Consider the following 72,089-nt stretch of genomic DNA (forward strand, 5'->3'; position numbering starts at 1 on the left):
CATGCAGCAACGATCATCTGACACATGCAGCGACGATCATCTGACAAATGCAGCGACTATTTGACACATGGAGCGACGATCATCTGACACATGCAGCGACAACCATCTGACACATGTAGCGACGATCATCTGACATATGCATCAACGGCCATCTGACACATGTTGCAACGATCATTTGACACATGCCACAACGACCATCTGACACATGTAGCGACGATCATCTGACATATGCATCAACGACCATCTGACACATGCTGCAACGATCATTTGACAGATGCCGCAACGACCATCTGACACATGTGGCGACGATCATCTGACATATGCATCAACGACCATCTGACACATGCTGCAATGATCATTTGATACATGCCGCAACGACCATCTGACACATGTAGCGACGATCATCTGACATATGCATCAGCGACCATCTGACACATGCTGCAACAATCATTTCACACATGCCGCAACGACCATCTGACAGATGTAGCGACGATCATCTGACATATGCATCAACGACCAACTGACACATGCTGCAACGATCATTTGACACATGCATCAACGACCATTCGACAAATGCCGCAACATACATGCACCGACGATCATCTGACACATGCAGCGACTACTTGACACATGCAGCGACTATTTTTTTACCTGCAGCGACGATCATCTGACACATTCAGCGACGGTCCTCTGACATTTGCAGCGAGAAACATCTGATGCATGCAGCCATGATCATCTGACGCATGCAGCGACGGTCATCTGATACATGTAGCGACGATCATCTGACGCATGCAGCGACGGTCATCTGATACATGCAGCAACGATCATCTGACACATGCAGCGACGATCATCTGACAAATGCAGCGACTATTTGACACATGGAGCGACGATCATCTGACACATGCAGCGACAACCATCTGACACATGTAGCGACGATCATCTGACATATGCATCAACGGCCATCTGACACATGTTGCAACGATCATTTGACACATGCCACAACGACCATCTGACACATGTAGCGACGATCATCTGACATATGCATCAACGACCATCTGACACATGCTGCAACGATCATTTGACAGATGCCGCAACGACCATCTGACAAATGTGGCGACGATCATCTGACATATGCATCAACGACCATCTGACACATGCTGCAACAATCATTTCACACATGCCGCAACGACCATCTGACACATGTAGCGACGATCATCTGACATATGCATCAGCGACCATCTGACACATGCTGCAACAATCATTTCACACATGCCGCAACGACCATCTGACAGATGTAGCGACGATCATCTGACATATGCATCAACGACCAACTGACACATGCTGCAACGATCATTTGACACATGCATCAACGACCATTCGACAAATGCCGCAACATACATGCACCGACGATCATCTGACACATGCAGCGACTACTTGACACATGCAGCGACGATCATCTGACACATTCAGCGACGGTCCTCTGACATTTGCAGCGAGAAACATCTGATGCATGCAGCCATGATCATCTGACGCATGCAGCGACGGTCATCTGATACATGTAGCGACGATCATCTGACACCTGCAGCGACGATCATCTGATACATGCAGAGACGACAACCTGACACATGCATCGACGACCATTCGACAAATGCCACAACGACCATCTGACACATGCAGCGACGATCATCTGACACCTGCAGCGACGATCATCTGATACATGCAGAGACGACATTCTGACACATGCAGCCACGATCATCTGACACATGCAGCAACGATCATCTGGCACATGCAGCAACGAATATTTGACACATGAAGCGACGATCAACTGACACCTGCAGCGACGATCATCTGACACATGCAGCGACGTACATCTGACACCTGCAGCGACGATCAACTGACGCCTGCAGCGACGATCATCTGACACATGCAGCGACGTACATCTGACATTTGCAGCGACGATCTTCTGATACATGCAGCGACGATCATCTGACAAATGCCGCTACGTTCATTTGACACATGCATCGACGATCAGCTGGCACATGTGGCGACAACCATCTGACACCTGCAGCGACGATCATCTGACATATGCCGCGACGTTCATCTGACACATGCATCAACGACCATATGACATATGCAGCGACGATCATCTGATACATGCAGCGACGATCATCTGACACCTACAGCGACGATCATCTGACACATGAAGCGACGATCATCTGACACATGGAGCGACGATCATCTCACATATATGCATCAACGACCATCTGACACATGCCGCTACGATCATTTGACACATGCAACAACGACCATTCGACAAATGCCGCAACGACCATCTGAAACATGCAGCGACGATCATCTGATACATGCAGAGACGACAACCTGACACATGCAGCGACGATCATCTGACACATGCAGCAACGATCATCTGATACATGCAGCGACGAATATTTGACACATGCAGCGACGATCAACTGACACCTGCAGCGACGATCAGCTGACACATGTAGCGACAACCATCTGACACCTGCAGCAACGATCATCTGACATATGCCGCGACGATCATCTGACACATGCAGCGACGTACATCTGACACCTGCAGCGACGATCATCTGACACATGCATCAACGACCATCTGACATATGCCGCGACGATCATCTGACACATGCATCAACGACCATTCGACAAATGCCGCAACGACCATCTGACACATGCAGCGACGATCATCTGACACCTACAGCGACGATCATCTGATACATGCAGAGACGACAACCTGACACATGCAGCCACGATCATCTGACACATGCAGCAACGATCATCTGATACATGCAGCAACGAATATTTGACACATGAAGCGACGATCAGCTGACACATGTAGATACAACCATCTGACACCTGCAGCGACGATCAACTGACACCTGCAGCGACGATCATCTGACACATGCAGCGACGTACATCTGACATTTGCAGCGACGATCATCTGACACATGCCGCGACGATCATCTGACACATGCCGCCACGTTCATCTGACCCATGCATCGACGATCAGCTGGCACATGTGGCGACAACCATCTGACACCTGCAGCGACGATCATCTGACATATGCCGCGACGATCATCTGACACATGCATCAACGACCATATGACATATGCAGCGACGATCATCTGTCATATGCAGCGACGACCACCTGACACATGCAGCAACGACTATCTGAAATAATCTGATATATAAATCGACGACTATCTCATAAGTACAGCGACGACCACCTTACATATGCAGCGACCAAACGGCACGCACCGACGACCACCTTACCTCTGCAGCTACCATATGGCACACATGCTTAAGTCGAAAAGCAAATTAAGTTTTAATATCGTGTCAAAATATCTAGACATGAAAATAATCATTAACGATAACAACACATGCGTAACTGCATGTTGCATAATCTACAGTATTATCCAGTGACACGAATTCTTCTGCTGACAATACGTGATGGTGACAACAGATGCATATAACGCCTCGATGGTCTTAGTTTCATTTTTTATGAACTCATCATGCTATACAGATGCACATCAATCAACGAATTGTTGACAGCTTACGTGTCAGTCTGCATTTTGTACACTTGTGAGAGGACCCCTTTGAATATACGGTGGTAGTAAGCTATCCTGAACCTTCGATTTGTTTATAAACTTAGGCGCGGTCCAAGCCGGGGTCAATGATCGGATTAGGCCGTATGTCAAACAATCTGCCAGGCCACACTCGAGTGATGTTGACCACAACCACACAAGACAGCATCTTGTCCCATGTCACCAACACAGGCACAGTTCTTTCAGGGATACTGGGTCTGTGTCAACGTAGCAAGTGCCACGGGAAGCACGCGGTATCAGGTGAGCAGTAAAAAGAGTAACATTGGTATATTTGGGTCTGAGGCTTCTAAAGGTAAAACTTGAAATTGGCTTGCGGTCAAAATGAACTCGAATGCTTTAGCGATTACAAATTACCTTGGAATTAACCTTTATATGAGCCGGCGTTTACTAAGTAAAATCAAAGGTGTGTCACAACATGGCCCAAAGTCGAAATTTTCTTATTCAGAAAAGCAAGAAATATCTTCCCATAGACTGTTTGTTTTCAGCCTTCAACGTATTGGTAACACCGACTCTCCCATATGACTGCGATATATGGCGATATCAAAATGTCGAAATCATTGAGAAATTCGCCTAAAATCTTTCAAAATGTCAACAAAACGTTAAAACATTTTCCCACACTTCATGAACATGGCGAATTTGGAAGAATGCCACTTCGTTTAAAGTTTTATAAGATGTTGATAAACTTCTGGCATAAAACGGCAACAAGTAATGAGAGTGAGTGAGTATGGTTTTACGCCGCTTTTAGCAATATTCCAGCAATATCACGGCGGGGGACACCACAAATGGGCTTCACACATTGTACCCATGTCGGGAATCGAACCCGGGTCTTCGGCGTGACGAGCGAACGCTTTAACCACTAGGCTACCCGACCGCCCCACAAGTAATGAGAAGCTCGGACACTTCGTGTGTAATTATGTTTAATCATGACGCAATAAGTGACGGACATAATAGAAAGTGGTTAGTATGTATAGCTATTATACTAAACCGTGGTGGTTTATATCGATGGAAGGATCATCCTTATTCAGTTACGACTAAGTGGTTCACAAACCGTGTTAAAGGTACCAGGACCAGTTTCCTCAAGAATGGCGATGCTTTACCATATCTAGTCCGGAAGGCAGTCTATATCAGTATATCAAACCTGAGCTCTCCTTTAGAAAACACCTCTTACTTAACCAAAACATATCCATCCCTCTATTGAATTTAGAACTTGTAATCATAGATTCCCTGTAGAAACAGAGAAGAACGGACGTGTCAACAATGTACCTCTCTGTAGCAGCTGACGATATATATAATCATTTATATAGATGTGAATTCTTGGCACACTGCACATTCCCTATTATTAGTAGTTCCCCAATGTCCATAAATTGGCAGGACTCTTTTCGAACATCACTAAACGCTTGCGAAATTTATGTTAATTTACCTTTATACTTATGAATGAGTTCTAACACATTTCATCCTGATATTAATTAAAAACATGCAATGTATGTATGTCATAGATTGTCCTATGTATATTTGTCTAATGTGAATTATATATTGTACTCTTGTAGCACCGTGGGTGGTTTTGAGTAAATAAATGAATCTGAATCGAAATCCGTAGCAGTTTACGGATGATAAAACGTTTCAGGTGAACGTTAAATGCATTAAGTTAAACTATGCTGCGAGAAGCAAATTCAAGCATCATATACTGGTAACATTGTCTGACCTGGGATCCAACAAGGTTTGCGAAAAAAACATTGGAATATATAAACATACAGCTGTATGATTATAACTCCAAATCCATGTTCCTTACCTGGAGTGTATAATTCAGTACAGATTCTTTCGGAGGTCATACTCACAGATCATGCTTAGTGTGTTAATTTTTTCTAAGGTTGAAACCCAATTAGTCGAAATGTGATATGGCCAGTGTGTGACATTTAAGGCATGTCTATACCCAGTGTTCAAAGTCAATTTCATTTGTACATGTACAGCCGGACAAAATACCGATTGGGCTCAACTCTTCTCGCGACCACTTCGTGTCATCACTGCATTTTAGTGATCCATTCATATATTTCAGCACTGTTTTGCCTCTTACGTTTACGCCTTGTTGAATCAGTTTCGACAGAACACGAGACTGTTTATTCTCTGGCCTTGACGTTTTCTATTCTGATATAGTGTGAATAGTACAATGGTTTTCTTATGATTATTAAAATGATTTTGTCAGGATACTTTCTAATAATGCTTTATTGTGTTCTGTATGCAGTTTCTAAACAATTATAGTATTTCATGAATGAGAGGGGCAGTGGGACACCCTAGTGGTTAAAGTTTTCGCTCGTCACACCGACGACCCGGGTTCGATTCCCAAAATTTGTGAAGCCCATTTCTGGTGTCCCTGCCGTGATATTGCTGGAATATTGAATATTGATACATAGTCGAGTGATAAAGCAATAGTTGTAATCTGTGATGCCAAATACCAGTACTGCCATACATGACATTAGAGTGTTTTTTCCTTCACCTAAACGGGTGAAAAATCCAGTGTATCGATATCGTTATAAGACATTGTACCTTTGGAAAACAGATACCTTGCATCAAGACATTTGACAGATTGGACACTTACTAGTTGGACACAATCATGAACTGAACCATGATGCATTATCAACAAGCATTTCTCTATTCCAGGTAGCCAAGAGCATAATGTGCACAAACAATTAAGGACTGTCCATTCTGGTGGGGTGGGTGGGGTGGGTGGGGTTTGGCGGGTGGCTGTGGGGTGGTGGATATTATTTATACATATATTTTCTTAAATAATAAGTATAAGCCTGAAAAGTTATTCAACGGTCTGAAGCTTAGTTATTTTTTTTTCAAAATTATTTTTTGGAAGAATTCTTTTTTTTCGATCCGATCCCAGGCCTCCTAGAATATAAAATGGTCGGTCCCCTACGACATATATATGGTCTTTGGGTGGTCCTTGTGACATCTGGCAGCAGCACGTGGTTCTCAAATCACACAAAGTTATTAACTGCCCACTCATATGGACGTTAACTTATGACAAGATATCGCAAGAAAGTTTAATACAAAATTAGGAGTGTTGGGCACATATCTAACGAAAGTAAGCATTGAGTTTAATCACTGCTGGGATCAAAGTAATTGAACAACGCCAGCGCTAATCAACCCTCTGATATGAGATAATTTCTCTCCTCGTAAATACTTGGATAGATCTAGATCACTTACCACACTCAGCGCCATTATTCCTTGGACGGAGCAGTGTGTCCTTTCGCACCAGACTGATACGAACTTTATTATCTCTCTCTGCAGTAGAATAATAAGAGCGTTTTATTATTTGACAAAATTACAACATATGCTATGCAACTCATACAATGTTTGGCATATTGTGACTACATGGTCAAACTTGCCAGCTGTTTTGGAACCCCAACTGAAGCTGGCATTTGAAAAATAACAACGTTTAAAATTATCTTCAGTAAACTAGGGCGCATCTGTCGCTATCAGTGGTTAGGTCTGAGCAGGGGTCGAGGGAATAGGCCGCGAACTGGTGTAACGGATCCGTGAGTGTTGCATTGTTCATGATTGTCCTTTCAATCTGTTATAATGGTTGCAAACATATGTGGAGAGCATTTGATTACATATCAATTCAAGTGCGAAGTATCATCGCTATGTCACGTGTTATCATACGAATGTATCATTGTGTTTGTAAGTGTATCATAGTCCTGTTTAGGACTTTACCGCATAGTGGACGCTGAAACAGACTACCAGCTAAAACTAGTTGGTGGGAGAAATGGTTATTCGATGGTGATGTTTGATACGGGTACCTTAGTTGTGTTTTGGACTTACCTTTGCAGTGTTTAGGTGCTTAGCTAGCCTGATCATGTCCACGCAATCCATCACAGAGCCCGATCCCTACATTCACTTAGTTACGGGACACCGATTTTACCGCGGGTCCAATCGTGGTGTTTAGATTAGAAATACCCCAGTATATTACGAATGCAATATCTTTTTGAATTCGAGCCGGAAACGGAGATTTACGGCGGAGACCATGCGCTCTTGTACCACATTGTTGTTCCTGTGATTGTTTTTGGCGAAGCCAGCTTGTCTCCTGAGGGTGAATATGACATGCATGGTAGGTATAGATCAGAGAAGATCAACTATCAAACCTTAACATCGCAATATCAGATCAACGTGACTTGGTATAGCCGTCTTCAAAGTCAAATATGACGTTGAATAGATTACGCTTTTGTTGTTTTTATAGACGTACTATTTTATGTACATGAAGAGTTAAAAATATTTACAATTCTCGCATCCAAAATCTCAACTACAAACTCAAATTCAATCATCAACATTGTTAGTACAACAAACATAAATTAGTTTCTTTAGCACTTTCTTTCTACGTGTTCTAACACAGTTTTGAGAAAATCATGAACAGTTTCTGAAAAGCTGTTATACAACTGATAACTGTATATGCCATAATGACAACAGATTTTTTCATGTGAAAAGAGAAAGAACGGATAATAGTTTTTTGTTTCTGATAAATTCAAAAGCGATACATGATGAATGCGCTATTCGTGTCGCCATGACAAACACAACGTTCCTTTCCTATTTTAGGACATGTGTGCGCGCGCGCGCGTGTGTGTGTGTGTGTGTGTGTGTGTGTGTGTGTGGACCATCCTATCCATTAAGTCGCCACCATCAGCATATGTAGCGAGGTGCTACCGTAATTACCCGTAATCCTCCGCGGGTTCTAAACATAACCCTAGGGTTCCTATCGAAAGCAGTACTACGCACATGTGTAGCTGACAAACAAAATGGATTGGTAAACACCAATTTAAACTTTCAGTTTTCAATGCTGAAGGTCGTTTCGTATCAGAATACGATCGCCACTTTTGAATGAGTGGCTATTAACACCTACCCTCGTGTAGCAATTGCGAACAAAAGCATGATATAATATAGCAAGGAAGTAAACACCGGATGCAACCATGACTGAAAGTAAATCAATACAATTTGCGCTTGTTTCATTTCGTTGACTCTTATGTGAATTCGGTTACATTCTGTGAATGATATAAATAGCAGTTCTGCTGAAGCCTGTAAATAAATATATCCTCGCGAACTCTTTTTTTTGAACAGCTAAGACTGATAGTTCGTGGTCAGATGAGCGAATAAAAACTTAAATTCGTATTCATACCGGTAGGTGATGCCTTTAACAACAGAATTCATCCATGTTCCGATTGAAAAATAGCCCCGATAAAAGGCGAGACAGCTGCACGCAAGTGACGTTATCTGTTTCGAACACCAGATTGGGTTGGTACTTTTGCAAGGTTTTACTCTTCCTCGTCATGGCATGGACACCAATGATCCGAATGATGACGGACAGTTCTGATAGGTGCTTTGTTCTTCCCATGAACCTAATATTGACAGGCTGTTATATTGTTAGGTTCAGAACTGGTTTTATATCATCCACAAGTACTGCACCTCCTGTGGGTTCTCGCTCCTGGCATTGCAGTGAGCCTACTTGTCAACGCTCAAACGCGTTATTCTTCATAATTAAAGCATGGGTTCATGATTATTAATCCATGTCGCAGTGAGTCCAGTTAGCATCACCTATACAAAGTGATGGTTTGCAAGGATGATGAGCAATTTGCGTCGATAAAACCCACGTTTCACCGTCCATGCACGGATAAATGTATTGGCCCATGTCACAACTGACTGACAAGGGGTGGACTTCAAGCAATGATCCAGTTACCAGATGTCTTTTGCAAAATTATATAACCATAGTACATGTGATTATCATTACATGTGGCTTCTCGTCATCTCACTGTTGAGTAGAACGAAAAACAAGAGTATGTTATGTAACACGAGCAATCTTTTGAAAAACAACGGAAAACAACGGAAAACAACGGAAAACAACGGGGAACGTGTGGTGTGAGGTACTTTTCAAGATTGGGGAACAAACGCGATAAACAAACTAAACTGCCACCCAAAGGAAAGTATACCCCATTATTGGTGGTGGATTAAAAAGAAAAGAAAAAATGAAATGGTGGCTCGATGGTTATGCATTTATTACAGGTTTCATAGTTTGCAGTGTTTCGGTGTCAGCCTAGTAATGTTTCGATAATGTTTGTAATTTTGTGGTCAAATCCAATTTTCAAGTGTATAATTTCTTTTGCTCCGCAGTTCATAACAACAGTAACCGAGACTGTTATATACAGGAATCTGAACTTCGACATGTTATCAAGTTTATGCAATGTGTTAAGTGTATCAATCACCAGATCACTATTAACTGAAAACATGTATGTACATGTTTCAACCGCAGTTGAACTAATTTGTTTCCTTAAATATAACAGGTGCACTTAATGTTCGAAGTTCGAAATATATAATTGATCACAGAAACAAAGCCCGTGGTGTATTCATACGCAATGAAAATTTATTTCACAATTCAAACAGTAAAAACATTCATGTGCTGCCTCCATTCGTTTAACGTAGGAGCGTGACAAGCGTGGTACTACGACCCTCACTTTTTCATTTGACTGCTTCACAGTTACCATTTTGTGATCGCCAAATGTGTATGAGGTAGGTGAAAAAACACAACGCGACCACGGTTTTAAAGGTAGCTTAAACAACAGCTAACAGTATTATCTTTAAAACCATGGCTCCTTTGCCTTTGACCGTGAAATAACTGAATTTTTGGAACGTTAAACACCTCTCGGCAATGATAAAACGTCACGTTTCCCCCTGTCATTTACAACACGAATGTGGTCTTTTGCCGAGGCGATTTTGAAGAAATTAAGTGGAATTATCCATGACATATTTACTGATATCAATACAAATATGTAATCAATTAATTAACGAGGAGGTTTCTGATTTATAATACTATGTCATTTTGTACACTGAACGTACGTGTAGCTTTTCTTAAAAAGATTTCTTACGTTCAAGGCTGTGTTCGCTCATAAGTGTAATAGGCCCTGCAACAACGGCCCCTATCCTCCATGAATTGAATACGTGCCCGGGATATCTTTTTAAACTGTTCTCAAAACAATGCTGTTTTTCAAATTTCAGATGTTAAGGTTATTTAATGTTGTCCGTGGTTTAAAGATATGGACATCTCATATTGTTCAGTTATTCAGTTGAACATTTCCAGGATGCATTTTTCCAAAATGCGTCTGCAATCCAGGATACTATTGGAAGATAACAACGGCACATGATCTAACATATAAAATAATATTCGTTTTCGTAGTAACGGTAAGTTGCATGTTCAAATATGGTCAATATATTTAATTGATTGATTGGTTGATAGCGCTTTTTCATTTCGTTTTTTATATATCTGAGGATTGTGTTACAATTGTATGTGTTCTGTATCTAAACTCATTTGAACAGGCTGTGACGCCAACTGTAATGTGCAGCGTAGGCGTTTTTTTATTAAAACAGTTTCATCTGAGATCAGGTGGGTGGGTGGGTGAGTTGGGTTTAACACCGCTTTTAACAGTATTCCAGTTATATCACGGCGTGTCAGCTTAATGTGTGAGGAAAGCCCGAAGTGATGCAGGTCCAAGACGTTTACCACTTTGGTGAAACCCACGAGCACGGGTATGGTGCTGACAAACCTAGAAACATAATCGGGGCGAACCGGGATCCGAACCCACAATCATAGGTTTCTGGCGTGTCCAAGGGATGCAACTCTGCACAGCGAATCGCGGCGCTTTAGACGACTGGGCCACCCGTGCCCTCCTGAGATCAGGATTGAGGTCAGTGTGTGTGTGAGTGAGGTTTATACAGCAATGAATTGGTACCCGGTAGGATAAGATGGAAATGTGACTGTTTATCTTGTAGAGCCCCATACGCAGCTTGGTTTGTATACTCCTAAGGGAGCTGAGAATGAAATTCGAGTGAACACTGATCCACTGACAGGGATAATGATATTGTGTGGCGCCGCTGAGCAGATGTCCAAGTTGGTAGTTTGGCACTCACCCTCGTAAAGGAAAGGCTTCTATTTATTCATTTATGCATTATTTATTTTTATTGCAGTTTCCAAGATGAAATATGATGCAATTGTGAAGCTGCTAGGTGACTTTGGCCCCTACCAGAAGAGACTTTACTTCCTGCTATGTATTCCTATGATATCAGTCGGGATTCAGACCATGTTGACTATCTTCACACTTGGTGTACCAGACCACAGGTACATAACAATATGGTAGCGAGGGTTGACAGAAAGCCTTGAAAGGGCATTAATTTGGAGCTAACTTAAAAGTAATTTGAGTGAGTGAGTCAGTGGGGTTTAACGCCGCTTTTAACAGTATTCCAGTTATATCGCGGCGTGACAGCTTAATGTGGGAGGAATGTGATGCAGGTCTCAGACGTTTACCACTTCGGTGAAACCCACGAGCACGGGTATGGTGCTGACAAACCTAGAAACATAATCGGGGCGAGCCGGGATTCGAACCCACAATCATAGGTTTCTGGCGTGCCCATCGGACGCAACTCTGCACAGCGAATCGCTGCGCCTTAGACGACTGGGCCATCCGTGCCCCCAAAAGTAATTTGAAACTCCCCACCACACTAACCCTCGATTCTCTCCAGGTGTGCTCTCCCTGACTGGGACAACGACACATACACCATTCAGGGGGAGAAACATGCACGTGCAGTCAACGCAGCCATTCCTCTGCCTACTGAAGGGACACAACTCTACTCTACCTGTCTTATCAAAAGCACCATCAATACAACAGATGGACATGCATTTGACACAAATTCTACTCAAAGATGTGAAAAATGGGTCTACGACACTGATGTGTTCAGTTCAACTATTGTGACAAAGGTATTTCCACATTTAGAAGACATGACATACAAAATATAATAATTGTACTACATATACATACCTACATAATTAATAAGGTTGAGATATTGATTGGAAAATTCATTTAGAATAAAAAAAAAATATAGAGTGTATCGCATGTATTCCCATAAATTCCAGCTCTCTAAAACAAAAATGTAACAATGTCCTTGTGTTGGCAAGCTGTTCCTCCAACATTGTGTTTCAGTTTGGTTGGGTATGCGACTTGAAGTTAACAAAATCCCACGCTCAGATGATGTACATGCTAGGATCGCTGGTGGGCAGCGTTTTGTTGGTGTCACCGTCAGATTTGTAAGTACCTGTAAATTGGTATAAGCTGTTTTCGGAATCAAAGTTAAGATTAAGATAACCTGGTCATTTGTTTTTCATTTTGCAATCTAATGATCACAGCGTTTTCTACTGGATAAAATATTACATCTAGTGTGGTAATTGATGGAATCCTTAGACTGAAATATAATATATATGCTTTGTTCATTTTCAGTATCGGACGGAAGAAGATGTTTATGGTGTCAGTCTTACTGCATGCAGTGTCCACCATCGTGACTGCCTTCAGCCCAAGCTTCGCCATCATCGGCATCCTGTACTTCATCAACGGAATGTCCGGCATCGCCATCTGGAGCAACGCATTCGTCGTAGGTAGGAATTCCCAGTGAATTTCGGAACCGGAAGTACTTTTAGTGAACTCACTCAGCTTCCTTACTGACATTGACACTGATGTCTCAGTCCTCTCGTAGTAGGCACCGTGATTAATTGTGCACAGTTGTGTCCCTTAGTCATGTAAGGGTCCGATGATTGTGGGTTAGAATTCGAGATAGGCCTTGGTTCTGGCATGTGACGACCATAAAGAGGAATATCTTTTGTGCACGTTTTAGTTGTTATTTTGTAGAAAACAATTTCAAATATTTTTGTCGTCATTGAGACAAAGTGTCAACGTCATAAGCGAGTTTCTATCACGCTAGAAGCAAAATAAATGCAAGAGACGCCTCCGGTAGTTTAACCCATACAAAGTGCTTAACGTTCGTGCAATATATATATATATATCCATGTTCATTATCACTATATTAATGTATAAAAATAAGTTTTTGTTGATGTGTAATGTAACAAAATCATTTCTATTAGTAATATAACAAGACTATTTATGGTAAATTCACAACTGTTTTAGAAACCTTTAGAAAACATCATCATTATAAGTACACAATATTACACAAATAATTTATGTTCCCGCATAGACATGTTTTCGTATTATGATTGTTTTAGTCTATAATAACACTTTACATAATTCGATTCTGATTGGTCAGTTAGAAGTTTCAAATCAGAATACCCTCCTCTGAGTGGAACAGCTGATTTGACGCCCGTAATGTAGCAGCAACTAATATGTAAAGGAAAGTCCTTTCTCTTAATTATGGCTAGTTATCTTTTGAAATAATACTATTAATAAATGCAATTTCAAAACATGTTTGGCAATACATTACATTGCAGAAAACTCGACAGAAACCGGAACAGAGAGTTATCATCAATTTTAGACACAAAGAAGAACTGGAAATTTTATTCTTTTCTATCGTCGACAGTGACGTCAAATATTCTGTGCGATAACGATGTGTTCTCCTCCTGGTGGTTTTCGTGTTCGGTTCTAAATCGCATTTAACACCGTCAAATCGACATGTAGCATAGCTCTGCATTGAAATCACAGCGTCATTAATCTCCTGAATAACGCCTTTCATAATTTATGTAAGTTCGTTAGATATATATAAAAAAAATGCGTGGGTGCCGATATACGACAACTGCTATCTATGGTGTTTGTTTGTGTATGACAATCAACTCACAGAGCCTGACCAACGGAACATCATTTTCATCTGCTCTTGTGGCATGCAATGTGCAATAGCAATTGTACCTTCTCTGACCCGGAATTCATAACTTTCTTAATTAAAACATCCAATTGTTTTCTATTTGCGTTCAGGTGTGGAACTAGTCGGTCCCTCAAAGAGAGTATTGACTGGCATGCTATGCGAGATATACTGGACTGTAGGAGTCTTCATGGCAGCAACGATGGCATACCTTGTACGAGATTGGCGGCATCTGCAGCTGATAGTTTCAGCGCCAACAGTTTTGTTTCTAGCATACTACTGGTAAGCTTGCGTACTGATAGGTCAGATAACGCTTCTAGTATATATTGTAAATCATAAAATTAATAACGCCATTCTAAATTCGTAAATGGACATATTGAAGTGCATCGCCCAGGTTGACCGCACAAACCAGAATTAATGATATAAGTCAATGATCAAAGCTCCAATAGGCAAAAATGAATGTATTTGAACTCTACCTAAACACTATTTAAGTCAGTAAGTTGCAATCGAAATTTGCTATTGCTGTATATATAAATGTTTAAAAGGGCGCTAGGCTCGGGCTTAGGGTTGTCGGAACCAGTTTGATTCAATACCCGTGTTACTTTTATAAAATTTGAGAAAGCAATGACTAACCTCAGATATGTCTCAGTTGAATAAGACTGCCTCCGTGGTCTAGTGGTGGAGCGTCTACCCGGAGAAAGGAAGGGCGGGGGTTCGATCCTCGGCTGCGTCATACCAAAACACGTTAATACATGGTACTTGTTGTTACCCTGTCTGATTGGCTCCTTGTCAGTTTACTGTGTCTAATGGGTAATTCATGTTAAACTGCGGCATGGTATCTTAGTGGACCAGCACTATAAAATCGGCATTAGCTCGGAATAGTACAAACAGCAACGCACACACACACACACACACACACACGTGCATGCACGTCGCTATTTAAGTGCAATAATATTGACCGCGACGTTAAACTACATTTCACTTCACCTTATAACAGGTGACGTGCAAATGACGTCGCATGGGGGTCGCAGTTTCACGGCAATTAGCACAGTAAAACCCCATTTCACCTCACCTCAGTATAATATAAGTACAAGTCGTACATTTCAACTTCTAGCCGGATAAGATTCCACACCACAGAGCATAATCCTTAGTTTAATGCGCAATGTACATGTATATCAAACTTAAGTGTTATGTGTAAATATATCATGGTTAATCAACCAGTGAGATGTCTTCTAGTTATCCGTTCAGGCTATGATTCGTTTTTCTTGCGAACTTCAATACATATTTCCAGGTTTATGCCGGAGTCTCCACGTTGGTTGATTAGTAAGCAGAAGTATGAGGAAGCGGACCGGATATTACGTCATGCCGCCAAGGTCAACAAGACGTCCTTGCCCTCTAACATATTCAGCGGGAACATGTTAGAGAGGAGGACGGAAGAACCACTATGGAGGATGTTCACAAGTCCCTCTTTGGTTATCAGAAGCCTCGTGTTGTTTCTCAACTGGTAGGGCTTCCATATGAATATTGTTAACATTTTATTATTTAATATTCCTAGTTGTTAGAATGAATATAATAGTAAGTAGATATATCACCTTATAGTTGAATGTATAACTCATTTTTGGAATCGAACCCGTGTCTTCAGCCATTTAGCGTTTCCGCCTCCCTCTAGGTTATTTATGATACAGAACTTTTCCGAGTCGGGAAACGTTTCGTAATTTGGCAGCATGCCCGAGTGATGGGAATCGTTGAATGAGGGAAGTTCTATCACTGGGTTAATATGAGGGGAAACATTAAACGAATGCAGGACGAAGGCGTTTATCACAGACTTAGTACTGCCCAAGGATCTGGGATCCGAACACATAACACCCTCGATTTCATCAAGAAACGCGGTTCTGCCGACATGTTGATGATGAAAGACCAATGATAACAAAAGGTTTGGTTCTTTGATATAACCACAAGTCGCCGTACACACGTTGATTTTAGCCAAATGTTTCAGTGAATTGTTTCATCTTTCAGGTTCGTGGTCAGTCTTGGCTTTTATGGCCTCGGTCTCAACGTGGCCAGTCTCGGTGGAAGTGTTTACACCAACGTGTTCATCACCGCAGTGGTCGAGCTGGTCGGTCACGTGGCCTGTCTTCTACTCCTCGATCGCATTGGTCGGAAGTCGCTCCATTGCACCGCTATGATCCTCGGCGGTGTGTTCTGCACGGCGACCATCCTACCTGTCATCTATGGAGGTGGATGTAAGGACAAATTATATTGATTATTTAGCACGTTATTATAAACGGGTGACGTCTTTAGATTTCCTCAAAGTTTTTTGTTGTTGTGAAACTACGCGGAGTTTGGTCAGGAACATCAGGAACATCGATATAATATCTGGTATATGTCAGCTATAGCCCAGGGTATAGCAAAGGGGAAAGCTCACGCTAAAGGTCATATGGTGAAGAGAAGGTTGCCTGTTAATGTGAAAAGCCTTTACTGAAAGTCAGTGAATTTAGGTACATGTCCTCATCGAAACCACAGACCTTTCGAGATTACGGAAGCGGTTGACTATTGTATAATTCATGTCTGCTTTAAGATATCAAAGAACATCTAAAGAACAAACTATTAATATATGTAAACTCTTCTCCCCAGCTCTCAACTGGCTGACCATTGCCTTAGCTTTGACTGGTCGGGGTTTCGCAGTGGCAAGTTTCGACGTCATCTGGTTGTATTCTTCAGAACTCTTCCCCACTGTCATCAGGAACTCGGCTCTGGCAGTTGCTAACATATGTGCAAGGGTGGGCGGAACTGTATCACCTTACATAGCTAACCTGGTATTTATTTAAAATATTATTCATCAATGGTCTTGTTAGAAGGGGTTGGTGGGATAGCCTGGTCGTAATAATGCCAGAGTATTGCTAAAAGGAGGTTAAAACAATACTCACTCACTCATGACTATAACGAAAAACACCAAAAGCACAACATTATCTAGCACAAGACGGTTCTTCAGACCTGTTTCAATTTGAGATCTTGCTATTAAAGTTAACAAGTAAGCGCGTAGTTGCACAGGAACATATCACCTGAAGTCTGCAGTATTAGCAGTAGCATGCCTCACACAGTTAGTATTATTCATGGTCTGATAGTATTGGATGATAGAATTAACAAGTCTTAATCTTCAAGCTGTCCCTTAATATTAGTTATCAAAATGTGATTATTCACAGGCTCTGGTGATATCAGGAGACTTTGGTCGGGCTGTTCCTCTCATTATATTCGGTACGTCCATGGCAGTGGCTGGACTGGCAGCTTTGGCATTACCTGAAACTCTCAACAACCCACTCCCAGATACTATTGATGATGCCAGGCAGATGAAAAGGTGAGTGAGCTCTAAGATGTTCTTTTTATATACATCGGCAACACAAGTGACTTGGCTAACATACACAGGGTGACGGGAGCACGAGTGGCGCTTAACCCAAATTGCAGAGATGCGTCCCGTTGGCGTTCATAAAAGTTATTGTTACGATTTGTGTTAAGGTGTGTCAGCACCATATCCATGGTCGTGTTTTTTTGTTCGTTTGTTGGTTATTTAACGCCACACTCAGCAATATTACAGCTACGTAAATGGTCGAGTCTGGACCAGATGATGCAGTGATTGAGGGATACGATGACATGCATCATCTCAATCAGCTAATCAGCATAGTCGCCTATTACGGCACACATGGGTTGGTGAAGACGGAGCGGGGATTCTTTGTAAAACCAAACTCACTCACTCATTGTTTTGTCTCGTGTACAGTACATCGTAAAAGCGAGAACATTGTTGTGGATTGCAGGGTTAAACAACATTCAACCTCCCCCCCTCCCCATGGCCATATGGGGTGTTGTCTTTTTCATCAAGTCAAGACAGTTTTGTCTCGTGTTTCAGAAGAAGCCGCCGTCCTGACAATACCCGGACTGACTTTATCCGATCTAACGCTGAAGAGCTGGCGAATCTTCAGCCAAATGGAGATGCAGCTACCACTAAGCCCACATTATAGAAATTTTGTAGGAAGACCATCACCGCTATGTGCGTCATCTTGCCGAGGCAAGGGAGTTAACTTACTATAATAGTCCAGTTTCCACCCTTGCCGAACTAGGCTGGAAGTATGGAGTTACATTTTGGCTGTACTAACGAGTCTATGCATAGTCTAATCAAAACCGCATCACGAAATAGACAACCGGTTTGTAAACAAGATGGACTTCAACGTGCACATTTCGGTCGACTGCAGGATTTGCAAACTGGGCGTCGACAGATATTTTACAAATTCTTTCATACTTTTAATCAAGGTGCTCACGTGATTACATGCACTTCGCAATATTCCAGCAATATCACGGCGGGGGACACCAGAAATGGGCTTCACACATTGTACCCATGTCGGGAATCGAACCCGGGTCTTCGACGTAATGAGCGAACGCTTTAACCACTAGGCTACCGACCGCCCCCACTTTGCGGGGGTAAACCCGGTGTATCACAATATGGACCTTGATTATCAAGCAGATCGTCTTGACTGGACGCCGCCATTTTGTTTGAAGCAAATGCAAGTGATATGAGAGATGGAATCTGACTGGTCAATAGGGAGTACATAGAAGGGACGTAACTTGTAATAGCCACTGGTGGCGCTATGATCAAGACTAGAAATTCCAGCCATTCGGCAAGGGTGGGAACTGTACTTTGATAGTCAGTTAATTCCCTTGCCTCGGGAAGATGTATGTGCGTCTGTGTTTGTTGAACGTAGGTGAATAGCATGTACCTTCATCGAATTCTGGTATTTGGCCAATGCGTGTTAAAGTCACAATAAAGATTACATATTAATTAAAATATTTTCGGGGCCGGGGGTTTTCCTAAATGGCATATATACATACTCAGCGGGAAGTAATCTCATCAAATCTGCATTTGGATTACTAGATTGGCTAGATTCTATTTTCCGGCCAGACATTCCACTGCAAGAGAAACATTTAGTTTCAAAACCGGAAGTGTCATCATACGACCGGAAGAGCACATAACATTCACGTCAGAGAAAGATCATCTTTCGTTTCAAGCGATAACTATTCACTAAATCCCAACCGGAAAAGACGTTTCAGACCGCAAGTATATGCAAGTACAGATAAGATGTTTACATAACGTTATTGTAAGGTAAGCAAAAGGCCCAAAACCAAACATCGAAGTAGGTATGATACATGTTGGAAAATAATGTAGTTGTAAGACTTTTTTGTTTACCTTGCATAACAGTGTAGTTATAGAAGAGGATTTAGTGATCCCGCTACAAGTGATCGAGTGAGCCATTTTTTCACCACTCCCCTCTTGAAAGAAACGAAGAGGTTTGTTTTCAAATGTCACCATGAAAGGTTCAGACATGTGTATTTGGGGATCGTTAACTGATGAAATATGATATGATCATTTTAGCATATCTGGGATTCTTCGTAACTGGAAAGATTTAATATTTTGGGCGCCATTACTTTTGGATATCCTTCTACAGCAAGGAAACGGTATACGTCCGTTTTCTGGAAACCTTACAGATACCTTCCCATTTTGAATCCGGTCCGGATATCACCCGGTAACCTTGTGGATACCTTCAACAATCTTCACTTTTATTTGCAATTCTGAGATATTTGTGTAATTGATATTAACTAAACACAATGCACCCCAAACATTTTTACCATATTTGGAGAAGGTTTCCGGAAGGTATATATCCGGGCCGGATTCAAAGTGGGAAGGTATCCGCAAGGTTTGGAATGGAAACAATGGAAAGCTACCCCTTGCTGCTGCGTTAACTTCTTGCTAAAGTAGCTGTGTACAGTGTTTGCTTACTTCTCCTCACTATCTCTCCCAAGACAATGTTGGCGATCCGCGAGGCGTTTCCTGAATGAGATTTCGAAAAAGGCTCCATCAGTTTCTCATCTGGCGTTAGTAAATGTAAGATTAAGTGTTGAAAAATGACATTTGTGATTGTGATGATTTGTTAGCTCGATAATTTTGAGTGAATTCACCATGTTAAAATAGAATCATTCTTGCGTTGTATCGAATGCCGCTATCGTTTTCAAAGTTTAACGCTACTAATACCACATATGTATAATATACATACGTGGTATTAGTAGCGACCATTATGTATGTACTAGGGCTGGGACGGGTAACTTGGGTACCCGGGTCGGGTGGGTACTGAGTAGGACCCGGGTACCCACAGGACTACCCGGCCGGTGGTTAGTCACGTGATATATTGTTTAACTCTATGGTTATACTACAAGTCACAAATATTCGCATTTCTTTCTGACTATGCACTCATTTCCTTCTGAGTTTTCATATCTTTGAATAAAAACATAACTTGAGTCAACTTCAGTGTATGCATGACCAGATTTTTAAAACATGTATTTAAATACGTTTTGCCAGACTGAGTGCTATCATGCCCAGTGGGACATTTTGTACTATCTCTTGAGACCTACAGTGGGTACCCGGGTAGGGTCGTGTGATAGGGGGTGGGTACCCGGGTAGTAAATGCGGACTCGTCCGAGCCCCAGTATGTACATAATTCACAACGTTATGAACTATCCATACTTTCATTCATATATTATCTTCAACATACAAACGAACGAAAGGAGACACATGTCACATTTCACGATGCATTTGGATACCTCAGTTGTGGTGAATTGCTTCTCGATGAAGAGAGGTGCAGTTTGTAATGAAATATGAAGGTCGGGTACACCATACATTAAATCATATTTTGTGAGAACGTGTCATGTCATGTGAACTTTACTACAGTGAAATAACTCGAGCTCCTTTATCTCACTGTACAAGGACGATGCAAATATATTATTCCTTAATGGCCAAACGCCGTCACTCCGCTTGTCTCGAACTTCGGATAAGTCGACGTAGTTTTGTAAACACCGGGGTTTCGAGTTCTGGAGGTTTTACTATATAATAGCTATTGTAACGCAGATTAATTACAGCTGACGCTCTTGTTGGACGCCTCTTTTATCAAGTGTGTAAGCGTCACTTATTTGATGTCCTATTGCACTATCATGGACTTCAAATCAATTTTCCACGAGGAATTCCATCATAAGAAACGAATAATGCTTGATTCTGATGGGTCGAAATAAGGGATCAAATTCCAATTTATACCTCAAAATTACCATGCAGTTTCACATATAAACCCTACGCATCGATGCATATAACAATGGGAGCCTATGAATAATAGCGACAAAACCCTTTCCATATTCAATAGAAATCTCTGCTAAAAGTGATGATACCAGGTGTTCGCGAAAAGATGAGCGCATCCTGTCTCACCGGTGCCATATAGAATTAACCCATTAGAATTGTATACTGATATCAGAACAACAGCTTATTAAACATAATGAAATCTATTTCGGAACACACATAGTTTAGTAAATCACACACTTACCATCGTGTCCAGGCCACCAAATCGTCGATCACAAATATGACCAGTCTCACAGACTCTCTGATTTCGTCTACTGCCGATTCGTCTTCTGCTAAAAACGTGGTATTCAACCATGCTTCAGTGAAATTGTGCTAGCAAATGGTACAACTTGGGTAACATCTTTGTTATATTTTTCACTTCATGTAACCTCTTTTCGACGCGTTCGAAGACAGCTGGCCTATTTGCCCAAATGTAAGTACGCGTTTCAAGAGAGCACCGTTTCCAAAGAGCTCTTGTCGTCAGAGAGAGGTAGTAAATTAGAGACCTTTTATTTACACATCTGAAACCTCACGAATGAATATATATGCGAGAAAGTAATTATATGTTACTCCTTCATCATTCACCTCATTTCCCATGTCATGGATATAGTGAGTGAAACATTTGCTTCTATTATTTTGAGAAAAAGAAAATATATTTAATTCAACCACAGCATTATTGTCATGACAATGGAGGCAACAGGTGTTCATGAAATGGTTCAACATGTCCTGTGGTCGAAGTGACTTTTCCTGGAGCTTTATTCAGGTAAAACAAACGTTTTGAGGTGAAATGTACTATAACAGTTAATAATAACAGTAAACAACTAGGTGTGATTCGAACAATTAGTTTGTTGCGATGACATGTATGTTTATCAAGAAGGTACATGTGAAGACCACATTAGCGTGCATATTTTATGAAATCATTTATTTCGTTATTCAAGATTGATTTCGTGGATTAAACGTAATTTATTTTGAATCTCTGAAGTTGTAATATAGCCGAGCTCGTTACATGTTCGACACACATTAATAAATGACAATGGATGACATTGATGTTTGCATGTTCTGTTGTGTATTATCGATAGGTCAGTTTAGTTCTGGTTAGTGCTATCGTAATCATACGGCCTTGTGCGTTGCTCGTATCGATCACTGGTTTGTCTGGTCTTGTTAGTGAGAGTACCACATGGATACAATGTGTGCAGCCCATGTCTGGTGTCCCCCGTCGTGATATTGAAGGATTGTTGCTAAAAGCGGCATAAAGCCACTCACGCACTCGCACAATAAGTTAGAGTGTTTCCTTTCGGGTAGTAAAACAACAAAGTAAGAAACAAACATATTCTAAAAATAGAGTTTGATGTATTTTACGATGACGAGACAAGCTGCAGGAGACATCATACTCCTTTATGGAAAACTTCTGCGCAATTCGCCCCCGTTAACAATTACGAAAGAAGATATAGCCCACGTTAAGGAAAGATTTAATGCATTCATGGGCAGAGGCAATCAACAATCTTCAGTAGCAACTAACGTTGGCTTCGTAGGATGTTCATTTTCTTATTGGAAACCTTTATATATAACCTTCATTGACAGTCGCTGACATCTACAGCGAGAGAGCGCTCATTCCCAATATACGTATATCCTCCAAACATAAACTGCCGGGCAAAAGAAAGTATACACCCATTATAACCATGTGTCTGACCCGATTATTATAGGATCATATCAATGCATCATATATCATAACAGGCACCGCCTCCGTGGTCTAGTGGTACAGCGTCTGCCAGGAGAGCGGAAGGTCGGGGGTTACCCTGCCTGGCGCTCGGATTTAAGGGAATACATTTTTTACAAGGACTGGTCGGCTGGGAGTCATTATTCTGTGTCTCAGTGGAGTATTCATGTTATGCCTATCAAATCGGCATTAGTCAGGACAAGCAGTCACACGCACACACGCACACACACACACGCACACACACACACACACACACACAACACACACACACACACACACACACACACACACACACACACACACACACACACACACACACACACACACACGTGCATGTACGTCGCCATATAACTTAAATCATTTTGAAAGCGATGTTAAATTCCATTTCACCTTGCACTATATAACAGGTGACGTGCAAATGACGCCTCATGGATATGGGGGTCGCAGTTTCGCAGTACATGGACGGGATCAGTTTCAGTTGGATCACAGATACCAGACTATAGCGAATATGACCACGACCCACGACCCACGACCCACGAGTCACGCCCAGACTAGCCGTCTCACCAATGTCGTCAGCTGCCCGATGACGTTATTAGGAATCTGTTGCCTCCTGACCTGACGAGCAGATGACGTCAACGATATTCAATGGGGTTTTAGTCTGGTGAGCGAGCTGGCTTTGTAATAACGACGACGTTGTGGGAAGCCAAGAAATCGTGGACGACTGTTGCAGTTTGCGTCCTAGCATTGGCGTGCTCTAAGAGTTTCCCTGTTGCTGGTAGAAGAAGGAATGGTCACACCACGGAATGGAAAACGTCCCTGTAAATCTGGCCGGTGAGATTGTCACTGATGATGACTCGTCACGTCCACTAGCTCCACAAATTCCTCACAGAACCATCAAGCCACACTTCATGGACGCACTTCCTGAATTCAGCCTGGTGTCAATGGATGCCCCGTCCGCTATTGACGACCCTGGCCTTGGCATACCCCAATTTAATTTTGCCTGCATTCAAATAAATAGTCCATTAACATATCGTTCGAGTGCACAGCGAACTTAAACTCATACCACCAGACATGCTCAATCTCGTCTACATCAGTATTACCGAACTCGTCACCAAGGTTCACTCATACATGGAACATTTATGTAAGTCTCGTGTTTACGCGGGCACTCGCTAACTTGCTCTTACACCATAAAAAAGATGTCGAACATTATTTATAAATTTAAGAAACAAAGAGGAAAGATCGCAAACTGGATCTGGTTCGTGTTCATTGAGCATGGAGTGGGACTAGCAAGTATTGTCGTTGCCGATAGTATCGTGATGTAATGACAGTCGCATTCAATCCAGAAATTACATAAAACTATTCCTTATCATTTCATATCTCTTTGTTCTACATATGCATGTGAACCGCGCCGGATGCTTAACCTGTAGTCCTATCGTGTGAACGCTACTTGTCTTGAGCAGTTTATTCATATATTTTATCATCTATCACATATTAACGCCTCGATCCTAAATTCACAATGGGGAAAAATATAATACTGTGTATTGCACTGAAGCAGATTAGAATCATTATGTCAAGTACAACGGTGTGATATGACAAAATATTTTAAAATCACTCAATAAAGCTCAGCGCCACGAACTTTAGATGTTCGTCTAAAGAAAGACGTATATATCCCCAAATGACAAGAAGCTGATGTGTGTTATCTCTGATAATGTCAATGTGACATCAGATCACTTGGGCAAACAGTTTGTTATCTGTTCAACATAACCCCAGAAACTGAAGTGGGTCACAACTACATACACGTCTAGTCAAATTCTGACCCTGAAGGACGGTTATATCCCAAACACATACGCCTCAGCTATTGCGTTCTGTCCACGAAAGGTGAGCGTTCTCTTATTTTATTATTGCAAAAGGAAAGTGCACATACATGATTCATTGCCAATATATGTTATGAACAATGAAATCTAAGTTTCTTATCTAATTGCACATGGTTCAGAAACATTTTTATGATGCTTTTCTAAACAGACATGCTGACTAAATGTCGTCATGTCTCCGAGTCGTTTCATGCAACGAATATAATACAAAGTTCGTTTGGCTGACAACATTCAGATTAGAGTCTGTATCTTCAATAACCTTCTCTTGATCTCAAGTACTCCATGAGACTGCAAGCCATGTGCCAGCTAAAGGCTAAAGATTACATGAAACGACTTTGCAGACAGCGATCAGAGATCGTCGTGGGAGGTGCCATGATCATCTTGAAAATAGTCTTCATTTCGAATTTTAGCTGCATGTACATGAAAAGTAAGATATTTGGTTGTGCCTTATTAGGATGGCTAACTCGTGCCAGTACAGCTATCATGAGGAGACAATGATAATGAAACTATCCTTGACATATATCAAGGACAGCATAATGAACATACACATCTATTTGGTCATTTGAGCAGTTTAAAGATCATGATGAATACACATTAATAGTATATTTTCATCGTATAACTAATTCTTTTGCTAGTTACATTTCTGTTCTTCTTTACATTCTTTCAATATACGATATAAATTGTTTGTTTTCATTTCTACGTTTAATATTATGAGGTGGTAAGGCTTGTGTGTTATTGATATTCATTTGAAGAGAAATATGAAATAAATATTTACACACAGCATCAACACAATTAATTACAAATAGGAATACCTTTTCCATAGTATGTGACTGGTCGTTTTCGGATGTATTTAGGTGCCAGAATAAAATACGTTTTTAATTTAAAATGTTTATTGGGATCTACTACTACTACTACTACTACTACTACTACTACTACTACTACTACTACTACTACCACTACCACTAATACTGCTACAACTATTTCTGCTACTACTAGTAATACCACTACTGCTGTCGCTGCTACGACTACGACTACTTCTTCCACTATTACTACTACCACTACTACTACCACCACTACTACTGCTATTACTACTGCTGCTTCTACTACTACTGCTATTACTATTACTACACTTCTACTACTACTACTACTACTACTAATAAAAATAATACAACTACTACTACTAATAATATTCCTACTACTTCTACTGCTACTACACTACTTCTACCAACACAACTACCACCACCACTACTACTACTACTACTACTACTACTACTACTACTACTACTATTACTACTACTATTAGTGCTAAAACTATTAATTGTCCACACGTGTGTTTGGTTTTCGTTCCTCCAATTATAAGTATATTCTTATTATTGGATACAGGTTTCTTCTTAGGTTATTGAGTTGAGTGCAGGCCCAAACATATAACTAGGGCATATGTACCTACATGTAAGTCAATGTAGAAGCCATATATCCGACACAAGGACATTATGATCATATAATTATCATTTTGTTGATGTTTGCAGTTGGAAGCCCATTTCTGGATTTCCCGCCGCAGTATTGCTTAAATATTGCTAAAAGCGGCGTAACACCATACTCACATACCGTATGACAGCATGTGGAACGAGTTACGTCGTAATAACTGATGGTTGACAGCAAGAGCATACTTTACGTAAATCAGATATGTTGATGATGATATAGGACATGATATGTGAGATGTGCATATTGTAGTGGGTTACGTTGACGATTGATATGTAATATTCATAACTATAAGATATGCTTGATTTACTTCAGTATGTTGTTACGAATGACTCTCAGACTGCAGTAACATCTCTTCCTTGCCATGTCACGTTGTGTCGTGGGCACGGGTGATCCAGTTGTGTAACGCCCCGATTATGTTTCCAGGTTTGTCAGCACCACACCCGTGTTCGTAGGTTTCACAAAAATGGTAAACGATTGAGACCTGTATAACTGCGGACTTTCCTACAACATGAAGCTGAAACGCCGATATATAACTAGAATACTGGAAGAAGCAGCGTTAATCCCAACTCCCACACTCCATCTATGTTACCGCAGTAGTTGTCTGTGCATATTTATTATATAGTGTACATTTTAACTAATTCATGAAATATATGTTTGATAAGCAGTTGTACAAAGAACAAACTAAATCATAATTATAGATGAAAGGGACAATACCACTTCCATATTCTTAAGAAATCTCTGCTTATAGTCAGTCCATTGTACGATTTAGAGTATGTGGTGTAGTCTTTTATTTGTACTGAGGCCACTGGCCCATATAGAATGCATACGTTTGAAGTAGTGTGGTACATGAAAAAAGGTAATGTCAGGTACAAATTTTAGATTTACAGGCTTTTCATAATTACGTCTTCTTTCATAGCTGTAATACAGGTATTTGCATAGTTTTCCAAGTAATTGTTGGAATATGGCAAAATGTTGTTGGTAAGTACAGTTGTCTTATATCTTTGTAATATTCTCATTCTAAGGTAAAATGATATTCATCCTCTACACTTGTTTCACATATGGAGCAGAGCCGTAAACGTACATCAATATCGGCCCATCTACTTTCGTTTACCTGAATTCTTGGTAGCCCGGCTCTAAGCCTCATCAACGGAAGCGTAGTAGGGCCACGGCGATGTTTTTTTGTCTAAGTATCTTCTACGTATGACTTATTATCTCCTACGTTGGACTTAGTATCTTCTACGTAGGACTTAGTATCTCCAACGTAGGACTTACTATCTTCTACGTAGGACTTAGTATCTCCTACGTAGGACTTACTATCTTCTACGTAGGACTTTACTATCTAAATTATCTAAATTTATCGTTAATCCTTGTCAATCTGTAAACTTTTCAAGAATATTAAGCTGGTTCTGTAAACCAGTTACTGTGTCAGAGACAAGAATTACATCATCGGTTAACAATGATAATAACTTTTCAAACAAGTCTGGAAATAATTGAACGCCGTGTTTCCCATGTGATGAAACACCATTTGACAGTTCATTGATGAACAAGGAAAATAATAGAGCCCTTATATATACAGCCTTGTTTAACTCCTTTAGGACAATCAAAATATTCTGTATAAATGTTATCATTACATCTCACACACACTCTCACCGAAGCATAGATTCCCTTTAGTGCTATCATCATCTTTCCACCCAAGCCTACATCGAGCAGACACCCCCATGGCTTAAGGTGGTTTACTGAATCAAACGCTTTTTTAAAGGGGCACTGATCTAACGCCATTCCCCGGACTGGTTGTTGCCTTTGTTATTGTTTTTTTCCCCCGTGAGTACCCGGATGATACGCAACGGAACTGAGCGTGACCAGAGATTGGGCTACCGTCTGCAAGGACAGCTAAATAAACTTGGAGGCTGGAGGCAATATTTGTTTTACGTATTTTTGCATAAACACTGATTGGTTAACTGTGATCTATAAAGATTCGACAAAGGGCGCACGTTAAATAATTTCTTCAGCCTAAACAAACAGACAAAAAGAACGGCGGAGCTCATCGGAAGTCGTCATTTTGAAATACCCCAGATGGTTATAGATTAATACTAAAAAAAGTATCCATGCAGTGAAAGCATTTTCGGATTTCGGATTGTGTAATACGATTACTACTCCCTTGTTGTCATACACGTTTTCTCGTATAACCCTACACTTGTGTATTTGTCGTCATTCACTTGATGCTCAGTTAATGAATTTATTACAGGTACAATTAGTGGTAGCACCACTTAGATTACCTGACAAAGGTTCTCATTTGGCATTTATTGTGTCTGGGGTAATTATTCAATCTAAATCCAGGTTTGAAGTGAGGTTATGTAATATGCACGTGGCAGCCCAGCAAGAGATGAATGATCAGTTGATTTACTTTTTTTGGTAAATCAACGGATCGTTCCTAGTCATCAAAGGATTAACAGAAAATACGTTGATTGATTAATCACTGTTATCTTGCACAGTGGATATGTCAAAAGTGAGTGTTTACATGTCTAGGTTTACTAAAACAAAGGGAATACACTCATATCATGGCGTGAAGTGCCGATGTAAAAACAACATACAATTTGTTCAAAGGGTTAACTGATAATACGTTGATTGGTTGCTCATTGTTATCAAACTCAATGGATTTATTAGGAACCGTCGACGTAATGAAAATAGTTGTCACGTGGCCTTTCTCAGCCGACCCTTGAGACTTGACGCTCGAAACGATATATATCTTTTAGAATATTTGATAGTTACAGAGACACGTGACATCGAATAAGTTATTTTGTATAGCTGCAGACGATTGGGATATTATTCCTTTGTGTGGATATTCATGGATACATTCCTCGAATAAGGAAGCTGCCTATTTATACACATTAATTTGGTAAGTTGTAATTGTGGTATTTGCATTTTGTTTTCCTTCATTTGAACCGATTCGTTCTTGTTTTCCTACGTCTTGGTTGGGAAATTCTTCAATGCGCGATAGACGTTGTTTTCACAGGTCATTTCCTTTGTAAGCGTGTATAGATTACCGTCAATTTGTAAAATGTGATTCTCTCAGGCAATTTTTAAAATGTGTAAATATTTCAGTCATTTTGACTAAAAAATCTGTCCAGATTGATTAAGACGATCAAAAGGGCCTACAAACATCACAGCAGATTATTATGTAGGATTAGAAGCCAAACAACATAGAAATGTATTTTCAACGTAACATTTTCAGTCTCTTGGTGATGACATTAAACATCAAAATGTTTGGAATTCGTTATCATAATAATACAGATGGAAATGTTTTTCAGTCACTTTGTAAAATAACTGAATATTTAGACGTTTAATAAATATGTTACACATTTTGACAGTAAAAAAATATACACACTATAAAAAAAAGCAATGCTCAGGTGAAATATATACTTTGTGTTGCAAGTCAAAATAGTGTAAACGAAAATCGCAAAATTACCAAGCAAGTGACTTATCAAAACTTCGTCACCATTACCGATGCTACCCACAAAGATGCCTACATTTCCTTATTATCTCGAAAACTGTATTTCATTTTGTTGATCAATGTGACCATACGCTCTTATTACTACCGGTATCCATAAAAGTGACTAATGCGCTTACGAATGGCGCAACAGAGGTCGCGAGCTAGTCTAGATTTCTGCTCTACATCCGGGTACTCACTGGGAAAAAACAATAACAAAGGCAACAACCAGTCCCGGGGAATTGCGTTAGATCAGTGCCCCTTTAAAATCAACAAAACAACGTATAATTTCCTTTGTCTTTTCGATAAACAGTTTTTAACAATTGTATTCAACGTGAATATGTGATCAGCAGGAGAATATCCCTGTCTTAGGCTGCTTGTGTTTTGGGTAGTTTACTTCTTAATATTAGCCAAGTTTGTAAGTCTAGAGTTTAAGATACGTGTGTAAACCTTACTAACTGTACACAATAGAAATATCCCTCTGAAGTTATCTAGATTATTTTTGTTAGCTTTCTTATGTAGAGGAAGGATGATCGCTTTCGTCCAAATGTCAGGAAATAATTCAGAATCAAACAACTTATTGAACAAATTTCGTAGGAAAGTAGTTATGACATTTTCACAACATTTTAACATTTCAATGACCACGTCATCAACACCAGGGGATGTGCCATTCTTCAAACGATTTATAGCCTTGTGGATTTCTCAGTAATGGTCAATCTCATCAAGTATAAAATCTTCATGATATTGACATTCGACTTCAGCTTGTAATACATGTCATAAGCATAAGTGTATTATAAGAAACTCCATTTTATTAACTGTTTTTCTTTAACAGTCGCTTTCGCATTTATTTCATATTTGGTCAATAGATTTACTTTACCGTATTACACAAAACAGACCAGAGGTCACGAGAGTCAGTACACGACAACGGACCTTCATACTGCTCTACTAAAAAATAACAAATTATATTTCGTACCTCCTACTGTTAATTGTACATTTATTGTCACATTACCTTTCTTCATAATTTTCGAATGAATTGCAGACCCACTATGAAGTATGATGACATACTGAAAGACCTTGGGGAGTTTGGAACCTACCAGAAGAGGCTGTATGTCCTCCTCTGTATCCCGATGGTGTCCTTGGGAATACAGATCATGATAACCGTCTTCACACTCGGCGTCCCGGATCACAGGTAAACTTCGTCTTCAAACAGGATATACTTTATCACTGGTAAAATGTAACATTGACGTCCATGTTCGCATTGGGCGCACTTGATCACAGTTTTGATTCCTATATATGGACATGTAAAATAAGAGCGATATACAAAGGTACAGGTTGGGCAACAATTTAACAGAAGAAAACATGTAACCCAACAGAACACCCGAACCCTTTATCAGTTAACATATTGACATGATGCTAAGCATGACCTGGTAGCTAAGCCAGATTTGAGATGTTAAACAGAAACTGCAGTTATCATATGCTAAATTTGCACGGGAAGGCATATCCCTTAGCACAAAGACATAGACACATGTCTGTCCAGTTTGACAGCATCTATAAATACATTTGATGACCTGTGACTATCATCTTAATTTCCTCGCCATCATGCCCAGCATGCCCCGCCTCTACGGAAGGAGCGTCCAGCCTAATTGTTAGTTCTGCATTGACCACACAAAATTTGAAATTCCTTGTAAACCGAGTTTATGAGACCATACTTTGTAAAGGAGGAAGAATGTCAGACTCGAGCTCCTCCGTTTGCGTCATTGTCATTTTTAAGATCTGATGATGGACACCTGATCTGTACAAGGTTGCAGAGCGTTGACGAAACTGGATTGTTCTAATAAAGCTGAGCCAGATCAGAACCAGGGAACACCGCTATCATTCAAAAATACTACTAGTATTAGGAAGGGTCAAGTTCACCTTTCAGCAGGACATTTCCTGGTCGAGTAGACCAAAAAACGTTCGAAGCAAGCTTACCAGAACATGATATCCTCCACAGATGTACCAAGTCAAACTGACCATATATATTTGGAGTAGGTCTGGCGAACTGTGTGTTCACAACCTCAAGTTAAACCAAGAGTTCCTATGTCAACACCGCAACTGGTTAACGTCCCAACAGTCCTTGATAGGGCCGACCTCATTAGCTGCTTTGTGTAAGATTGAGACACTACTGACTTAGAGTTTAATGGTCTCATATTGAAGGACTTTACATCTGCCAAAAAAAATATGCATCTCTGCTTAAGCGCTCAAGTGTTAAGTGCCGTTGTTGGAAAATAGTCTTGCCAATTTATGGATATTGGGGAACTTAAAATAATATACGGGAATGTGTAGCGATCTTTAGAGAGCAAATAATCCACATTTAAATAAATATTGATATCCACCAGCTACTACAGGGGAGGTACATAGTTGGCATGTTCGTTCATCTCTACTAACGTTTTTTTCAGCTACTGGTTTCTACCGGGAATCAAAATTTCATAGTGGAACAGACATGTTTTCGTTAAGTAAGAGGCATTTTTCAAAAGAGAGCTAAAAATTTGATATTCTTATATATACTGCCTTTAGATGTAAATATGGTATTGCATGGCCATTCTTGAAGAAACTGGTCCTTTAAAGTATTTTCGACAAGGCTTGTAAGCCACTTAGTTGTAACTGAAAAAGGATTATCACTCACGTTACATAAACCACAACAGTTGAGTAAAATCAGTTCTACATTCTAACCACTTATTATTATGCCCATTACTTCTTGAATCATGATAAACATAATTATAAACTAAGTGCGAGAGCTTCTGCCGTTTTATGCCAGACGTTTATCATTCTCTTATATACTTTTATAGGAAGTGGCATTCTTCCAAATTCGCCATAAATCATGAAGATTCTTTACTTTCTTGTAGTTAAAGTCGTAGTTAAAGGTGCCAATTGACATTAAAAAGTCATACTCCAAATAACCACCTCTCCATCAGTTTAAGATCCGCTTGAAAGTCGCTGGATTGAGGGGCGTTGTGGGAGAGGAAATCCAGAGTATATTGAAGTTCAATAAACCTTATATGTAAGAATGATCGGCTACCATGTATCACAAGGCTAGCCCAGTAGAATAAACCTGACGGCGACTGCAGCTGTAATTCATTGGCTCATTGACGCATTTAAAAGTCATCCAGAATGCATCTCAATTGATCAATCTCCTTGGCAGATAACGGTAGTGTCATGGGTTGTGGTGTTGAGAGGAATGCAAAGAAGTATTAACATTCGAGTTGGACCCTCGACCAGTTTGTTCTAAAGCCTAATCATATCTACTCTAGCGTGTAAGTTTCATGGGTATATACAACTTTGCAGAATTGGATAGACCGTAATTATAACATCGCTAATGCAAATATCGTATCTAAACATCGAAAGCGGTTCTTAGATAAGGTTTATTTGCACTTTAGTCCTGTCTATCAATTTCAAAGGCTGACACAGCGGAGGCAGAAATAGGCTCAGATATGGTCATGATGGAAGCAATGTCCTCTAAAATGACATGCTTTATCGCACAAGCCCGCCCATCCCATTCGCACTCAAACAAGCAAGCATCCGTTCACGGTCATGGTCGGCTGCACACGTTCACGGCAAAGCAAACGTTTTTTTCACCCCTTTTTAGCTGTTAGATATTCTCTTATCCACAAATAGACAATGGACATTTGTACGCTCCACTTTCCTCGTATGAACGGGATAAAAGCATTGACATATGATCATCTTTCTTTCAACAACGGAAATGTGACTAAGACCATTTTCATCACAAATTGAGTTCACTATTCGGTGACAAAATAGTGTGCGAAACATACTGTTACTTCTTTGGCGTTTATTATTCGCGTCTCGGTACTTTCATTTATTTTATGAGACTATTCTGTGTTTATGATGAAGCATCGACCCTGCTTACTTCGTTTCTTTTTGCGGTATCCTGATCACAACTTGCCGATGTGTCCGATTCTGACAGTGACAATAGTTTTAGAGTTAACATGGGGTGTGGATGCTTCACGGAAGATGAATTCGTGATTTCGGAAGAAGTACAAGTGAACCCCTACCCGTGACCGACAATACTGACGACAATAACTAGTTTGATCCCCATATTGGACGCAAGGATTACAAATGATTGCAACACAAAGATGGGTTCGTTTGTTTAGTTTACTTTCTCCAAATCACAATACCCCGTTGCAGTCTTGAAATAGCACGACAAAGATGAGTGAGTGAGTGAGTGAGATGGGTTTAACGCCGCTTTTAACAGTATTCCAGTTCTATCGCGGCGTGTCAGCTTAATGTGGGAGGAAAGCCCGAAGTGATTCAGGTCTCAGACATATACCACTTCGGTGAAACCCACGAGCACGGGTATGGTGCTGACAAACCTAGAAACGTAATTGGGGCGAACCGGGATTCGAACCCACAATCATAGGTTTCTAGCGTGCCCAAGGGACGCAACTCTGCACAGCGAATCGCGGCGCCTTAGACGACTGGGCCACACGTGCCCCCCCCCACGTGATGACTCCCTCAATGAAATCCGACCTCAGCAATGTTGGACAAGTCCATTTTATGCCCTGGTGGGTATTTGCCGCATAATCTCACCCCACCCCCACCCCCACCCCCCAAAAAACAACAAAAACAACAACAACAAAACAAAAACAACAACAACAAAAACAACAACAAACCCGTGACACCGTGTCGTTTATCTGTATATTTTCTCGCAATGACGATGGCCTTATCTCTCCCGCATTTGGATGCATTGCACAGCTACATATATTAGGAACAACTCACTAGACACTCCCCTCTCAAAAATGACGTCGTCCAATATACGTTATCAAGTTGCACTTCGTGCTTCATTGTTTTTTGCGATTTATCGCGCTGCTATCTTATATTTCCAGGTAAAGGATCTTTCACACGGTGTGGCCGCTACATGCCACACATTACTGACAGTGGCCTCAATGTATCGTAAAGAATTTATGTTTCCGTCAACACGCACTAAAGTGCCAACATCAAGAAACTCGATGTTTTGCGAGACAACAAAACCTAACTTCCGGGTTTGAGGAGGAGCTCAATGACTACCCTTGTGCAAAATTCAACACCGTTATTACTGCCAATCACCACCTGCACGTGTGTGTATGCTTGTACTAGTGAGAATAATGCCCGTGTCATAGTGCTAACCCACTGATATATCATGCCACAGTTTAACATGAATCCTCCACTCAGACACAGTATACTTGTGTTAGCCCCTGAATGCCGAGAGCCAGGCAGGGTAACAACCAGTACAACAAGGACTGGTCGGCTTGGAGTCAGGATACTGTGTCTGGGTGGTGTATTCATGTTAAACTGTGGCATGATATCTCAGTGAACTAACACTAGCTAAAGTCCCGACTAGTAACAGGAGCCACTCACACGTTACGTCAAACCCTATTTCACCACACCTAACCACCAACATTGTATGTCTTTGTTGTCCTATAAACACTATTATTAGTTCTCATGTCATGAACTCTAAATATTGTAATCTTTTCTGTCATATTTCACCAAAATTCCCATCAGAAAAAGGTAAATTTGTAATTCATCTCTTCATACCGGCCATACATTAACAATAGAGTTTTTCTATTGTGTATTACTTCGACCATCCGTCAAGAATTGATTGGCCTTACTGATCCGCACTGGGTTTCCTGTGGCTAACAATAGCAATGTCGTCAAAACGTGTTCGTCCTAGCATATTTTGTTGTAGGTGTGCAGTTCCTGGTTTAGACAACGACACCTATACGATACAAGGGGAGCAGCATGCGCGTGCAGTCAACGCCGCCATTCCTATAGCAGACAAAGGGACACAACTCTATTCGTCATGCCACGTATATGAAGTCATCAATAACTCAAAGACGGGTGGCGAAGAATACACCAACTCAACCCACACGTGTAATAGATTGGTTTATGATGAAGAGACGTTTGGCTCGAACATCGTGACAAGGGTATTGTTTTTTTCTGAGTAATATATCCATCATGTATGGAAGTAAAAGAGTACAATTTATTTCAGTGTGTTCAGAGAGAGAGAGAGAGAGAGAGAGAGAGAGAGAGAGAGAGAGAGAGAGAGAGAGAGAGAGAGAGAGAGAGAGAGAGAGAGAGAGAGAGTCATTTCTTGACAAGTCGACAATTCTGACATGTAGATAATCAGGCCGTAGTCGTTTGCCTCTTTGATGAAACCCGTGAGCATAGGCATGTTGGATGGACCAAGGTTTATGGACAACCTTGAGGCTCAACTTTGCATTGAGGCAAATAACTGGCTGTGAACAGTTGCGCCCGTTAGCCGTGCCAGGATTTACTGACCTTAAGTTCAATCCCAAGTTGCCATGATAATGATCTTTAATTTTCAGCACAACACTCGTGCTTCGTGGGTTTCACTGAGTGATAAACGTCACCGAACTGATTCCTTTGGGATTTCATACAACATTGAGTTGACATTTGGCCTTGAATTTGAGACACTCTATTCCTCCGTTCTAGTTTGACTGGGTGTGTGACGTGAAGATGTACAAGTCCCACGTACAGATGATGTTTATGCTTGGGTCCCTGGTTGGGTGTGCTGTTGTCGCTCCTCCGGCGGATTTGTAAGTATATGGTCGATCATCAGTAATGACACATAAGAAGCCATCTGGTAGCATATCGGACGCTAACACCGTATGAATAGAATAATTAAATGGCTTGTTTTAATCGAAATAATAAAAAATTACATAAACATGAGCACTGTTTACAAGGGCATAAACAATAAGCACTTCTGTTAATTATAATTAAATACGAGACTCAGTAGCGCTAGAATAGATTCTCAGTAATATTATTCATGAGCCTGTTACAGAGGTAATGATATTTAAATAACTCAGGAGAAATACATTCTGTAATCAGCTAAAGACCAAGAACCAGTGAACTATTAATCACTGAAGTTTTACCCACTACAACTCTAAGATACTGATTTATTCATATGTCATGTGCTTGGAGCTATGATTTATTTATTGCAAGTTATATATCATCACATATATGAGTAAACATGAACACATTATAATTTCATCAAGCACGCCTTCCAGGGATAAATGAGTGAACAACATCCCCATGTCTCTTTAATCATCTAAAACTACATTCTCTGTGAATACTTTCCCCAGCATTGGTAGAAAGAAGATGTTTATGGTGGGCGTCCTCTTTCACATTGTGGCCTCCATCTCCATCTCATTCGCCACAAGTTTTGCCGTCTTCGCCTTCCTAATGTTCTTCAACGGCATGTCGAGCACAGCGATCTGGATGAACGGCTTTGTTGTGGGTAAATGATTTAATTATTTCTTTGATGTAATGTTTCGCATAAGCGTGCACAATGGTGTCATATTTGTATGTATAATTACCCCCTCCCTTTATACACAAAAGAATAACCATAATTGGTGGTGTCACACATTTTGCAACCCACAGCTTCCCAAATGTGGGTGTTCTTGAACTTGTTTTGAGTATATAATACGCACCCGAATTTCGTACTGATCTTCAACCACAGTCAAGGTAACTCGCGCCTTTGCTTTCCGAGTTCTGTTTCTATGGCCCAGATTATTATTCCAGGTGTGGAGCTAGTTGGCCCTTCCAAGCGTCGATGGACAGGTATCATTGTTGAATTCTTCTGGTCCTCGGGCTACTTTATCGCTGTTGCCGCCGCCTACTTTATCCGAGACTGGCAACATCTACAACTCGTTGTGTCGGCACCAACAGTTCTTTTCCTAGCTTACTACTGGTAAGTGTAGTTTTGCAATGGTGACATGGAAGGTACTTCGGGGGTAAAGCAGATCTTAGATGGACTATAATCTTAGATGTACTTTAGTCACATGTATGCATGTGGCGATTGTACTAGTCCGGACTAATTTAAAGTGCTATTCCGCTTAGATACCATGTCGATTTGATAGTGTTAGCCCATTGAGATACCATGCTGCAGTTGAACATGAATACCCCACACAGACACAGAATACTGACTCCTAGCCGAGCCCATTAATGCCGAGGGCAATGCAGTACAAGTACCATCTTTTAACGTCTTTTGGTATGACGCGGCCGGAGATCGAACCCAAGACCTTCCGCTCTACGGGCGGAGGTTACACCACTTATCTACGGATGGGTCCCAGAAAAATGGATCGTATGATCAGGCTCTGTGACCTGGTTGTTTGTAACCCTGTTCTGATTGGGTGGCTTATTACTTTCATGGTTGCCTGGTTCATAATCGATCATTTATCATCTTCCCTAGGCAAGTGTGTTCACTGATTATAAAAGTCCAGTTTCCATCCTTGCCGAACTAGGCTGGTATTATGGAGTTACATTTTGGCTGGACTGTCGAGGATATGCATAGTCCAATCACAATCGCGCAACGAAATCGAGGTCCGATTCGTAAACTGTCATGCAGATTTCGGTCGATTGCATTATTCGCAAAGCATGTGCACCGCCAACTATTTGTCAACAGATAATTTCCAAATCTTTTCATGTTTTTATCAAGGTGCCCATGTGATTTGATGCACTTCGCGATGTAAGACCCGTTGTATCCTAATATAGATCTTTCTTAATTATCGATCATATCGCCGCCATTTTGTTTGAAGTAAATGCAAGTGATACCAGAGGTGGAATCTGATTGGTCCGTAGGAGAGGCATAGAAGGGACATAACTCGTAATAGCCACTAGTCGCGTTATAATCGAGCCCAGGGATTCCAGCATAGTTCGGCAAGGGTGGAACGAGACTTTTATAGGCAGTTAACTCTCTTGCTTCGGGAAGATGATCATTTATAGGCCGCTGTAAAAATATAGCTGATTGTGGCTTTAAACAACTTTCACACTCACAGTTTAAACGTCTGTCTGGGATGAGGGGTAATTTCTATGATGGCAGTTTCCTATTTTAACATCCTTCCTCCTATATGTGTATAATTCACTCACTCAACAACAAATATGTGTAAATTGTTAATAGTTAATTACTATAGAATATTTTAATCATTAGCCTGTTTATCCATCGTCTTCAGGTTTATTCCCGAATCTCCCCGATGGCTGATCACCAAGAGGAAATATGAGATGGCGGAGACAATCTTACGCCATGCTGCAAAAGTCAACAAAGTGACGTTGACCTCTGACCTGTTCAGTGGAAATGTACTCGACCGTACAAAATCAGAATCTATATGGAAAATATTCACCAGCCTTACCCTGGTAGCACGATGTGTAATCGTTTTCCTCAACTGGTATGTTTCAACTATTTCTGCTGTTTAAACTTAGGTGCCCCTGTGATCACCGCGCCACAACTCGCTACGCGGTGCATATTTGCGTTTTCTTAGCTTGTTGTGTGTTCTCATCCAATTTTCTTCCCGATTACCATCAACTTTCTGTCACTGCATCCCCGTGATCTTGGGTTTCCTATGACCTTCCTCGCCTTCTCCACCTTTCCTCCCACAGTCGTCTGGCTGAAACACTGCTGGACACAGTGGAAACAAGGCTGATTCACTTGCAAACGGCGCAACCATACACTGCGCCCCTTGGCGTCCCTTATCATTTGCATTTTACCACTGCTGGTGGGTTCCAAAATAGTGGGTGCGGCGGAGTAGCCTGGTGGTCAATGCATTCGCTCGTCACGCCGAAGACCCGGGTTCGATTCCCAAATGGTTACAACGCGTGAAGCCTATTTCTGGTCTCCCCCGACGTGATATTGCTGGAATATGGCTTAAGGTGGCGTAAAACCAATCTCACTCACTCCACAATATTGGTAATTTGGAGTATATATTTAAAAAATACATTATTTTGACCTGTGAGAAGTCAGACATTAACCCTGAATACAAACACAAAGGAATCATTTTCGAATGTACTGGCATTTCTTTTGGAAAAGATGCATGCCGTTCTTGATATTACCGAGCTGAAATGACCCTTCATGTTTGTCAATTCGATAATTATCTCCTGTGATCTCGATACACATTACACACTCTGTTTTGCTTGTCGATTTGCCTCATCCTACCCTGTTTATTGTCTTTGTTGGTTGACTAGTTATTTACACACTAGTATCCGGAATCGATAATGTACCTTTAAAGGACTTTGATGTATCATATCATATCAGCATACGGTTTGTGAATAATCAGTAGCAGTGAGGTAGCCGATTGTTTAATGCTTTTATCACCTTAAAAAGCTGTTTCGATTTCACACGTCGTTTCAAATTGTGTAGTCCATTTCTAGTGTCCTCCGTTGTGATATGGAACTTATATGTAGGTAGGATGAGATGGCAATGTGGTTGTCAACCTTTCAGCACCTCACAGACAGCTTGGATTGTATACTCCCCACGGAGCTGAGAATGATTCTTAAGTGCACACTGATCCAGTGACCGGGGTAATCATGCCCCTCAGTGGTTTGGAAATAAGCCAAATATAAACAGCCTATTTTTATTATTATTATTATCACTGTTGTTGTTGTTATCATTATCATCATCATCATCATCATCATCATCATTATTATTATTATTATTATTATTATTACTCCAATATGTCTCGCTTATTAACCATATATCATTTGCTTTATTGATTCATAAAATATTATCCTCGAATTTATGCTGTTTGTTCATGTTCAGGCTTGTGTGTAGTCTCGGATATTACGGTCTAGGCCTCAATGTGGCAAATCTCGGTGGCAGCGTCTACATCAACGGCCTGATCGCGGGAGGAACGGAATTCGTCTCCTACATCGCCTGCATTCTCCTTCTGGACCGCATCGGCAGGAAGTCCCTACATTGTGCGGCCATGATCCTTGGTGGCATCTGCTGCACCGCCACAATCCTGCCTGTCCTGTATGGATCTGGAGGTAAAGCGTTCTCAGAAGGCTCTTAACCCGTAGCTTATGAATGTCGAAATGTAGAGTTCTAAAAAACAGCTTCTGTTTTATTAACGTTTCCATGACGGTATCACTTTCCCCTCGTTGTAATATTAATTCAACCACTGGTGTGTCTGGCCAAGCTTCGGTCAATTTACAGGCCACCGTAGCATAGGTAGAATATTGCTTCCTGCGGCGTTATGAAGATATGTTATGTTCCATAAATTCAATTTTCTTCAGGTTTGACCTGGCTTACGATAACTCTGGCACTAGTCGGTCGGGCTTTCGTATCTGCAAGCTTTGCAATCATCTGGCTGTACTCATCTGAGCTGTTCCCAACCGTCATCAGGAACTCCGTAATGGGTGTGGCCAATATATGTGGCAGACTAGGTGGAGTCATATCTCCATATATCGCCAACCTGGTAAGTTAATTAATCCGCTTTACCTAACATGATGTTTACGAATTAACGGATTAGCGTAATCTGACTGACGCTGTTACAGTGCTTATGCATTTACCTTTCCAGGCGATGGTAATTCCAGGTGACTTTGGACGAGCTGTTCCACTGATCATCTTCGGGGTTTCGATGGTTGGGGCTGGTCTGCTGGCCCTCTTCCTACCAGAGACGCTCACCAGAGAACTTCCAGAGTCCATCGAAGATGCTGAAAAGATGAGGAGGTAACTGCCATAAGTTAAAGTGAGTGAGTAAGTGAGTTGGGTTGAACGCCGATTTTAACAGTATTCCAGTTATATCACGGCGTGTCAGCTGAATATGGGAGGAAAGCCTGCAGGTCTCGGACGTTTTCTACTTCGGTGAAACCCACGCGGACGGGTATGGCGCTGACAAACCTAGAAACATAATCGGGTCGAACCGGAATTCGAACCCACAATCATAGGTTTCTGGCGTGCCCAAGGGACGCAACACTGCACAGCGAATCGCGGCGCCTTAGACGACTGGGCCACCCGTGCCCCCGCCATAAGTTAAGGGCATGCTGATGAAAAAACATGAGCCCTCTTCACGGGTGCTTAGCATGTCATAATGATGAAGATATAGAGTAGAATCTTTACAACTTGAGGTCATAGGAACGACCAAATTTCATTTACATATGCCGTGTTGAGTTACCCTACGTTTCAGATCCTATCGGAAACATAAAGTGAAATGTTACCTCGCGAAGCCTCACGTGTTTCTCTCAAAGAAGTTAATCGACAACTGGGGCGAAGCTTGAAATGTAAACAATTAAGTGAGGACACTCTAACTTATAATCATAAGAAATAAACTTACAATGTACTCTGCCGTATGTTACATTTCAAACGATAGCTCGAGTTTATGGATATCGTCAGAAATTATTTAAACACCAAATTCAATTCCTTTTGAAATATCCTCACACATTCTACGTGATCTGTTGAACACATTTGATTGTAAACTGTAATCTGTTGGCGTTTTGTATATATATATATATATATATATATATATATATATATATATGTTATCATACACACTTGGCGATTTAACCCATGCAATACCGACACTGAAAATTTGAGTTATTTCGTTGGGCTTCGCCATCTCAACAGGAAGACAATTTATGACGTTGTTAAACATAACCAATACGCCGTTCCCTTTGTGTTAGGCTGTCATTGATCTGTGCATGGTGATACAATGAGACACATGGGACAGAGGCAAGTTAGCTTCTTCTGTACCATTTCGGGCGATGATATCAGTGTTGAGAGTTGGTTTAGAGATACGTAGGTATCTTCAAAGAGTAAGGAAAAGGGGAAAATAATTTCATTCGAGTTTGACGGAAAGAGACACGTTGAGCTTCACGGAAGATACGATTATTTTTAATGGACATTTTACAAACTACACAATTGAATTAGGTCATGTGTAAGATACATAATGGTTATATATATATGTATATGTGCTATTATTATATAATTCACTGTATGATAATGGTTTGTAAATAATCAGGTCTTGGTCAGATAAACCTGTAATTGATATCATGAACAACTTCCCACGCCGTCGAAATACGATGACACGCATTCAAATGGTCGCCTTTTGATACTACCATGGATTGCATGGGATTTTTTCTAACCAGGATCCTTACGGAAATAAGTAAATGAAAACGCATAACTCTCATTGCAGCACCAAACAAACGTCTGATGCAAGCCATGCTGCCTGTGTCCGTCCAGGAAACGAAGATGTGACGTTTCATCTCAGGGCGATATGTGATAGCGACTCGGATGTCCCATCAGTATAGACAAGTGTAGTGCCAGCATGCCATTCGTCACTTCTCTCATTTCTGGATCATTTCTACTACAACTTTCTGTGAACAGAAACCAAAAGCTTAGTCATCTAATTGAAATGTGATTTGATTTAATTTGTTATTCAATATTCAATAAACATTTCATCTCAGTGGTTGGTATCAGCATAATGAGTGCTGTATGTGAGAGTGAATGTTACAAAACGCCGCAGTCATCAATATCACAAATATATCAAGGAAGTCTGTTAGTAATCGATAATGAACTTGACAAACGAGAGGCTGAAAGTATGAACACTGAAACAAGATCGGGGGTGCGGGTGATTGCGAGGATATTCAAGACCGACCAAAACTCTTCAATAAAAGGAGACACTGGTGGCTGTCATGATTCTCGGGATGTACACATCATTTGCTGTTGGATTCAAGTGTGCATATATATATATATATATATATATATATATATATATATATATATATATATATATATATATATATATATATATATATATATATATATATATGAGACAGTGAAGGTACTATGTCTGAAACTGATATGAAGAAGGTGTTGGAGTAACGTGGACTTTATCATTTTATTATAAAATGTTTTTGATTATTTTGTCTGAAACACACACACAAACAATGACACCCCTAAGATTTATATTAGCCAAGAATGAACACGTGGAATAGTACAAGGGACCCATTGATATACATTGTATGTCATGATAGTTATCGATTTGAAGTTGTGTTGTGTTGTGTTGTGTTGTGTTGTGTTGTATACAGAAGCAGGAAATGTCCAATATTGAAAGTTCTCGAACGACCATATCTTACAAGTTTGTCAACAGCATTCAGGTGCGGTGACACTAATCACACTTTCTGTTCAAAGCCCTCAACATTTTACTAGCGTTTCAGTCATTTACTGCCACTGGAATACGTAGGCATCTTCAAAGAGTAAGGAAAAGGGGAAAATAATTTCATTCGAGTTTGACGGAAAGAGACAAGTTGAGCTTCACGGAACACACGAATATTTGGACATTTTACTACGTAGTTGAATTAGGTCATGTGTAAGATACATAATGATTCATAACACATTTACAAATAATTCTATATACGCATTAAATGGTCTCCTTTGCTTGAACCTTTAACCTTCATTACCATAAGTTAAACTTGATACGTGTGTTGATCATTATTTATGATTGTTATAAATCAAATACATGTTCAATGACATTTGCACAATCACAGTCGTTACGGTATTGGTTCCGTATCGTTCTAGTCTATACTTGTAATCTGAGCCTTTATGTCATATGGTAGGTAATATTGCCATGTACACTTGAAATATGAATATATGTTCGTTGTGAAACAGGTTTAAATATTGAATTTAAACATTTAGAAATTCTTTTGGTTTTTATAGACTAGTACGTTGATAACTTCACGAATGACAAATGTGGGTTTTTAGTGCTTTGGAGGTTATTCATTGTATTGTATATTGTATGTTGTAGGTAGATATCGGCCTGCTTTGTAATCTAGATCGTGTTCTGCAAATGTAAGTGTAGGACAATCAGTTTCTCATACCTGACAAAAGTCTGAAAAAAAGAAGCTTTTCATTTACGTGTTTCTTTAATATCTTTAACAAAGTACATGATTGCAGTTGTTTGCTTTTGAGTATATATACTAGACATGGTACCCGTTTTCTACTATCAGAAATGATGTTACAATTTTGCTTCAATATATTTTACATACTAACGTTGTCATTATTTATAAATACTTAGACTGAGTATATATATGGTTGCCCTACGGTCAAAGATTGCGGTTGCCCTAATGCCAAAAAGTGCCTACTTTACAGACGACATTAGGGCAACAATATATATTTTAATACTATACAGGCCGCGTTAGGTCAATGTCATATATTTTCATACTGTACTGACGGCATTAGACCAATTATCATGTATTGCATTAGGGCAAGAACACATATCTTTCATGCTCTACAGACGGCGTTAAGTTAACACCATACATTTACTTACTATACTGACGATATTAGGGCAACACCATATATTTTCAAACTATACAGACGACAATAGCGCAACATACAGATAAATACTACACAGGCGGCATTATGGAAATGCCACCTTTCTTTCATACTACACAGGCGACATCAGGACAACATCATACATTTTCATACTATACAAACGGGGGCAACGGGCAGTCTTGCGGTTAAAGCGTTCGCTCGTCATGCCGAAGATTTGGGTTCCATTCCCCACATGGGTACAATGTGAGAAGCCCATTTTTGGTGGCCTCCGCCGTGATATTGCTGGAATATTGCTAAGAGCGGCGTAAAAGCATACACACTCACTCAATCACTATACAGGCGGCGTTAGGTCAACACCACATCTTGACCCACATGGTCCGTCCAAGAAATCGAGCTAGGTCATGAACAGGAGAAGAGGGATTGTTGTGATATTTATGTCAGATAGTTGATGGGAATTATACATTCCTGTCCGTGCATCCTGGCTGTTTTCTCCATTGATGTAATCTCCTCTATGCACACCTACGTTTGGCAGATATTTCTTTGATATTTTCTATAACGGTGTCACTTTTCAAACATTTCTTCTACCTTCTGTGGACATTTATGAAACATCGGCGACAAATGTCTCCCATTGAGGGCAGTTTAAGCTGGCTGAAGAGTGTATGTGGTGGTACTGCATCGTTTTGGTTTTTGTTTCCTTTGTTAAATAAAACTAAATTGATATTGATAATTTCGAAACTGCTGACATAATAATAATCATAATCATTATCATAATCATAATTGCATTTAGTGCATTTATAATGCGCCAGATTCCATTCACCAAGTGGATGCTCATAGCGCTACATTATTATTACCTCGGTCAATCGATCAGTGAGCACTCGATTTTCATTCTCATCTCCCTGAGGAGTATACAACCCAAGCTACCTGTGAGGCGCTAGAAGGTTAACAGCCACATTACCATCTCATCCTACCGGGTACCCACTACCCCTCAACAGAGGCACATTTCCAACAAAGTCACTTGCCTAAGGAGACACCACATGTGGTACAGGATCGACGCCATAGAAACTCTCAGGAGTCAAGCTGCTTCACGTGGTCACTCATCCAACAACTATCCGAGACTGACGTCGAATTGGCGTAGCCAAACATGTATTGTAACTGCTTGGGACGGGAAACATATAGAACTATCTTGTGTTTACAGTATAAAATAGCAAGTGTATATTTAACCTTTCATTTCTGTGAACATAACAAGTGTAACATAATAATATTATTATTACATTAAATCAGAGAATGAAATTCGCCTCCACTAGCTGGTGAATTGCAGATATATCACCTTCATAATGCACAGCAAAATACAAAATGTTTTACTGGTAATACCACATATAACATTTACTACGTATCACAGTCCATGATAATACACATAGCAATGGCTGAGGAATGTGCGAAAGTGACATTTTCAATATGACCCGATTGGAAGTCTGCAATGAACTTACAGAGAACCATTACTGGAATCATTTACCTGGGGGTATCAGAGGTGATGTCGAAGATGCGGTGAAACGAGATAAATATAGTAAAATCCGTACTGGGTCACAAATGAAAAGGACAAGGTGGTTACACCATCGCTGGGATGCTTATGACCACCATCACAATAGACTAACTATGCTAGGATAAGAAGCCCAAACTATAGAAATGTAATTTGAATTTCGATTTCCTTTAATCCTATCATTTTCAGTCACAGGGTGATGAAAGTAAAGCATAAATGTGTTTGGAATTATAATAATAGCTGAAATGGACAGATGTGTTTGGTCAATTTGTAAAATAACTGAGTATTTAGACGTTTAATAAATTCCCTAAGTGAAAATGTTACACATTTTGACTATAAAATATACACACGATAAAATAAGCAATGCTCAGGTAAAATATTATCTTTGTGTTGCAAGTCAAAATAGTGTAAACGAAAATCGCACAATACCATGTCAAGCTGGTGACTTGTCAAAACTTCGTCACTGTTATCTATGTAAAGATACCTAGATGTGGTTATTATTTTCAAGACTGAAATGTATTTCAGTTTGTTGATCAATGTGACTTTACGTCCCTACACTATCAATAAAGGCGACAAATGCGCTTACAAATGGCGCAGCACAGGTCGCGAACTTAATTAGATTTCTTCTGTAACATCTGGGTACTCACTGGGAAAAAACAATAACAAAGGCAACAACCAGTCCCGGGGAATTGCTTTAGATCCGTGCCCCTTTAATATCTAATATTAATACTCGCCATCTATGTATGTATATATCATATATATATATATATATATATATATATATATATATATATATATATATATATATATATATATATATATATATATATATATATATATATATGATCCTACATATTTCATTGAAATGTGTATTGGAACACATATATTGGAAATTGAAAACCGATATTAATAAAACCTTTATTCTACACATTTCCAGTTATAAAATATTTATCACTGATAGATATCACGTGTTTAGTGTGACTAATGAATACAGAATCGGTAAAACCATTGTGACAATTTCAAGTCCCAGCTGTGCACATTTGTTCGTGTATATTGTGGAACGTGAACATCCAATTATAGGTTACCATGCCACAAGAAGATGCAGGAATCACGGAACACTCAAGCCTATCACAACATAAGCAAAATGGAGCTGATGAAGTTAAACAAGTCAAGGTAGACAATGATGCAGGACACGATGGTGTAGATGGTTGGGTTGTAGTGTTTTCTTCGTTTGGTATTCATGCTATTTTCCATGGCCTTGCCTTGTCATTTGGTGTTATCTTCGTGGAACTCGTCGACTACTTCAACACAGGACGAGGGGAGACAGCATGGGTTGGATCAATAGTGTTTGGAGTCCAGAGTGTGTCAGGTTTGTCTTCATACATAGTTGAGAAGGATGTGTGTGATTGTGGTTCGCTTGGTTTTAATTTGTCAGTGATGATGTGATGCCTTTATACCATTATGAACGCTTTGCTTATCTGCAGTTTTCTTATCTCAGTGACGAAGTTAATTGTATTTTCGACACGTGAGTGAGTTTGATTTTATGCCAATATTCCAGCAATATCACGGCGGGGGACATCCGAAATGGGCTTCACACAGTGTGCCAATGTCGGTAATCAAACCCGTTGACCCGTGAAGATCCGGGTAGAGATTAGGTCTTCAGCAACCCATTCTTGCCGTAAGAGGCGACTATACTTGTCGTAAGAGGCGACTAAAGGGATCGGGTGGTCAGGCTAGCTGACTTGGTTAATTCATGTCATCGTTTCCCGTTTGTGTAGATCGATGCCCTTGATGTTAATCACTGAATTGTCGGGCCCAGACTCGATTATCAACCGACCGCCGTCATATAGCTGGAATATTGCTGAGTGTGGCGTTAAACAACAAACAAACGATTGTATTGCATTGCAAACAGGGTTTTTTTAACGAAAGTCATGATTCCAGACGTTCTATGACCGTTCCCTAGAATTTGTCAACTCGCTGATGCCACCGCCGGTTTGATGTTTGTCAGCAGCATAAAGGCATAGTTCAGGTACAATGAGAGTGCAACAATGCCAACTCAATTGATACGGTGTAGGTTTCCCACTTCCATTTGGATTTCGACAGAATGTTCACTTGTCACGAAATCAATTATGTCCGAAGCCATTCACACACAGTCCCTTAATATGGGGAGATATATATATATATATATATATATATATATATATATATATATATATATATATATATATATATATATATATATATATATATATGTGTGTGTGTGTGTGTGTGAGTGTGTGAGACGATTTCAAGTATTCTTTTTCAGAAATGGTGTTATATAGTAACATTGTACCAACAAAATGCCTCTTCATGTTCATGCCACTGTTGACAATCTAAAAACGAGAACATTACAGTTCTCCATTGGCCGAACAGCACAGAACATTCAAAATGTTCGGTGTCCCCCCACAGATAAATAGGTCAAATTCAACCGCCATCTCAAATGCACTTCATTGCAGGGCGAGTGGGCTCCATACGCTCTTATTGGCTTATGTATGATGATTGACAGCGCTCTTTTTGTGCATTTGTGATGGCACGATCAGCGTACTGATATGGTAATCCTATTTTGAACATATGTGAAAATTCACCGATGCATTTCTGTCCTTCGAGAGTAGCTATGAAACAATTCTATAAAACGAATATGTAATTTGTTTCAGGTCCAGCTGCTGGCATTCTTACAGACAAATACGGCTGTCGTACTGTTACCATATGTGGCGCAGCAATTGCAGCGTTTGGTTTGATCACCAGCTCGTTTGCTACAAACATATCAGTTCTGTATTTTACATACGGTGTTGTTTTCGGTAAGCCAAGAGTACATGAACATTCATGTGTATTAACAATCGTGTGATGTTAGTATGGCATATATAAAAAAAAGTAAACAATGTTTCGCAGTTACCAAAATCACCTTAAAAGTGTTTTATATTATTCGGGAAGGCTTTCACTAACACGTAATTAATTCACTTTGCACTACAGAAAATATGTCATATTGAATTCCATCATTATTGTGTTTAAAGGTATAAAACCAGATCGTTAGAATATTCCTTTTGAACTTGGGATTTGAGCCTGTAAATTATGTAAACTGATGCACATATTCCACCTTGATCTCGACCTTTACAAACAGTTCCACGCTGCGTTACACGCGAATATAGTATCCAGTTTAGTCGGTAAAATGGCACATACCGATCTTCTATTTTTAGGAATTGCCTTTGCTCTTGTGTCAGTACCTTCTAAAGTAATTGTCAACCAACATATGAAACAGCGAAGAAGCCTGGCCAACTGTGTTTCTTCCTCTGGATCTGGAATTGGTGGTGCTGCTCTGTCTGCCGGCCTACATCACCTTAGTAACACCTACGGGTGGAGAGGCATGATCCTAATCACGGCCAGCATCCTGCTTAACGGGGTTGTCTTTGGTGGTCTTTTCTTCCCCAAGAAGCACAGGAAACCCGCTCAAGGTATATTCATAACTGGTAGCCTTTGGCATTGTGTTGTTGAGCTGCTTTTTATTGTTCAGTCTGTAGAGTGGTGTTGTGTGATTTGTGATGTGTGTAGTGCTGAAATGTGTGTGGAGTGTTGTAGAGTAGTGCGTGGGGTGCTGACATGTGGTGTGTGGACTACTGTAGTGTATTGCGGAAGTGTGATGTAATGTGGTATGTGGAGTGGTGTAATTAGGTGTGTGGAGGGTTGTCATGCGGTGTGCAGAGTGCTGTAATGTGGTGACGAGTGCTGTAATGTGGAGCGTGGAGAGTTGTAATGTAGTGCGTAGAGTGCTGTAATGTGGTGTGTGGAGAGTTGTAATGTAGTGCGTAGAGTGCTGTAATGTGGTGTGTGGAGAGTTGTAATGTAGTGTGTAGAGTGCTGTAATGTGGTGTGTGGAGAGTTGTAATGTAGTGTGTAGAGTGCTGTAATGTGGTGTGTGGAGAGTTGTAATGTAGTGTGTAGAGTGCTGTAATGTGGTGTGTGGAGAGTTGTAATGTAGTGTGTAGAGTGCTGTAATGTGGTGTGTGGAGAGTTGTAATGTGGTGTGTGGAGAGTTGTGATGCGGTTTGTGGAGTGCTGTAATGTGGTGTGTGGAGAGTTGTAATGTGGTGTGTAGAGCGTTGCCATGTGGTGTGTGGAGAGTTGTGATGTTGTGTGTAGAGTGCTGTAATGTTGTGTGTGGAGAGTAGTGAGTGTGAGTGAGTGAGTGAGTTGGGTTTAACGCCGCTTTTAACAGTATTACAGTCATATAACGGCGTGTCAGCTTAATGTAGGAGGAAAGCCCGAAGTGATGCAGGTCTCAGACGTTTACCACTTCGGTGAAACCCACGAGCACGGGTATGGTGCTGACAAACCTAGAAACATAATCGGGGCGAACCGGGATTCGAACCCACAACCAAAAGGTTTCTGGAGTGAATCGCAGCGCCTTAGACGACTGGGCCACCCGTGCCCCCGGAGAGTAGTGATGTGGTATGTAGAGTGCTGTAATGTTGTGTGTGGAGAGTTGTGGCGTGGTATGTGGAGTGTTGTAATGTGGTGTGTAGAGTGCTGTTATGTGATATGTGGAACGCAGTAATGTGTCTTGGAGAGCGCTGTAATATGGTGTGTGGGGTGTTGTAATGTAGTGTGTAAAGCGGTGGTGGTGTTGTGTCAGGTCCATAGGCTTCTTTCAAACTTCCTTGTGTTCATAGAATTGCTTCCTGCAATACCCTGACACGGATAAGACCAGTTGTCTCGGTGCAACAATTAGCTGCCCCGAACACTAGTGATGCCAGGATCTACTTATTTTAGGTTGGAATTAATGATGCATCCTGACCATGGTTTCAGATCCCGAAACCAAATACATTAACGCCCATCGTCTTGTGTTGAACTTTCTTTCCGTCCACATTAAGATGACACACTGTACTATAACTTAAATATTGTACAAATCAGTTGCAAAATTCTGCAATCATTATGCCAATAACCAGAAAGTGCGCTTCTATATTCAGATATAGCTGTCAGACCTAAATCTGGCCTTCGGAGGAGCTGTTGTCAGAATGACTTTACAAAACTTATCGGGAACATTCAGTTTTGCTTTTTCTTAATGTCCAACTGCTTAGCTATGATTGCGGTATATACCCCCTACACTCATCTACCGAAGAGGGCTACAGATCTGAAGATCAAAGAGACTGAGATAAGTTGGCTGTTGCCTATCATTGGTATTGCCAGTGTTGTTGGAAAATTATTCTTTGGCTGGTTGGGAGATTTCAAATTTGTGAACAACCGCCATCTGCTTGCAAGTGCCGTGATGATGTGCGGCATCTGTGCCATTGCCACTCCGTTCCTAACAACATTCCCGATGTTGGTGGGATTCGCTGTGGTGTTTGGAGTTTTTATTGGTAAGTGTTATGAAGGGGCCCTCATGACAATTTAGAAACAAATTATTAATTGAAAAATAGGATTTTATTCGCGCATCAGTGTCATGATCAGCCGAGGCTTTCAAGCTGTACACAAGCTATTTACAAGGGTAGGTGTAACGTTCCGTTCAATATGATTGCACTTATACAGAAACGTGCATGTGTGAGTTCTTTTCCTTATATTGGTAATGACGGTTTTAGTGACAGGCCACTGTGATACCTTGCCACAGTTTGACATGGATACCCCACATAGACACAATGTACAGAAAAGCCAACCAATTCTTGTTAATTCATTTCCTTCAAGTCGAGCGCCAGGCAGAGCAACAAGTACCCTATTCTAACGACTTTTGGTATGACACAGCCAAGTACAAGGGACTTGTATCGGGTGTGAGAGGCAAACAGCATGCTATCGATCACTGGTTTGCCGTACAAAGATATGAACATTTTCAGACAACGGAGGCTTTGCGTGAATATTTCTGATGGTGGCCTAAAACAATATTCACTTCATGATTCATTTTGAGTATACCTAGAATCAGTTTCTATTCAATATATGCATGTGTAGATTAGAAAATATTTCCAGTGCTACCCTTTCCTCTGTACAGGTGTGTTCTTCGGTACCAGAAATGTTGTTCTTGTGGACGTTGTTGGAGTAGAAAACTTCAGCAAGTCATATGGTATCCTATTGCTGTCTCAAGGGGTGTCTACTCTGATAGGAACACCTATGACAGGTATGTTAATATGAGATCATCTTTGGATTTAGGGTAGCTTGGTGCGAGCACAATACAAATGAGTGAGCGTGGTTTGGGGTCACATTCGACAATATTCATGTCATATCACATCAGGTGCCGCTGGAAATTGGCATTGCGCGATATACCTATGCGGGAAAACGAACCCAGTATATCAAACACTACTTAACACAGCTTCATGAATGTCAAGAAACACAGAAATTCAATTGTGTCCTCGAAGACCTGTTTCATCCTGTGGACGTAATTTGACCAATGGTTTGTCTCCTTCAAGGATAGAATCCGAACCACATTACTTTTGAAATACACATTCTGGGCCTCGCTATTACACTGTTCTAGATGTAGCTGAATAACGCTGCATTGATTGTACACTGCAATGTTTCAGGCTGGATATATGACGCAACGAGCGAATACTCTGCTTCCTTCTTCACTGTTGGAAGTATGTTCCTTGCTAGCAGTGTGATTCTGTTCCTGCAGGAGAAGGTTGAGATCATGTGGACACAGAGGAAGCTTGATCAGAACCAGACTATTTCTACATTAACGGTGCCAACGCAATTGGAAATACTACTTGTCAACAGTTAGGAACAACTCATTGTAGAGCGACGTCAGACTGAAAAAGAGTAATAAGGCGTGGCTTGTTGTGTTATTACGAGGGTTAAATATGATTTCGTTCGTTCGTTCGTTTGTTGTTTAACGCCGCACTCAGCAGTATTCCAGCTATATGACGGCGGTCTGTAAATAATCGAGTCTGGACCAGACATCATGAACATCGATCCATGCAATTGGGATACGATGACATGGATCAACCAAGTCATCGAGGCTGACCACCCGATCCCGTTAGTCGTCTCTTACGACAAGCATGGGTTGCTGAAGACCTATTCTACCCCGGATCTTCACGGGTCAAATACGATTTCAGATTGTATAGACGATCAATTGCCTTTGATGACATATAAATCGCTCTTGCATCGGTCAGCAATGAATTGTCATGGTGATGCATACTTTTTGTCTTTAGTTGATCCTTCTTCCAATGATTATTATGTAGGGTAACGCATGAACTTTTTAAAGTTTAAGTGATCATTTAACGTAATTTGCACAAACATGGGGCATATACTAGGACATACACTGCAGATACACCTTGGCTTTGCAAGGTCATGATCATGTCTGACCACCTCGGTTGTACCAGAGCATGGCAGGTCTGCTGCAGACACGATGCAGGTGCTGCATGATAACTTTGGAAAGATCCACTGACCATACGAACACTCAGGCAGGCCTGTTGCAGGTACATAAAGCTTGGATGTATGGTGTTAAGGGGGCATCTGCGGAAGTGACTACCGCACTCTAGTGGGCGGAGCTTATACGACTGACCTGACAGGTCATTATGACGTCATGATAACCCAAATTCCATTGGTTAATGCGTAAACGGGTGACGTCATGTAAACACCCACCGCCATGGGCCCTTTGACAACAAGTACGTCAGTTTTAATGGTAGTAAATATCCATCAAACGATTCCAAGACTTTTCAACAAACGCGTAGGTCCTGGGTTTCAAAACCTACCTGCCATGTCGTTTTCAAATCTTCATTAAATGATACCATGGAATGTCAACGATTTATCCAACACAGTCCAACACAGAAATTATAGTTCTTCTCTATTCTGTGGGCGAGAACGAATACGTTTGTCGTGATGAATAAAAGCAGTGTAATTGAACAAAAAAATAAATAATATGTATCACGGCACCAGTCGTAATCCCTGTGGTGTTCGGTATATCTGCCGTTTAAGAATAGCATTTCTCACAATATACACGGCAATCGGTGATTTCAACAGGGTTTTTTTCGTTGCTTTCATCTGGAATCTGGAAAAACAACGATCGCGTAAAAAACCCTGGTAATGGTCATAAATATTTTCAAGTGATGAAAGTTTCCGTCACATGTTCTCATTGCCAAGTAACAATGTGTTTTGGCAAAGTCACACTTGTGACCGAAGCTCCTCGTGCCGAAGTCACTCGAACCGTGAAACCCAGATTCCCTGTTGATTGGCATGCCAAGTGTCATTTGCATTATGCCATCCATACTTTTTGTATATGTTTCTTCCCTCAAGCTTAAACTAACAAGGGAGCGGGCGGACGAATTAAAATATATTACTCATTAAAAACGTCTTTCAATTGTGTGAGCTATTTCATGACATGTTTTAAAAATAAACGTTAAAACACTTGGTACAAGATCTAGTCTATGAATCAATTTATTATGTATCGCTTTGCTTCAGGAATCATTTTTTAATAAACAACTGAAGAAAGATAAAGCTGACCTTGTTCTTTTGTGACGATGAAATGGTATACCTAGTAGCATTTCTTTTATTAGATCAGTGCGCAATATTACACAGCGGCAGGAAAAATTGAGACACAAAATTCAATTTTATATTAGTCCACGTCGGAATGGAGATAAAATACAAACAGCCTCACATACTCCGAAACGATGTTCAGATAAATATTTGTTCACGTTAATTCTGTCATGTGCGTGAACATGGATTTCAACATTATTTTCATCAAGCTTAATCAGGTAGCTGGCTACACACATCATCCTTTCTTGTAAACTACTTCAGCATGAACACATGTTTGGTCTAGAAGCTCAAAGCAACAATGTTTCTCTCAGGAGCATTTTTTCTCCATCCATGACGAGCACCCCTTATAATGTCAATGCCTCGGCAATCTTCCTGGTCAGTTGATTTCAACAATGTAATACACACAGCCTCATTCAGGGCGTCATCACAAGATTCCTTCCAAATACCCACCCCGTGATCAGGGTTACGACCTTCGGGTGAATGAATATATTAATTTGTATTTTAAGAAAAAAAATGTTTTCGTGAATACTATTATTTAAAAACATCCTGGTACTTTTTGATTGAACTGCGGATTTCTTTTATTACTTTCTAAAACTTTTATTCCCCCGCTACCTTTCTGACCACGCGATCTCTTGGCAACCACGCCCCATGAGCGCATTCAAGTTGATAGCTACTTACAACTGACAAGTACGTTGCAAGTTCGCTTGTCAATATGAGCAACAAAACATTTTTAATGTGAAGCTTAATTTGACGGAGAGTTGTTCGATTATGACATTGGTGACTTTATTGTGGAGAGAGTTCCAATTCAAATTAACATAATTCCGATCGTCAACTCAAATCGACAAGATGGCGCCTGTCTTCCCGCCCTAGCAAATACAACAAAAACTTTGACAAATTATGTGCCGATTCTTGGGATTAGTGAATCAGTGTCACGGCAATATTTCATTGTGGAACCAGGTGAAGCCTAATATGTATGTTCACACTTCTTTTGTCAACCATGCATGACACAGCAAAGGCAATTGCAGTAAGGGAATGGTGCGGCCACCATGTTGCAGAAATTCGTCGATTCGAAAACTTAGCTAAATAAACGAAGTGTTTGGAAGGATCGTAGATGCTCGGACTTGCAGAAACGGATATTCAACTATGCAGCAGATAAAGGACTGGTGTGGACAAAACGGGAAAGGGATCCCAGATTGTATTTTATAACGTGTGCTTGTCCCCTGAACAACAAATACATGGGACAAGTGTGGATCTAATGATCAAACTCAGTTTTGTGTGTGAAAATTCTGTGAAAGAAAAGGAAATCCATAATTAAAGTTGTCTTGGAATATGTGTGCATTGGAGTTTTCGTTTATCGTAAGTACAATATTATCTAGATGGGCATAATGTAGATCGAAATATCTAGTATGTTCCGTTACATATTTATCAGTTGCTTGTGTGCAATGTTATGTTGATACACGTGACATATTCATATTTTGTAGTCAAGCTAAGAAATATTTGCACAACTTCTGATGCTTCAAATTAGGTCCCTTCCCAAATACAAGTTGAAAAATCTGTGTAATAATTTAAGTTTTATAAATATAATCTGGTTATTGTGTAGTATAATTCTAGAATCTAACTGTTGAATGCAAATAACCAAAACTAAACAAATATCTGTAATTTTCGGATTGAACCGAAAGAATCTTGTCTTCAATTTCGTATTTATGTATCGTTACTGTTACATTAACCAACTGTTGTTCTGTGGTTCTTTTGTTCTGTTGTTCTGAACATTGACCCAGCTATGTAATCCCGACACAGGACACCTCATATTTGAAGTCAGGATTTGTGTGAGTCAGTGTGTTGGGTTTAACGCCGTTTTCAACAGTATTGATATTGAATTATATCACGGCGTGTCAGCTAGATGTTGAAGGAAAGCCCGAAGTGATGCAGGTCTTACACGTTTACCACCTTGGTGAAACCCACAAGCACGTGTGTGGCGCTGACAAACCTAGAAAGCTAATCGGGGCGAACCTGGATTCGAACTCACAATCATTGGTTTTCAATGGACCCAGCTTTTCACAGTGAATTGCTGTGCCTTAGGCGACTGGGCCACCCATGGACCCAAGTCAGAATTTGTTCAACAACTGATAATGAAACGTTGCGAGGGCACCTCTTTAAAACGACGCCCTCCCCAATTCCTGATTATCTGTTATTCTGCGCATTGAACCAATGACTTGCATGCACAAAGCTGATGTATGATGAAACTTTCCATTATCAAAATGGATGTTATGTGTGAATAGTGCTTGAATAGGATCCCCAACACACAGTTGTGATCTAATAATAATGAGGCGTTGCAAACTAGTCCAGCTGTGATCAACGCTTACATTGATTGAACCTTGGATCAAGGTCCCCACTAATAATGAGGCGTTGCAAACTAGTCCTGCTGTGAATAACGCTTACATTGATTGAACATTGGTTCAAGGTCCCCACGAATAACGAGGCGTTGCATACTAGTCCTGTTGTGATCAAAGCTTACATTGATTGAACATTGGTTCAAGGTCCCCACTAATAATGAGGCGTTGCAAACTAGTCCTGCTGTGATCAAAGCTTACATTGATTGAACATTGGCTCAAGTTCCCACTAATAATGAGGCGTTGCAAACTAGTCCTGCTCTAGTCCCAAATCTTTCAACATGCCCAATTTTCCCTTACTTAAAACAGACAAAGAAAAGGCTAATGCCATGGCTGCCCATCTCTCGGCCGTCAGCAGCTCCGCCAACCACTCCAAACACTTACAAGACACTATAAACACCCAACCTGCATTTCAAACCAGATCACCACTCTCACATCTTGCTATAAATAAACTCATTAACATCCACGAACTTCAAACCGCTTTAAAAAGCAAAAACACAGCCCCAGCCACCGGATTAGACAACATAAGTTATAAAATTCTCAATCATGTCCCCATCAAAATTTAAAAACTAATACTTCAACTATATAATCAAATTTGGACTTCTGGCCACCTCCCCAATACATGGACAAATGCATTAGTGGTGCCAATTCTAAAACCAGTGAAATCCCCAAATGACACTGATTCTTATCGCCCCATCTCCCTCACATCTCACCTATGTAAAATCATGGAAACAGTAATAAACAACAGACTAAAGCATAAAATACAAAACAATAGCCTTATAAAAGAGGACCAGAGCGGCTTTACAGCAAACAGACCGACCCTAGATCACATTTTAAATTTAGAACATAATGTTAGGACAGCCCAAGCACAAAAACAATACACTGTGGCCATTTTTATAGATTTTTCAAAAGCGTTCGATATGGTTTTGGCAACAAGGCCTAATTCAAAAACTACTAGATAAAGCCATTGATGGAAGAATTCTAAATTTCATTCACTCTTTCTTAAATAACAGAAACATAACAGTAAAGTCAAACAACACCCTATCAGACCTTCACATTCTTGAAAACGGCACCCCCCAGGGAAGTATCTTGTCCCCCACCCTATTTAATCTAATGATTGATGACATATTCCCATCTACCCCCAAAAATACTACTACAGCAAAATTCGCTGATGATATATCATTTTGGTCGTCATCGACATCCATAAAACAAATTGAAACAAGAATCAAACCAACTCTTTTGAAACTAGAAAACTGGGCTCCCCAATGGGGGTTCAAAATTAACACCAAAAAAACCATAGGCATTGTTTTCAAAAAACCCTTTATGACAAATTTAACACCCAAACTTACACTTCATAAAGAAAATATTAAATTTCAAAAAGAAGCAAAATTCCTAGGAGTCACATTTGACCCACACCTTACATGGGCTCCCCACATCAATAACGTGGTCAACTCCTGCCAAACAGATATCAATCTAATGAGAGCCATCAGCTGCTCTCACTGGGGAGCTGACAAACAAACACTATTAAACATATACAAAACTCTTATCCAAGCAAAAATGGATTATGCCGCTCCGGTTCTCCACTCTTTAACAGATAAATTGGAAAAAAGCTCAATTCAGTACAATATAAAGCCCTCAAGATAGCCCTGGGGACTAGAAATGGCACCTCCCTAAATACCCTACAAATCATCACAGGCATTACATCAATACAACTCAAACGCCACCAATCTATACTTAGTTACTGGGCTGGGGCACAACATAACCCTATCTACAAAGAAATACTCCATAAATACAAAAACTCAAGACCAGCTACCCTAAAAAAGTTCAAAAACAAGACAAACATAGCACCCTTCATAACACATCTGCAAATTCTCATTAGAACATACAACCTAGAACATATAACTCACTCGCCCCCAGACAACTCATACATACTTGACCCCCCCCCCCCAAAACCCACACCAAGCACAAAGAAATACCAATATGCAAACTACACACATACAAACACAGCAGAGCTTTTAGCCATTCTCCAAGCTTACAACCATGCAGAAACAACAAACCATAACAAAATCATCATTATCTCTGATTTATTAAACTCAATAAAACAAATTGCAGACAAATTCTTCAAATCCAGACCCGACTTAATCAAACAAATAATAAACACCCACAAAAAACTCAAAACAGCAAATAAAACAATAACAATAGTATGGATACCCAGCCATACAGGCATACCAGGAAACGAAATCGCAGATCAAACAGCAAACATAGCTACAACTGACCAAATACCCACTCTACAATTTCATACAAGCAAAACCGAGATAAAAACACTAATAAAACACAATATAATACAACAAAACTTTAACAATAACATCCAAAAATGTAAGTCTCAATGGATCAAAACACTGTTCATCAAACCACTAACAAAATGCAAAAACTATACAAACTCCATCCCTGCAGACAAAATTATAAACAGAATACAAAGCAACCAAACTAATCTAAATGCAACACTATTCAAGCAAAACAGACATACAAGCCCAAACTGCATTCACTGCAATACCATAGAAGACATAAAACACATATTCACCACCTGCAGCAAATATAAACAACAACAGTTAACACTATACAACTCTCTACCACCCAGATACAAAAACAATATTACAGTGCTATTTAAACCCGGTAACCCACCAGCCACCTACCTACAAATAGCCACCTTTCTCAAGGATACCAACTTAATAGAAAGAATTTAGACCCTCCCAAACAAAATTAGCAAGTAACTCCATACTCACAGGAAAACTCCAGATTCGGATCGGGATCGAAATTCTCAGCGCGGACCGTCTTCTACGACGTCCGCGCCTCAAATTTCTATAACAGATTGTCTACAATGACGTCCGCGCCCACAACCCGTAGCGCGGATTGTCTACTCCGACATCCGCGCCACAAACCCACATATCCATTCATTAAAATAATATAGCCGTTTAACCAGCCACCCACCCATAGCCAACAACAACAAGCCCACTGCCAATCACGTCGACACACAGCCTTGCCCCCACCACCCACCCCCCGCGCTAGGCCCCTGTTTTTAACTTAGGTTACTTACCCATATCCACCTTATAATTTATTTTAGTTTATTTTTTATTTCATTATTAATAGTTACACATCAGCTTAACTGACTACTTCTGTCACTCTACCTATCTTAGTTATTACACCCCAATGAAACTTGGTTAATATAGGACTTTTTCATCCCTCTTCGGCTCTCTACGGCCACCAAAACCTCAACCTCTCTTCTCATTACTTTATCCCCCCTCACTTACAGTTTTTTGGGCTAGACGTTTATTATTATTCCCACTATTTTATATTTTATAAAAACCGTCTGCCCCGAGTGCGAAATAGCCAGAGGTTGAAGCGCTCGTAAAATCTCCAAAATATCTATCTATCTAGTCCTGCTCTTACTTCACGGCTGTCAAACCCGGACTTTTGTAAGTATATCGATACATGTGATCTAATCTGTTTCACAGAGACTAAATTATGCGACTTAGATATCATTGATATACCAGGATTTACTCTATACACTAATAACAGATGTAACAATGGTAGAAAACGAGTATCGGGGGGAATTGCGATAGCTTGTAAAAATTATCAATTCAATAACACTAAATTCCTCGATAAATCAAATGACATAGCTATGTACGTGTGGTGTCGCATCTCATCTAATTGTCTTACAGTTAATCAAGATGAAATAGTTGGATGTGTGTATATACCTCCCGAGTCCAGCCGATACTCGTCTGTAGAACATTTTAATGAGTTAGAACGCGGTTTGATTGATATGAATAATATTACCCCCTATGTACTAGTTATGGGAGACTTTAATGCTGGAACTAAAAACCGATCGGATTATGTTGAACTTAATGACACTTTAATCAATACTTATGACATAGACAGCGATATGGTTAGTGCAAAGCTTCATTTACGCTACAATAATGGTTTGGTCGTTGATAGAAACTCTATGGACAACTGCATGAATTCATATGGATATAAGCTACTTGATATATGTAGAAATGATAATTTGTTTATTGTTAACGGAAGGGCCGGTTTAGATAAAGGAATTGGGTCATTTACTTGTAAAGATTCGAGTGTAGTCGACTACTGCTTGGCTACGGCTGATGTTTTCCCTTTTATAATGAATTTCACTGTAAATGATTTCGACCCTGTCTTTTCAGATGTACATTGCCGTTTAGAAATCTGTTTACGTTTTGCGCCAAAGCTTACGCGTGATGTAACCAAAAGTTTACATGTACATTATCGTAACCAAGGTTTGGACAACAAACGCCCGGGGCAATGTGATCCCAGGTTGCGAAATGAACTTTGTTCTCAGTTGAATAACGACTTCATTCAAACATTATGTAATAACATTGACGAGATAACACATGCCAACCTGAAAGAAGGTACTAATTATGTGACACAGTTATTAAATGAAATCTTTTATCAGCGGGCAATACGTTCGGCTTTGCATCTGATCCAAGCAGAAAACAGCGAAATAAAGCTTGTAAGCTATTCACCTCTGTAATAAACAATAGACTACAAGTTTTTTCAGACACCATTGGTTTAATTGGTGAATCGCAAGCAGGCTTCAGAAAGAACCGCTGCACATTAGATCATATGTATGTACTAAAATCGCTAATTGATATCTACCAAGCATCCGGCAAAAGGATGTTTTGTGCATTTATTAATTTCAGTAAAGCTTTTGATACTGTTTTGAGAAACGAACTTTGGTTTAAAATGATTGAAAGTAATGATACTGGAAGGTGTTTCAGATTTCAGATAGAAATAGTGAAAGAATATGTCTACCTAGGAGTTCTATTTTCAGGGAATGGGAGATTTTGTAAAGCACTTATAATTAAGTCACTTAGTGACCGGTGCGGTCGGGCAGCCTAGTTGTTAAAGCGTTCGCTCGTCACGCCGAAGACCCGGATTCTATTCCCGACATGGGTACAATGTGAAGTCCATTTCTGGTGTCCCCCGCCGTGATATTGCTGGAATATTGCTCAAAGCGGCGTAAAACCATACTCACTTACTCACTCACTTAGTATGGTAGTATATGGATGCGAAATCTGGGGATTTGAAAAGCTTAATATATTGGATAAGGTTCATCTGAAATACTGTAAATATATATTAAATATTACGCAGTCAACCCCTGATTACATGGTATATGGTGAGATCGGCAGATACCCTATAATAATTAACATCAAAGAAAGAATCATTTCGTTCTGGTGTAAGATCCTACTTTCCAAAAAACCGCTACCACAAATCATGTACAAATAATGTTATCCCTGTCATCTACCTCTGAAAAGGTACAATTTCCTCTATTGAGTTTGATAAAACAAATCCTGCAAGAAACTGGACTGCATTACTTGTGGATATCACAAGCTGTACCAGATGTCCAGTGGGTCAAACAACAAGTGAAAATAGTATTAACAGATCATTATTTCAAGATAATACCAATCTAGAGCATACTAGATGAATAAATAACCAAAAGATTATGTAAAGTTAAGTGTGGAGTATGGCCACGGCTTTATTCGTGAAATTACAGGGGGATGATATTTTGCATAACCCTGCAGGTTGGGCGAACCAAAATCACTGAATGCCGGCCCGAAGGCAATAGGACAAACAGAAAAACTTGACTCGAGAGGATAAACACATAATGAGTCATCAAAAGGCGAAATGACTTTGATCCCCCAGGGTACACCAAAGGAGGTCAACCAGCGTGTCATTAAGCAAGCTAGGCCCTCGCGGGGCCCTCCGGAAATTACTATGCCCAACCCGCAAGTATTACGCCACAGGACTGTGTCTATACACAGACCCTCCAATACTTAGAACAGAAAAAGAACTTCACATTTAATTGCCAGTAAACACCTTTGATCGGTCATCCAGAAGGAAGTACTCCAAAGCCTCCTGAAAGGTATTTACAAATATGGAAAGCCCTACATCTGAAAGATGGACACCATCATGCCTGTACATCCCCAAATCCTGAGCGCGAATACCATGCTTTATGGATCGCCCTCCAACCCTTAGCACTGCACTCATGCCTGCTCTATTTAAGCGCTTCCTGGCTTTCTCCACTGATTTGTAATTTGCAGCCATGTGCCAATACTGTCGTGGCAGTAACTCAGACCATACAAAGACTGTGAAAGGAAGTATCTGAGCAAAATATGTGACATCCTCTGTGACATTTTGAACCAAATTCCTAATAGGGGAGCTTACCAGATCATTTGAACCTAAGTGGAGAATTATGACACTTGGAGGAGGTTTCCTTTCAAGCTGGGTCAGCAATAGCTGTCTGAGCTCGCTGCAGTGCATCCCTCTCTTGCCAAACCAACTTAAGGTGAAACCCAATTTATGTAAGCCGAGATGCCTCCCTAACTTTAATCTTAAACTCTGCCGCTGAGCCCAATAGACAAATGATGAGCCTACAATCCAAACATCTGTAAAAAAAGACTTAATTAATGCATGAACAATTTTTTTTTCATACAACATACAATAACCAAACACCTTGGTAAAGCAGGTAATAACATTATTAGAATGAAATGAAGTAATGAGGAAAACAACATATACATGAATGCATAAAAATGAACAGTATGTGATATTTGATCATGATGATTGTTATGAAGCTGAAGTTAGTTAAGAGGGTTTAGTTAGGACTTGCCCTGTGTAAGAAAGTACATTAATGGAATGAAAGCATAAATATACTGCTCAGAAAATTCTAATGTAAGAAACGTATGCAGCAGACTGCCAGCGACCCCACTGCTGTATCTTTTCTGCAGGTACACCCATGTCTGCTGCAGAGGAAGCCGCCCCGATTCTGAAGGAATGGGATTTATACAGGGTGGGGTTTAAACCCAGTAGCCTTACACATTTGGAAACAATAGCTGAAAACTGGTACCTAGTGACTGGCTGAATGTCATAATGACAAAACAGGTGAGTTGAACCTGGTGGTCGGACTTCCAAATACTGACAAAGGCAGCTGACAGGGCACATCCTGCTTCCTGGAACGGCGTGTATGTACAGAATTGTACCTTTCCCTCTCTGATCCGTCTTCGAATGCCTGATTCGCACTCTCAAAGCGGTTTTCTCAAGAGAAACATCTTGTAACATTAACGGTCGATCCGAATGCTCACTGTCAGTGTAAACAAGTTCGCCAACCCGGAAAAAGCCGAAAAACGCTAAGGAGAAGACAGCCTTAAATAGTATTGCTTCATATGATGAATTGCATATCACTCCTAAAGCCACAGGCATCTGCAGCAAAATCTTGTAAGATATTGGAGCTCTGACATCTACTTTCTTTGTAAGGCGTCTGCTACCTTCAAGCATCTTCCGGACAATGAAATGAACTGATGGATCAGACAAACCTTGTATCTTGTGTTGATAACTTAAGGCTGAGACATGTAGACTAATAGTAGCTGAGGACAAAGATCTTAGTGAAAGATATGAAATGTACTGTATAAGCTGCTCTACCGAGACAGGCCAAACTTCTTGCAAGCCTAAAGCCTGACGGAAGCTAGAAAATGAATGTATTGCACTCATATAGGTCTTCCTGGTGCTTGTAGCCAAGGATGCCTTAATCAATCTATGGGACTCAGCTTCAAGATTTTCCAAACTCCTGGTGGCACTGGTGTTGCTTTTCGCTCCGCCTCTGGAGCGAGCTGGTGAAACCTGGAAAACTGGAAACGCGACAGTGAATCAGCTAAATCATTACACTTTCCTTCGATGTATTCTGCCCTAATCATTATGTTAAGCTCTAAACATCGAAGCACGAGATGACGGACCAATGACATAACATGTACACACTTTGAAGATAAGGTGTTAATAATTTGTACTACTGCTTGGTTATCAGAGTGGTACAATACTTTCTTATTTGCCAAATATGGACCCATGTTTCGATGGAAACCACAATAGGAAAGTACTCCAGCAGTGTTATGTTCTGTGTGAGACCAGCTTGTATCCAGCTTCCTGGCCATTTGTCACATGCCCATTTTCCTTGAAAGTATATCCCAAAGCCCAGACCATTGGCCCCTGCACTATCCGTGAAAAGCTGCAGGTGAGTTGAGGACTCCCACCATCTTGATCTCATGACTGAAATCCCATTGAAGTTATCCAGAAATAGCTTCCAAACTGTTAGATCTGCCTTCATAGCTTTGGTTATCCTGATCCTGTGGTGCTTTTTCTTTCCACATGTCGACGAGATGAGGCGTCTCAAAAATGCTCTGCCTGGCGCGACCGCATTACACAAAAAATTTAACACCCCGATCAAGGACTGAATCTCTGTCAGCCTCAGCTTAGAATGTGACAGAGCATGGTTGATCATAAGGGAAGCCTTGTGTATCTTTTCTTGTGGTGCCCTTACACACATATTGATAGAATCTAACTCTATTCCAAGAAAGGTAATCTTTGTTGTAGGTTCAACAGTTTTTTCATGAGCTACCGGCACCCCCAATTGATAACAAATTTGCTGAAAAGCATCCATAGAGTCTTTACATTGACAAGTGTCTGCTGGTCCTGCAAACAAGAAATCTTCCAAGTAGTGCATTATGTTGCCATGGCCTGACTTCTGGTGTACCGCCCATTCGATGAAAAAACAGTTTGCCTGTAATGGCCGCCAAAAGCGAAAGGCAGAGGGGAATTCCTACACATTAAAGGTTTACTTCAGTTATCTCCCTTTGCCATGCTACTAATGTATAACCTGAATAATATCATGGGAGCTGGCCTGTAATGCAAAATTATAGCTTGTAGACCCGAGTAACCTCCCTTAGCCTGCAACATAAATACTAGAGTGCACAAATTAAATGATGGGTCACCTATCCCAGGATTGCCCAACTGAAATAAACCATTTTATCCTGTAAAGATAAAATTGAGTATAAACAATCTTGGCAAGCTTATATTCAAAATTCCTCTAAGGCAGATAATTATCAACTATTCAAAAGCAAACCCACTTTAGAACCATATCTTTTAATTATCCCACAAAATCTACGCATTTGGCTAACGCGTTTTAGAACAACAAATCACAAATTGACGATAGTAAATAGGAAGATGGCACGGAATACCACGTATACACAGATATTGTACTTTAAGTAATGCCACTGTTGGCGACGAATTTCATTTTTTTTATTAAGCTGTACAATGAATTATTCAACCTTAGAACAACCCTATTACCAGACTATTTTTGTAAGTATCCTACTGGCAATAAATACAACTACTTAAAGAATTGTGATTTCAAACCTCTTCTTACAAAGTTATGTAAATATATAAAGAATGGACTCGCACTGCCACAATGAGTGATCTACATGCTACTACATATCAAGATAGTTCCTTAACATATAATTATTTACGCAGATATGTATGCAAATATGATATATGCAAATATGTATGTATATATTGTATAATGTATGTATATATAATGCATATTATATTTTAACACCAAATTGCTTGTATTGTGCTACATTCGTTGTACAATTGTATTATACTTCGTAATGTATGTTCTCTGTACCACTATTGTGTGTCTTTTAGAAGAAACTCTGCTCTGTTCTGTTCTGATCAACGCCTACATTGATTTAACATTGGCCCAAGGTCCCCACTAAATATTAATATGTAGGTCAAAATATATTATAGGTCACAGACATTTATAGTATACAGTACACCAGTACACGCGCTTTTGAAATTGAATTCGTGATGTAACATACATGTACGTGTCCGTGAATAAGTTGAAGATTGTCACACGTCTTCATGTGAAGAAATGTAAAATGTCCAACGGTATTGCCCCAAACTGTGAAAAATGTCCAAATTCTGAAAACAGTATTGTGTGGTATAATTAGTGTCAGATAATATAACGCATAAGATGCTGGAAATAATATTATGATAACAGATTGTGTGTAAAACAATTACATTCCACACTTGTGGATATCATACCGAAGATACTCTACACTTCTTTTTTGTGTGTAGAAACTACTATGCTCTTCGAAATGAAAATGTATTTTTACCAGCATGGTTATTCTTTACAAACAGTGCTATGCTGAAATTTGGATTTGTGTAAGGAAGAGCAAATGCTAATATTGCTAAATGGCAGATTTTCAGTTAAATGATTTTTTTAAAATAAACTGCAAATAGATTTATTATATATACACATCTAGCTTGGCACGTACGATTTATTTGTTACATCTAACCTTCATTTATGTATTCATTGTAATGTGTCCTATGTGTAATGGAGCGGTATTAACATAAGCGATTCGCTTGTTTACCAATCCATTTTCCCACTTTTGTGAAAATAAATATGTTTAAACCACATTCCGCACGGCTATACCAGGAACTGAGAACGGCTGATTGGTACATGTATGCATCTGTCTTTAGTTTCATAAGTGTATGTCAGTTAAGTTTAAACTTAACTGGGCTAAGTCTTCCAAATAATGGTATGGATCTTGTTGCGAGTTAGTACAAAGGTTATTGAAGGGGCAACACTGAATGTAATTTGTACATTTGTCATGTGCCATGTGCCTCGGGACAGCGTACAAAGACATGGGTTCAAACACATTTGTATGCCATAACTGAAACTGCTATTCTGCTATTTGTACCATTATTATGCTGGTGTAGGTTGATTTTGTTTCTGAGACTAAATGTTAGTTACTACTTTGATTACTACTACTACCACTACTATGGTGACTCCCACAGTAAGTGATGATTTATAACTGAGTGAGTGATTGATTCCCACAGCAAGTCATGATATATCTGAGTGAGTTGGAGTTCACGTATCTTTGAACAGTATTCCAGTTATATAATGCCGTGAAGTAGTAGTAGTAGTAGTAGTAGTAGTAGTAAACTAACTATAAGTCTCAGAATCTTTTTTAAATGTACAAAATATAAAGTAAAATCCCAATGGGGCACAAAAAATACTCATTGTGGCTTAGAGCTGAGAGAATCTAGACTTGTCAGATGATTCTAGTCTGTGAGTTAAATAAAACAACATTCTCTAGGGTTTTGGAATAGAAAGAGTAATAGAAGTTGGACACGTACTACCACACACATTTTGCCTTCATGCTACACCTAAACATTAGTTTTCCTAATTATCTGAAGATAATAACAAACACGAAAAGATTAGACTAGCCCTCAACAGCTATAAAGTGGCATTGTGTGTGTAAACTTAAACCAGGTACAAATGCTATTATGTTTTGTGTAGCGATTGAATGCCATAAATAAACTACCAGCTATAAATATACAATCTGCATACATGTATTGAACTGATAAAGCGATACGTGTCTAATAAAGCGGTTCGTTTAGGGTTTTATATTTAGCCATGGTGTTGAATCAATTGACGAGATGACATAATGACAATAAAAAGTCTTCGCGGAGCAGTTCGTGAACTTTTAACCTCCTAAACTTAAGCTGCGCGAGGAGAGGTCACCATTGTTGGGCGGTGGGATATTTCTGTGACATTAAACGCATCAGTTCAGAGGGGTAGCTGGGCCGTTGACACATTCATACAGGTATGTTGCAAACATTAACATTGTTCAAACGCCGTTGTATATGCATATGTACACATCTTCAGATCATTACAAGGTATATATTGAGTTGTATTAGGTTAGAATATATAGATAAGACCTGATGCATTTTCTGCAATGGACATGGTCGCTGAAGTCAGACATATGTCTTACAATGAACTGATGTAGATCATCTCTTAGTCTATCATCATGTATAGGACACTTGTGTCACACTAACCAACTCAACATGTTTTGTTGTCATGGTGGTCACCCAGAGCATCAACAGGTGAACGGAATGTCCTTGAGGGGTGAATTGATACACTTTTCATGTTACATGAACGTTAGTTCAAGGTTTCAGAAGTTAGATCAGATATTATTATATATATTTCTCCTCCATCGTAATGTAATGATACAGTACAGCTGTTATTTTTTTAACACAATCAATTCTGTATGTTACGAGGTTGTTTTCAAACACATATTTGTGGTATCACACAGTAATGCATTTATTTATAATAATAATAATTTGTTTATTGTTAACGGAAGGGCCGGTTTAGATAAAGGAATTGGGTCATTTACTTGTAAAGATTCGAGTGTAGTCGACTACTGCTTGGCTACGGCTGATGTTTTCCCTTTTATAATGAATTTCACTGTAAATGATTTCGACCCTGTCTTTTCAGATGTACATTGCCGTTTAGAAATCTGTTTACGTTTTGCGCCAAAGCTTACGCGTGATGTAACCAAAAGTTTACATGTACATTATCGTAACCAAGGTTTGGACAACAAACGCCCGGGGCAATGTGATCCCAGGTTGCGAAATGAACTTTGTTCTCAGTTGAATAACGACTTTATTCAAACATTATGTAATAACATTGACGAGATAACACATGCCAACCTGAAAGAAGGTATTAATCATTTGACACAGTTATTAAATGAAATCTTTTATCAGCGGGCAATACGTTCGGCTTTGCATCTGATCCAAGCAGAAAACAGCGAAATAAAGCTTGTAAGCTATTCACCTCTGTAATAAACAATAGACTACAAGTTTTTTCAGACACCATTGGTTTAATTGGTGAATCGCAAGCAGGCTTCAGAAAGAACCACTGCACATTAGATCATATGTATGTACTAAAATCGCTAATTGATATCTACCAAGCATCCGGCAAAAGGATGTTTTGTGCATTTATTGATTTCAGTAAAGCTTTTGATACTGTTTGGAGAAATGAACGTCTTTGGTTTAAAATGATTGAAAGTAATGTTACTGGAAGGTGATTTGTACAGCACTTATAATTAAGTCACTTAGTGATCGGTGCGGTCGGGCAGCCTAGTTGTTAAAGCGTTCGCTCGTCACGCCGAAGACCCGGATTCTATTCCCGACATGGGTACAATGTGTGAAGCCCATTTCTGGTGTCCTCCTCCGTGATATTGCTGGAATATTGCTCAAAGCGGCGTAAAACCATACTCACTCACTCACTAACTTAGTGATCAGGCCAGTAGGGCAATGTTCTCTGTTTTCAAATTTATAAGTCAACTAGATGTCCCATTAGACTGTCAACTAAAATTGTTTGATAAATAAGTTCTCCCTATTGTAGTATATGGATGCGAAATCTGGGGATTTGAAAAGCTTAATATATTGGAAAAGGTTCATCTGAAATACTGTAAATATATATTAAATATTGCGCAGTCAACCCCTGATTACATGGTATATGGTGAGATCGGCAGATACCCTATAATAATTAACATCAAAGAAAGAATCATTTCGTTCTGGTGTAAGATCCTACTTTCCAAAAAACGCTACCACAAATCATGTACTCAATAATGTTATCCCTGTCATCTACCTCTGAAAAGGTACAATTTCCTCTATTGAATATGATAAAACAAATCCTGCAAGAAACTGGACTGCATTACTTGTGGATATCACAAGCTGTACCAGATGTCCAGTGGGTCAAACAACAAGTGAAAATAGTGTTAACAGATCAGTATAAACAATCTTGGCAAGCTTATATTCAAAATTCCTCTAAGGCAGATAATTATCAACTATTCAAAAGCAAACCCACTTTAGAACCAAATCTTTTAATTATCCCACAAAATCTACGCATTTGGCTAACGCGTTTTAGAACAACAAATCACAAATTGACGATAGTAAATAGGAAGATGGCACGGAATACCACGTATACACAGATATTGTACTTTAAGTAATGCCACTGTTTGCGACGAATTTCATTTTTTTATTAAGCTGTACAATGAATTATTCAACCTTAGAACAACCCTATTACCAGACTATTTTTGTAAGTATCCTACTGGCAATAAATACAACTACTTAAAGAATTGTGATTTCAAACCTCTTCTTACAAAGTTATGTAAATATATAAAGAATGGACTCGCACTGCCACAATGAGTGATCTACATGCCAATACATATCAAGATAGTTCCTTAACATATAATTATTTACGCAGATATGTATGCAAATATGATGTATGCAAATATGTATGTATATATTGTATAATGTATGTATATATAATGCATATTATATTTTAACACCAAATTGCTTGTATTGTGCTACATTCGTTGTACAATTTTATTATACTTCGTAATGTATGTTCTCTGTACCACTATTGTGTGTTTTTTAGAAGAAACTCTGCTCTGTTCTGTTCTGATCAACGCCTACATTGATTTAACATTGGCCCAAGGTCCCCACTAAATATTAATATGTAGGTCAAAATATATTATAGGTCACAGACATTTATAGTATACAGTACACCAGTACACGCGCTTTTGAAATTGAATTCGTGATGTAACATACATGTACGTGTCTGTGAATAAAGTTGAAGATTGTCACACGTCTTCATGTGAAGAAATGTAAAATGTCCAACGGTATTGCCCCAAACTGTGAAAAATGTCCAAATTCTGAAAACAGTGTGTGCGCGTGGTTATTCATATCGGCTGGTGCGGTAAACTCCCTGAAATGTAGCGTAGCAAACAATGTCCT

The 72,089-nt window shown here is 40.0% G+C and overlaps 3 protein-coding genes across 4 annotated transcripts; all 3 read left to right on the plus strand.

Annotated features, from left to right (window-relative positions):
• The first annotated feature begins 7,134 nt into the window (after nucleotides 1-7,134).
• On the plus strand, nucleotides 7,135-18,563 carry LOC139475722 (organic cation transporter protein-like). The gene is made up of 11 exons (XM_071258909.1): nucleotides 7,135-7,180; nucleotides 11,649-11,799; nucleotides 12,201-12,435; nucleotides 12,659-12,762; nucleotides 12,953-13,107; nucleotides 14,429-14,597; nucleotides 15,607-15,819; nucleotides 16,332-16,558; nucleotides 16,950-17,131; nucleotides 17,519-17,670; nucleotides 18,217-18,563. The coding sequence occupies exons 2-11, from the start codon at nucleotides 11,657-11,659 to the stop codon at nucleotides 18,326-18,328; spliced, it is 1,692 nt and encodes a 563-aa protein (XP_071115010.1). The 5' UTR covers nucleotides 7,135-7,180; nucleotides 11,649-11,656; the 3' UTR covers nucleotides 18,329-18,563.
• A 6,471-nt stretch (nucleotides 18,564-25,034) lies between these two features.
• Nucleotides 25,035-43,609, plus strand: LOC139474331 (organic cation transporter protein-like). Of its 2 annotated transcripts, none has more exons than XM_071257303.1 (11): nucleotides 25,035-25,114; nucleotides 31,116-31,265; nucleotides 35,796-36,033; nucleotides 36,563-36,666; nucleotides 37,213-37,367; nucleotides 37,652-37,820; nucleotides 39,082-39,294; nucleotides 40,662-40,888; nucleotides 41,138-41,319; nucleotides 41,422-41,573; nucleotides 43,036-43,609. In XM_071257303.1, the coding sequence occupies exons 2-11, from the start codon at nucleotides 31,123-31,125 to the stop codon at nucleotides 43,148-43,150; spliced, it is 1,698 nt and encodes a 565-aa protein (XP_071113404.1). In that variant the 5' UTR covers nucleotides 25,035-25,114; nucleotides 31,116-31,122; the 3' UTR covers nucleotides 43,151-43,609. The 2 variants fall into 2 exon arrangements, with proteins under 2 accessions (XP_071113404.1, XP_071113405.1); XM_071257304.1 differs by lacking the exon at nucleotides 25,035-25,114 and adding an exon at nucleotides 25,465-25,534.
• Nucleotides 43,610-47,796: 4,187 nt separating this feature from the next.
• Nucleotides 47,797-53,443, plus strand: LOC139475431 (monocarboxylate transporter 12-like). The gene is made up of 5 exons (XM_071258645.1): nucleotides 47,797-48,079; nucleotides 49,944-50,198; nucleotides 51,822-52,100; nucleotides 52,721-52,846; nucleotides 53,247-53,443. The coding sequence occupies exons 1-5, from the start codon at nucleotides 47,797-47,799 to the stop codon at nucleotides 53,441-53,443; spliced, it is 1,140 nt and encodes a 379-aa protein (XP_071114746.1).
• Nucleotides 53,444-72,089: the final 18,646 nt, after the last annotated feature.

This window comes from Haliotis cracherodii, unplaced genomic scaffold, assembly GCF_022045235.1.
Source record: "Haliotis cracherodii isolate W230 unplaced genomic scaffold, xgHalCrac1.p SCAF_3, whole genome shotgun sequence".
Lineage (NCBI taxonomy): Eukaryota > Metazoa > Mollusca > Gastropoda > Lepetellida > Haliotidae > Haliotis > Haliotis cracherodii.

Bases quoted from the DNA above. Each gene is read 5' to 3' on its own strand.
- LOC139475722 (XM_071258909.1), top strand. From the start codon at position 11,657: ATGAAATATGATGCAATTGTGAAGCTGCTAGGTGACTTTGGCCCCTAC. The intron at 12,763-12,952 runs GTAAGTACCTGT...GTTCATTTTCAG, and splicing joins TTGGTGTCACCGTCAGATTT to TATCGGACGGAAGAAGATGT. The intron at 15,820-16,331 runs GTAGGGCTTCCA...TTCATCTTTCAG, and splicing joins CTCGTGTTGTTTCTCAACTG to GTTCGTGGTCAGTCTTGGCT.
- LOC139474331 (XM_071257303.1), top strand. From the start codon at position 31,123: ATGAAGTATGATGACATACTGAAAGACCTTGGGGAGTTTGGAACCTAC. The intron at 41,320-41,421 runs GTAAGTTAATTA...TTACCTTTCCAG, and splicing joins CTCCATATATCGCCAACCTG to GCGATGGTAATTCCAGGTGA. The intron at 41,574-43,035 runs GTAACTGCCATA...CTCTCATTGCAG, and splicing joins GATGCTGAAAAGATGAGGAG to CACCAAACAAACGTCTGATG.
- LOC139475431 (XM_071258645.1), top strand. From the start codon at position 47,797: ATGCCACAAGAAGATGCAGGAATCACGGAACACTCAAGCCTATCACAA. The intron at 50,199-51,821 runs GTATATTCATAA...CCAACTGCTTAG, and splicing joins GCACAGGAAACCCGCTCAAG to CTATGATTGCGGTATATACC. The intron at 52,847-53,246 runs GTATGTTAATAT...GCAATGTTTCAG, and splicing joins GATAGGAACACCTATGACAG to GCTGGATATATGACGCAACG.